At 36.8% G+C, this 72,089-nt stretch overlaps 2 protein-coding genes across 2 annotated transcripts; both read right to left on the bottom strand.

Annotated features, from left to right (window-relative positions):
* Window positions 1-1,492: 1,492 nt before the first annotated feature.
* LOC126965851 (uncharacterized) lies at window positions 1,493-25,466 on the bottom strand. Its single transcript, XM_050809613.1, has 5 exons — window positions 25,383-25,466; window positions 25,111-25,281; window positions 6,785-6,936; window positions 3,982-4,249; window positions 1,493-3,276 (listed from the first exon to the last, which is right to left on the bottom strand). The coding sequence occupies exons 2-5, from the start codon at window positions 25,183-25,185 to the stop codon at window positions 2,101-2,103; spliced, it is 1,671 nt and encodes a 556-aa protein (XP_050665570.1). The 5' UTR covers window positions 25,186-25,281; window positions 25,383-25,466; the 3' UTR covers window positions 1,493-2,100.
* Window positions 25,467-37,833: 12,367 nt separating this feature from the next.
* LOC126965853 (uncharacterized) lies at window positions 37,834-71,828 on the bottom strand. Its single transcript, XM_050809616.1, has 14 exons — window positions 71,661-71,828; window positions 68,410-68,610; window positions 63,972-64,133; window positions 61,885-62,023; window positions 59,500-59,620; window positions 57,772-57,925; window positions 55,459-55,625; window positions 53,978-54,087; window positions 52,173-52,228; window positions 49,224-49,324; window positions 47,226-47,355; window positions 41,718-41,801; window positions 39,818-39,988; window positions 37,834-37,969 (listed from the first exon to the last, which is right to left on the bottom strand). Exons 2-13 carry the CDS (start codon window positions 68,509-68,511, stop codon window positions 39,833-39,835), a joined length of 1,482 nt encoding a protein of 493 aa, XP_050665573.1. The 5' UTR covers window positions 68,512-68,610; window positions 71,661-71,828; the 3' UTR covers window positions 37,834-37,969; window positions 39,818-39,832.
* Between the last annotated feature and the right edge of the window lie 261 nt (window positions 71,829-72,089).

Below are 72,089 nucleotides of genomic sequence, written 5' to 3'. Positions count from 1 at the left end.
TCTGGATAATATGTGATTGAATGATGGGATGGTTCTGTAAAGTTTGACTGAAAATATTGTGCGAACATATCACATATTACATCACCTTCTCCGGATGATTGGTTACCCAGCTTGAGAATGGACGGGTATGAGTTCGATTGTCTCTTAAGTTTTATATATGACCAAAAAGATTTAGGGTTCTTGTTCTTCTTAATGTTCGTTTCAATATTGGATATAAATTTGTGGAAAATGTGCAAAATGTTTGTTATTAATTATTTCCTTTAGGGACCGGACCAGTTATTTTTCCAGGCATTGGAAACTCTTCTCAATTTCAATATTAGTTTGATCTTTAAAGGTTTTTTTTGGCCCAAATATGTGTCTTCTTTGACATATTTTATTTCTTCGTCATCCCTTTTGATTGCTATCTCTTCCCTGTTTGACATGATTTTAGTTTTTTTTTTATTATTCCCACAGAGCCCTACTTTTCGCAGCCAAATCTAGTAACATAGTTTGAAGAGTATTGGCATTATCTGATATCAGAAATAATTCATCATCTAAGGTGGTTCAAATTTTAACTATTTATATTTAGGCCAATACTATCCCACTCCAAAATACTTTCTAGTTTTGCTGAGAAAAGTTTTTGAGGCAAAGGTTCTCCCTGTCTTACCCCTCTAGCAATTAGGAATTCCTCTGCTAGTTTAATTTGTGCTGTACTATTTGCATATAGGTTTTTTATTATTCGTACATATTTGATTGGGACTTTTTGTTGAATTAAGCTTCCAAAAGAGAAAATTTATGTTTTATCGTGTCAAATGCTTTTATTGTAGCCTACGAAAGCAACATAAAGTGCTGTACTATTCTCTTGGCATTTTTCAATAAGCTATTTTAGTACATGCATATGATCTACAGTAGAGTATCCTGCTCTGAAACTGGCTTACTTGATTAGTAACTGAACAACAACTTGTTGTTCAACTAATGTCTTTGTTACTCTGTTGAATATAAACTTTGAGAAAACTTTATATATATTTGACATGCAGCTCATTAGCATATAATTTTATAGGTTCCTATCTATATCTCATTTTCTGTGCAAATATTCTTATGCTCTTAGAGCGGTTTCGCACTACGTCCTATCCGAATCCGTGAAAACACGGTCCGAAGTAGTCCTATAACTATTTCTATTGTAGTTTACGCACTAGGTCCGGCTACCGTATTCCGTCAACCGTTAGAAATAGTTCTAAGATTACACCGGACCGTATTTTCACGGGTACGGATCGGATTCGGATCGGACGTATTGTGAAAAAGCTTTTAGTCTATTGGTATGGTATGTATTCTGTACCTTATACAGTGTTATACAACTAAAACTTTTGTACGGTTTCAGGTGTTGTTGCTTTCAACTCTTTCATTTGTTATAAAGTCAGGTCCAGAAGCTTTTTTTTGCTTTTGATAGCATGTTTTATTTCCGAAAGTAAAAATTTGGAAACTTTCTCTTCTTCATAAATAATAGCCACTATAGTATTGTATCTTAAAAACACTGCTTTATTTAAAATTCACACTAAATTACCTTACCTTCTATTTTTGCTAAAAACTCATCAAAAGACATCATCATCATAGCAAATATTGACTGCACTTCATAAAATTAAAACAATTTCAATACTTCAGTTGCTAAAATAAATGTAAAGGCATCTAACACCAAGTTAAAATAGAATTGACAGTAACTAAAAAATGTGTATTTTATAAAATTCAAAATAACTGTAACTGTGTCACATGACTTCTCTAAATACTTAACACTAATAATAATATAGAGATGAGACTTTCATAGTTGCGAATATAAAAATAAAAATTCATATCTAGTAAAATTCACAAGGTGTCTCAATTTTGCAACAGGAAAGTCCGAAAGTTCTAATGTGACCGGCTCTTAGTATCAAAATACTGGGGACTAATCCGCCAATATATATGTGGTCTTAGTTCCAAATTTACAATAAAAAAAGAAATCTGTGAGATTAAGGAAAACAAGTAGCTACAATCCTTTATTACATCTATTTCGATTAAGAATAAAAAGTCGACCTCTCTGTAAGTAATTTCACTATCTCATAAGAATCTGCTTCTGATTCAGCTCAGTTACTAATTATTGAAGCCTCTGCCCCGGCCGGGTCGTCCGCCCCGCATACCACGTCCTCTATTAGGTCTTCCAAAAGTTTGATTGCCTCTCATTCCAAAATTTTGTTTGTTTCCAAAACTTTGCATGTTATTCCCTAAATGCTGTTGTTTATTACCGTAAGGTGGATGATTATTACCATATTGCTGTTGATTATTTCCATAGCCTTGTTGGTGATCATACATTTGTTGGTTGTCAAACTGTTGGTAATTGCCATACTTTTGTTGATTTCCAAAGCGCTGATGATTCATACCATAGCCTTGTTTATTACCAGACTGTTGCTGGACATTTCCATAGTTTTGTTGATCATCAAATGGCTGCTGAGTATTTTCATAACTTTGTTGATCATCAAATGGCTGCTGGGTATTTTCATAACTTTGTTGATCATCAAACTGTTGATTATTGCTGAAGTCTTGGTTATCATAATGCTCAATATTACTGTATTGTTGCTGATTTTCAAAGTGGTTTTGTTGGCTGCTACTGACAGGTTGCCGATTTGCATACACATCCTGACCACCATTGTCAAAATTTCTTTGTGGGCCTGGATTGAGATTCCCTCTCTGTGCTCCCTGGTAGGTATTATCAAACCTTCCACGGGGTGCTGGGTTAAAATGATCTTTATTATAACTTTGTCCTTCTATTGGATCTGTATGTTGGTAACTTATGTGTTGTTCTATGGGACTTCTATTTAAGTTATCTTGACCATATTGCAGTTCTGGATTGGGATGTACGAAATTTTGGTTGGATCTGCTATCAGATTGTTGCTGCCAAGATTCGTTATCACAGACCGGAGCTGATATTTGAATCGGTATACTGTTCCCTGATTCTCCTGGATTGTTTTCAATATTGTCTCCAAATGATATGGGCTGGTTTGTCGAGGAGTCGGCCGTTTTCAACGTACGGGACGCAGATTTCATTTTTGTGGACTGCAACGATGCCTGAACTAGTGCCAGAAGATCGGAAGCTGACGACATGTTGCCAGCAATATTAAACTGTTTTTCTGGTTCGACGAGTGCTTGTTCGGGTACGGCTGCGGGTGCGGGTGAGAGCGCGGGTGCGGGCGCCTCCAGAGATTTCTTGACTATTTCCATTTCCTGGCGTATTTTTTCTTCTTTAAATTTTCGCGTTGCCGATTGGAACACCTGAGGATGAACATAAAGAAAATAGTAACTAATCTTATTGACATTACCTGCTCATACTAATTTTATTTAACTATCCATACTCAAATTCCAGAACCTATTATGCAGATTAAATCCTTTCATATTTATTTGGCTATAAATTAGTTTGCTTAAACTCTTGATATACTAAATAAATATGATTTATTTAAACCCTTTGTAAAAATTGTGCACAACTACCTTTTCTCTGGGTAAACAGCTAAAAATTAGGCGAAATCAATAATCCAATAAGTAAGGTGATTTGGCATGACCACAGCTCGACTTATTTAAAACTGCACTGAACATCTTCAAATGTTTATTTGATGGGTTCGTAATTAATAAGTAGTTGCTGCGTTTTTTTTAAATTGGGATAGTACGGGAAATCCAAATCCAGATGACATACAGAAAAACTGTCTTCTTGTTGATGACTTGGACATAAATACATACATGGTGTTTTTATATGAGGGGACAAACTAGCCCATAGACGTATTATGAGCTCCATGGGCTGTCAAGAGATGTGTTCTCTCTCTTTGAAATGAGAATATGCTGATCTGTGCTTGAAGGTGCCTTTTGTCACATCGGTTCTGGAATACTGGAGCTGGCATAAGTTTCCACACCATGGCTGTATAAGGCAAAAGATTCTTACTAAATGTTGTAAAGTACTAAAGTATATACACACGACAACAGTCTCACCTCTTCTACCGTGTAATCTTCATCTTCGCTCTCGACAGTGACGGTGTTGGGCGCCCGCACCGACTCTTCCGTCGCGGAGATCGCGGCCGCGCTCACGTACTGCCTCAGCTTCTCCACGCGTGTCGGGTGACGCGCCTCCAGCTTCTTCAGATATGCGATGAGGCTGTGCTGCTCCTCGGCTGACAATTCGTTGAAGTTCTTCAGCAACGTCTCCAGGTCGGAGTCGGAGAGACCATCCATCGCGTCCATTGGTTCTTCTTTATCTACCCTAAATTTGTATTTATACAATTAGACTTTATTATCTAAACAAATTTGAGTTCACAAATTTGGCGAGTCAACATCTCCTAAAAATGCCTCGTGTAGAGGCGAAAAACGTATCGAATTGATTGAAGACAAATATGAGCGGAATTTACAATCGAGATAACTCTATAAAATTTAGATTCCATATAACAAAAAAAATATCTTACCAGTTCACTCAGAATAATAAAAAAATCTGTATCGGTTTTAACACCACTGCCAAGGAAATGTATGGCCGCAACCAACGACATCCAAATAGACTTGTTTACAAAAAAGCACCAAAGACTTACTTTGTTTACTTAAAATTGTCATGCCATGTGTATTCATAGTTATTTATGCAACTGTTGTGTAATAAGGGGTATTAAAACACGAATGTGGACACATGTGATAATAGTATCACATGAGTGTTTTAATACCTAATTATCAACAGTTGCATACAAGACTTTATCTACACCCAGAAAATGAATCCTCTAAAAGATTCTGGAACAGAACTTACTGCTAACATTAAAACACCAGTCCTAGTAGTAACCTAATATCATTCATTACTGATTATATACAAATAAAGTAAGTACACAGTGAAACAGTTATTTATTTTAGTAGTAATTTACATTTTGTATAGTGCAATAATTAAAATTCACTCGAATATAATGTTCTTTTGCAGCGTTTAAAATGAATCGCTCATTTTTTATAAACAAAACAATAAAAATATCGAAGAAAAATGGCGGGGATTCGAATAACTTCTTTTTTTTTACGGCGCGCGACGTTCTAGTAGTGTGGAACGCGCGTAAACGAAAATGTTCTTTTTTTGAAATTCATACAGATACCACGCATCGAGCAATAAGAATGTTGCTGTTTGTTGAAACTCTTTGCGCATGAAGGGATAAAAAAAACATAATAGTGTTGTTATGAAATTCAGTACAACATTACAACACTCTTTTGGATGATGTAATGGTTATTAGAACATTGGGTGTTTTAATGTTGGCAATAAGCTGTTTCAGAATCTTTAATAGAGGATTTAAAGCATGGGTATAGATAAAATATTTAATAAACTTACTGATGCTATTAAAATGTTGTATATTATGTTTTAAAACTTAATTATATGAATGGCTAATTTATTACAATTTCTATGCTGTATCTGACTTTTATATATTATATAATCTTGTATTTAACTTTGACTATCTCTTGTATATTTGGTGTAGATGTTATTAAGATGTAACAATGAAATATGTATGTACAGAAGAATCCGTTTATTATGACTCCGCCTATATTGACCAACCGGTTATTATGACGTAACTATACTACGAAGTTTGGTTTTCATATGAAATTCTTTATAAATAGTCGGATATAATGACTTCCCTTACAGTGACATGTCGCTTATTATGACCCATTTTTAATAAATTATGTCCGATTATAATGACCGACATGATTCTGTACACAAGTCGAGGAAGTACCATTACCTACCGCAGAAGAGGCGTTAAAAGCTGCAGAATTATTATCACGATTTGTCACAGCAATATTGAAAATGATAATTTGGCCATAGCTATGTCTTCTATACACAATAGCATTAGAGATTGTTTATACAATAAAATGAAAAAACAAAAGCAGACAAAAATTACAGATTACTTACAATAAAAATACACTTGTATGTGTTATAATGTGCTGATTATGTGCAATTTTGATTTTGATTTAATATGTATGTATACATATGTAATTACTATGTTTATGTATTAAACTACTTAAGTACATTCATATTTACATAAAAAAGGTTTTTCATTTCACAAAACGCTTTGTATGACGTCCGCTTATTATGACTTGAAGACATTATAAACGGACTTTACTGTACTGATAATGCTGAATTTTATAATTATATAATGACTGGGACTGGAGCTGGATGTAATTTGCATGCTTTTTTTGGCTAATGTGTTGATTTGTATAGTATTTTATTGATAACTTTTATACACACATTATGCAAATAAAGAATTATTATTATATTAACACATTCTCCTTAACAAATAGTGGCAAAAAGATCTTGACAATAAGGGGCGACACGAGTAAGACGTTCAGCTGATGGTAATTGATACGCCCTGCCCATTACAATGCAATGCCACTCAGGATTCTAGAAATATCCAAAAGTTCTGAACGGTATTACAATTGCGCTCGGCACTTTGAGACATAAAAGATGTCAAGTCTCATTTGCTCAGTAATTAATTTCACTAGCTGCGGCACCTTTCAGACCGAAACCCAATAATGCTTACACATTTCTGCTTCACAACAGAAATAGGTGCCGTTGTGGTACTCATAATCTAGCTGGCATCCTTTGCTAAGGAGCCGTCCACTGGTAAATGCTCTTAGTCGCCTCTTACGACAACATTGGGCCTGGGACTTCCCTAATCGTTTTATGCCCCGGAGAAGCACAGGGCGAAGCCTGGTCGACGTTATGCTGACGATAACATAACAATATTACATCTCCGTCCTACCACGCGGGAGATACAGTAATTATACTTACTTCTTGTCGTCGTAAGCGGACTGCAGCAACTGCAGCGCCGACGCAGAAGCGGCACGCGATGCTTCAGTAGTGCGCTGAGCGGTAGCCGGCGCGACACTCGCGGCTTTCTTCTTCAAATCGGCTTCCCGCTTCTTTGCTTCCGCCATTCCGACCTGCAAATTTATTTACTTGGTTTTAGATCTACCAATTTATAAAACTTATATACTTTTGTAGTTACAACTAATTATAGGTAAACAAAACATGCATTGCTACTAACTTAAATGTTAGGGACATTATAAGGGCTAAATAAAAAAATTTATAACAAAATATTTAACAAGATACCTACACATATCACAGAACTTAAGTTGACGTGTTTTAAAAAGAAACTATTTAATCTCCTACTGATAAAATCGTACTATTCCATAAAAGACTTCTTTTCAGATACAACACTCAATTAACATTTTTTTAAATGTCATTTTACTTAATTTAATTACTTTTTACCAATTTCAATTATTATATGTTATTTGAAAATATTCAATTATTGATATGTATATCAATTAACTGTCATTGTATATATATATATATATATATATATATATTATTTGTTTGACTTGTTAGTAATTACTATTTGTACGCCACAAGCATGCGGGCAAGGAATGGAGAACTTTTATTGTGATTTGTATCACATCTATTTATACCCAAGACTACAAATAAATGATCTAATCTTATCTAAAATTATTATATGTACTTATACATTATTACGTTATTGTGTAATTCGAGTTCTTAACATAAACAAAAATAATGCTATAATAAAATATATACAAATTATGTATATTTATACATATTATTTAAATTTACCTACTCAAATTAAAACAGATGATATGATGCGAAATGTGATTGTATAAAGATAAAAAGACTATAAAATAGTTGTACTACACTTTGTTTTGCTATTTGTGACAAACAAAAGATGTAATTATTGAAAAGAATTTCATATATTCTTGCTGAAACGCGACAAGGAATTGTGGTTAATATCAACAGACAAGCTACAATTGTTTAACAGTTTGCTCTTTCGATAAAATGTAGAATGTAATGTACCAGCGAAATAATTTAAAAAAAATTCCTACAAACCTTCAAATATTCCCGCCTTTTTAGCTATTTAGCATTATTTGATCTGCCGGACAGGTTTTTGATAAATCAATTTCGACTCAATTAAAATTAAATATTTTACTAATAAACAACATCGACAATCTGGTCAAGATTGCCGAAATACATTGGACGTCATCGGGCTGATGAAGAAGAAGAAACAACATGGCGCTCAAAATAGGTTCTAATATTTGTATGGGCATGACGTCACAAGCCTCCGCAACATGAGCGTTCTCACTAGTAATTAAAATAGATATGATAAAGGTATATCCGATAAAGATGCAATAATTTGTGTTACGGGTTATTAAAAAACCCCCAACGGCAAAAGATAAGATTTTTTTAAATTATCTTTACCATCATAATATATACAACGTGAACCAGAAAGTGTATAACATCCCGTTAATGGTACGTTATTTGGGTCATATGCAATAGTATGGTGATGTTTAAGTTTTAATAAATAAAAAAAAAAGAAAAAGACTTCCCTACGAAATAAAAATATTATTTTTCAATTTCTTTTCTCAGACAACCCTAAATTTAAAGAGACTGCCAGTTTTAGGCGGGGCCTTTGTTTATAAACAGAATGAGGTCACCTACCTATGGACTTAAACAATAATCTATGATTAAGGAGTATGCACACTACATGAAATGTGGCTTGTGTCTATGTTATTATTCATTCATTTTTTACTTCCTGTTATTGAACCAAATAAACAAAATAAGAAATTACATAACATTATACAGTTTCACATCTGTATTCCTGAAGGGTTAGAGGTGTATTTTTTCCACCCACGTTTCACTATGTTTAATTCCCACGTAATAGAGGGCGAGCATCTACATTTCTGAACTATGGGCTGCTAGTGAGAAATTTCCTACGAAAAACTCAATAACTGCCCCATTTCATACCCAGGCCCGGTACAAAACCCGGTCCGGGAATGGAGTACATATTATTAATACGAGGATGGTCAAAGATATCGATATTTGACAAAAAAATCCGTGAAGAACAATTTCTTAATAGGAGTCCATTAGAATTATCTTTATTGGATAAAACATTTTTGAATTAAAATGTCAAGACTCATTTGCCCAGTAATAAGAACAGCTACAGTGCCATTCAGACCAAACCATAATAATGCTTACACATTTTTGCTTCACGGCAGAAAATGGTGCCGTTGTAGTACCCATAATCTACAATTACAAATTTGGAATTATTTACAATGTAACTTGAAGAAAACTCCAAATAATTCTACATTGAAGTATGTGTATATGCCTTTAGAATAGACATTTACTCACACACAGAGCAGTAAATATCGTGTTTCAAAGCACAATTCAAAGAGTATTAACGCAGACAGGCCGATCTTTTCAACCTAACATATTTTAAAAAACACAAAATGTAAAAACACAGTTACAATTACAATAGTTTTTATCTTTTAAACGTGTTTTATTTAAATTTGTAACACTCGCGGAAATCAGAGTAAATACTAACATAACATAGTTTCATAATAAGATTAGAATTAAAAAAAACTTTATTGGGTAATACATAACTACAGTAAATACAAATTTAGAAGTATTTTCAATGTCAGCTAAAGCAAATGCAAATACAAAATAACTTTGTCTTCATGGCAAAATGAGAACACAAATTGCTTCACAGCTGCAATGAATCGTAGGCATTTTACTATCTACGTTTTTCATCTGTTTAAGGTCAAAGAGAGTTCAAAAAAACAGCTGATTAGGGTTGAAGGAATCACACTTTTTGCGAAAACTTAGCACTTTAAATATTGTATTAAATTATAATACTAATTCATTTCTGACTTCAGTAGTAGGGATTCGCCGGTTCTGGCTCACAGTAGTAGGGATTCGCCGGTTCTGGCTCCTCGATTCTGGCTCACTTGCTCGTGATGCCTACTAAAAAAAAAAAAAAGAAGTTTGGTGTCAAACTGGGGGTTTTGATGTATTTCCGAGCGATTGCGCTGATCCGTTTTTCGATATCTCTTATAGTTTCAAAGTTAGCATTTTAAATTAAACAGATCCATAATCATTAATAATCACTGGTCATTTAGCTAATGATTGGTGAGCGACTCAATGTCTAAATTTCCATGAACGTGATACAGGTAATTTACTAATTACCTCTATCACATTCGTTACTACGATTAAAAAGACAGTTTCTGTATTTATTATTTATTTTTAAAACATGATTTAAATAAAGTATATAATAAAACATCATTGCAGATTGTATCATTTTCAAAATATTTGATGAAATCATTCAAACTCTTCTTATTAAACTTAAAGTATAGATACATTATACAGTACTCGCCACACACTGCGGTATATTCATTCTGTACTCTTGCAGTATTGTAGTTATACATTCTGCAATTCCTTTGTAAAAACATCAGCTGGAATCCCTGAGGTGGACGACCATATGAATCGAAGTATTGTCCAATACCCTGCTCATCAATGTGTATTGCAACCCAGTGAGTGCCTGGCTTATTATCACTATCTAAATTGCTGACAATATAACAGGGCGTTACAACATATATCGGCAATCGGTTTGCCGCGTAAACATTATTTTTAATACTGGGATCGATTTTGTTCAAATAATTCTGTATCTCGATTGTATTCATATTAGTTGAGAACAGGGTCTTGTCAGTTGCGAGGATTGAATAGTTATGTGGATCATAATAACATAAGCACTCAATAAATAAGGCTTTAATGTATCTTATTCATGTATTTAAAACTTATATGGTTACAATAAAACAAAATATCATTACAAGCGATTCAAATATAAATCTATGAACATTTGATGAAATTATATTTTCATCAATTTTATTATAATATAAAAGCTGATTGAAAACGAACTTTGTACCTACATACTTACGTAGTCATTAGTACAATCTGGAAATGTTGACTCCATTAAACTATCAATAATTGAACTTATCATTTAAGTGCCATTATGTTTCACCATAATAAAACAAAATATCATTTTATATACATATTTTTATTATATAAATTTATAAGGTAATCTAGTATTTAATCAACATAAAAAATACACAAGGATACAAACGATTCAAACATTAATTATTATATTCTAACTGCTGTAATCTACAGAAATATTACGATTTTTATCAATTTCAATAACATTATCGAATTCCGCATAAACAATACAGTTAATTGTTTGTGTAAGAGCTGATTCAAAACGAACTTCTAATCTTACACTACCATGTTTTATAAGATTCCAATGACTTGAAGAATTTGCTGATAAATCGGGTGTTAAGTCGAAGGCTAGCAAGCAAAACCCTTTGGCATATTGCTCTCTTGATACTCCATTGCCTTCATTTAGGAAATGTATACCTGTTCCTGAGAATAACGTATGATAGACCGTAGTAAAAATATTATTGTCAAACGATGGCTGTAAGGCTTTTGAAGGTATCTGTTGTCCATCTATGTATAAACAAAATGTATTAATATCATAATTTTCGAAATTGAATGGGTTTTTTGTGAGACTACCATTAAAGGATGCATTATTTACAAAACCGACTATACACCTTTTGGGTATTTGACCAAGGAATATGTTATCAAGGGTTTTCCCCTGAATGCCTGATGGTATAGTTAAAACTTTGACTTCTGCTCGCGTGATTGGATATTTTGCTGTGGTAGATGATAAAACTTTTTGATGTGCAAGTAGCACAGTTGGGTTGATTCGTGCTCTTCGAATAATAAGAGTTGCATCTGTAATAGACACTTTAAATTTATGGTCAGTTGATGAAGCCATGAGATTGAAATTTTCTCTAGAACGAACTAACTTTACGCACATGTCAACGCCATTAATCAAAAATTTTTCTTGGTTGAATAAATCTCCATGTAAATGTCCTATCATTTCTATTTCTTTGCTTTCACTAGCCAATTCTTGTCTTCTAATAAATCCTTTATTTTGTTCATCAGTTGCATCCATTTTTCCAGCTGTATCTTCATACCATAGACCACAAGTGAGATGAGATTCTTTTGCAGCAGGTGCATAATTCAATAGAGTTTCAATATAAGCTCGATATGCATATGTATTATTCGGTGGCGATACAAGTTTTTGATTTAAATATACATCAAGTTGACTGAAAAGTGTATGTAACCAATTATTAACTGGGGCCACAACTGTCGGTACTGTCAGTTTTGTATAATCTTGATTCAAAACTTTAGCTTTTATATGGAGTAAAGTATGGGATAAATCCACATAGTCATCACCTGCCCCAGGTACTTGAAATTCTATTGGTCCATCATCAGCAAGTGATGAAATGGGCTTATAATGAATCCATAGTCCACTTTCAATGCTAGTTTGAGTTGATGGTAATGCAAATAAATCCAATTCGGACTTAATGCATTCACAAGACTGACTATGTAAAAATGACATATTTAATCAGTAAATATATCTTTGATTTGTTTTTGATTCAATTTTAATTTCTTAATAGCTTTCGCTTTCGCAGTCAATGATGGAATGATCGCAGAACGACGTTTTCGTTTTGTTATATACCCAGATCCAAACATGTTGATATTATCTATTTTAGCATCAGCTTTTCGTTTCAAATTTGAGCTGACTTCTTTTAGACGAGTTTTTATTGAATCTTCCATGGGGCGTGCATTAACCATATCTGATAATATACCTACACCGGTACTTAATGCTTCTTTACCAATAGTTCGAACACCACTAGACAGTAGTGGTAAAATAGATCTAAACAGCCCCCCAAGAAAACTTCCGATTCCATGACCTCTTTGATACGGTGCTCCTTTATAAATAACTCCGATACCCGATCCGGCCTGGTGAGTATAATAGTGTTCATATGGACATGAAATATTATCACGTTTGCCGTACATTATAATTTTTGAAAGTGGAGTTTAATGCACACTGTTCCAAATTGGAATGGTATCTTTTGACCGGTGCTTGTTCTTATATCTATTTCAATTGTATCAAATTCTCTACGCATCACAGGTAGGTAATGGGGAGGAGAGAAAACGTGCATTTTGTACGCTCCATATATGTATTTTGAGGGATCCAATGGTATTATTCGTAAAAGGGGTGTCATAACATCTCCAACGATTTGAGGCTCCACTATGTCACAATAAACAAATAATTGAGACGGTAAACCCAAATGCAAATTAGCTGGACACTTTCCAAAATTTTTTTCAACGAGGTTCCTGTTTGGTTCGAACCCTAGTTGAAGACATAATTTAGGTGATAGAGTTACAGATTTTATGGATTCATCCGTTATCGTAGCAACTACAATCCTTGAAACCTCATCGCATTTAAATTTAATTTTTTCTCGAGTGTTATTCAGTGCCATCAAAATATGATTTATGTTATCGTAATTTGTGGCTGGAATATGTGTCTTGTAATAAACATATGACGGTTTACTTTCATCGGGTACTTTCATCAACTTTGTTATATAAATAATGTTTTCATGTTCTTGAACGGTGAACATAGTGCATGGGTACTGAAATTCTACTACTCCAACCCTCCATTCACCTTCTAGTATTGTTGGTTTTGGCAGTTTCGTAGAAAATAATGTTGTTGTATTATCAGGAAAATAATCCATAGAACTATTGCTTAGTAAAGTTAAATAAAAACTATCTTTATTCATATTTTTTTCAAAGTAGAAGCTAATATCCAGCTATTAAATTTATTTGGATAACCTCTCCACTTCACCAACAATTCTTTTCTGTTACCGGTATATCGAGAGCGTATTATTTTATCTATTTTGTATTTAGTAGTGGGGTCGAATATGATTTTTTGTAACTCTTTTTCATAAAAAGTACCAACTATCTCTTCGCCTTCTAAATCCTTTAAAGTAAATACTACAAACGGAGATCGGTGTATTATGGTAGATACGATGAATATTTCGTCACTCCAATTTGATTCATATCCTTTTTGGAAAATATGTTTATGTTTTGTTATTCTAACATAATCTCCAACGTGAATTCTTGGATTCACCATACTAATTGATGTTTTTATCTTACTTTCTCTATCATATAAATTTTGCCATACACTCATTATATTTGTATTATTAACATCACATGGACACATTTTTATACTAGAATGAAAACTATGATTATATGAATGCACTAGATCTTGTAAAACATCAATGTATTTATGAGTATTTTTGTGTGTAAAATAGCGCCACATTTTCGTTTTAAGAGTTCTCTGAAATCTTTCGACAATACTTGCTTTAATATCTGGATTATTGGTTGTATAATAATTTATGTTTTTTAATTTAAAATATTTTTGTACATATTTGGAAACAAATTCAGTTCCTTTGTCAGACTGTATATGTGTAGGTGTAGTATTAGCTTCAGCAAAAATACTTTCAAAGCATTCCTTAACTGTTTCAGAGTTTTTCTTTTTCATTGCTCGAACATACGCATATTTACTAAAGACATCAATAACACAAAGTATGTATTTGAAACCATCATTATATTCAGAATAAGATCTCATATCACTTAAATCGGCCTGCCATAACTCATTAATATTAGACAAAATATATCTGTTACGAGAAAATTTTCTTTGAACAGGTTTATGTAAAGTATATGTTTCTTGTGATTGTAACCACTTTAAGACACTATTTCTGTCCATTTTACCCTTCATTGCTTTTGACAATTTATCAATAGTGCTGTAGCCAGCAGGATGTGATGCATCATAATAAATTTTATTTATTTCTAATATGGGGTCCATTTTTCCCAGTCCGATCTTTTTTTTAGTTTCCCTGTGTACTTATTACTTGTTGGTGTAGAAAATTCCTCGTCAGGTACTGATTTAGATTCAACCTCTTTTAATTGCAAATGGTTTATAAAATCCACTCGCTTTGGGTTCCCGATATAAGTGAGTGGTACTTTTATTTCCTTTAAAGTTGTTGCGAATTTTTCCCAACCTATAGGTTCACTTTTCTGAAGAGCTCTCAAGGTATCACTCACCAAGTCCACAATATTACTCCCAGGTATTTTTTCATTATCTATAATCACGGTACCAGATTCATCCCAGCTTATTTTATTTTTATTCAAGGAAATCAAATTTAGTAAAAGTTCACCTTTTTTAGCATATGTTTTCGGTATTAGTTTCAGTATTTCAGAGCTCGTGTATATTTCCCCAATATTTTTGTTAACCTCCACTGATGTTTGAGAAGGAACTACATTTATTTTATTCACATCATGATTTATATAATCAGTATCGATTTCATTATGACCTTGATTAAAACCAATATATGAATCATTATCATTTATAAGTGGTATGTGGTATGGTTGTCGATCCTCTTTGACGAAGTTTAGATATCTTTGAAGGGTTTGCAAATATAAAATACATTTCTTTCGATCTTCTATATCACTGCTTAAGATATTTTGCATATCAGTATCTAATCGAGATCTTGGCGTATCATTTTCTTTGTGTTGTTTTAACTTCTCCAATAATGATGGTTCAATAAGTAACATTTTTTTAGCATTATCCATTTTCTTAAATAAATGAATTAATCAACTCACTTAGAATAGAACCCAATATTATCGGTAGAAATGAACCTCCTTTTTGTACAATTATATTTTTTCTAATTTTATTCGTACCTTTTCTTACCAATTTTCGAAGAATATTTTTATATTTCTTTAATTTAGATTTTTCTTTCTCGGCCAATTCAACGTTACCCCGCAGTACGTTATGAATACATTCACAAATGTAATTTATTTCTGTTTTATTACATGATTTTAATAAAGCTTTTTGATATTTTGGCTTCAGTTTATGTAGAGCAATTAACAAATCTTTATGCGTCTTTAAACGTCTATGCATCATTTATAAATGATCGAAATTTCTTGATTCTTACCATATTTAAACCCTTTTGTGGGTACATAAACAGTGCAATATCCATCGGATGGAAATATCTTTGTCTTAACGCGACACAATTCATTTGTTTCTTGTTTCAAATCAATCATTAAATAACCATGAGCTTCATTGGTAGCATCTCTGTAAGAATCTTCCAAATATTTCGGATTTTCAGGGAATACTTGACGAGATAAGTATCGAATTTGGGTTTTATCTCGAGGATTTTTGAAATATATTATATAACTTGAGTTGAGTGATATATCTCTTTGTCCTTTACCTTGATGAAACAAATTTTGAGATAAATAAAACACACTTAAGTTTCTATGATGACTTCCTTTCGTGAATATATCAACAATACGACCATCTGATTCCCTCATCAGGTCATCAATTATTACAAGTTGAGGATTTTTTCCGTCAAACATAGATAAATCAGGTAAACCTTGAAGATAATTAATGTGGTTGAGATTATATAAAGGCTGCATTTCATCAAAGCACCAGGTGATTTGGGTAAAATTTGCATCACAGATATCATTCAAAAATTTTATAAAATTATTTACGAAAACTGATTTTCCACATCCACTTGGACCAGCAACTATTGCAGTGAATGGATGATTGAAATGATGCATTATCTACTACGTCTATGTGTGTTAAGGTTTAGTATAGTAATGAAACAATCTGTTATTAAACCACCATTTATTTAAACAGAAAAATCTATAATTGAAACAATATACAGTACATCATGTTTTACTCCGCAACTTATACATCTAAATACAATAATCTCTCATTTGGTTTTTTAAAACTATAATAATTTATTCTTAAAATTTAATATAATATTTATTCTATTTTATGATGACCCCAAGCTAAGGTATCAATATTATTTGGTAAAATGTACCGTTTGGTATCATTAAATGACAGACTAGATTTATTTATTCTTTGAGTAAAAATATTATGCTTTATTGACTTAAATCTAAGCATTGAACAATATTCGTTCTTATTTTCAAATAAGCAAGTCTTATAATTTTCCATTTTCATATTCTTAGTAACACTTTTATTAACCCCCTTAGCTTTAGCTGTGAATTTTCCCTCAACATCTAATGCATACATTTTAGATCTAAGTCCTACAAATTCATTAAATATGTTACCATTGTTTTCATCTTTAAAGTAGCCTAACTTCTTTTTATTGAGTTTTGGATAGCCAAATATATTTTTTTCTGTATAGTCAGAGGTATCGAAACGCAAATGTAAATCAGGTTTTATATCTCTGTAAAAATCATCTGTAAAAATTTGATATATTAAACTATCAGTATCTGTGTACAATAATTTTAATTTGTTTTGAAACTTTTTAAACATATAGTTATAGTGAAAGTCGTACATTAGAGTTTTAGAAATATCCAATATACAAAATCCCAAATAAATCGGTTTATTATGGAACAATTTCGTCTTTCGTAATTGAACTGCAACCAAATTTTCATTAAAAATAGATAAACTATGGAATTCTGGCTTAGCAATTAAATCTTGTGCGCCTAGAATTTTACCCTGATTTTCCCAATGACTCAATAATTTTACATTTACTCTTTTTTCGATATTTTCCATTGTTTTTCCAAACACTGAGTTATTCATTAATTTATAAAAATCTTTTTCGAAATCAGATGTGGCTAGTTTACGCATGCTTGTATTTAAATCTATATAATATTGTAACCATGCACATTGTTTGAATTTTAAAATTCTATGAATTTTTTGTAATTTTAAACCCATTGTCAGACATTGCTTTAAATTTCTGTAGTGAATCACATATTTAATTTTATTACGAAGGTTTGGAACTAATTTTATGTCTTTTGTATTACCAATACATATATTCTCGGGACATAAGGGTAGGTCAGAATGTAAATCATGCAGTTCAATAGGATATTCTAGATCTACTTCCAAAATAAAACCATATTCATAATCATCAGGGACATCAAAATTAGTTGTGACATCTACCCACTCAAAACCTCCTGTAGGAAGGAATTGAGACATGGCCCATCCGTAAAGGTTATTAGCATCAAGATAAGCTAAAAATGAGTTTGGTGTGTCTTTATCATATTCTCGCATATATTTGTTATTAGCTTTGGCATAACGATTGCTACATTGAGATACACCTCCTCGAATGCCCGATCTAATAAAAGCTATTTGTTCAAAGTCTTGAAGTAATTCTAATTTAATTTTTGTGCATTTTAACATAGCATCCCAACTTAACCCAGGTGCTGTATAATAATGAGCTGGATCTAGACCATATGTTTGCAAACATAAGGCTCGGAAATTTTCAAACACATCTGTTAAAAGTAAAACATCGGTTTTAAGATATAAATCAGAATAATCTGACATATTTTGACAATGAAAGTGTTGCCAAACATCCTTGGCATGTTCATAATCTTCATCGGAAATATGTGTGTCGGTTAATGTATTGTAAAATTTATCGCGACTAGGGAGTGCTGAAAGTTTTAAGGAATCATGTGATGACATAAATTCATATGGATAAATTCCTTTTTTTCTAAGACGTAAAAAATCATTATTATTTGGAAAATTATATTTTAATGTTTGAAATTGTTCTTCCTTCAAATTTTGAACAAGTTTGTCTAAACTACAAGGTAAAAATTTAAACGAATCAACGAATCTCAATTGAATTTTATGATTATTTAATTTTATCGTTTTTGTGAAAGAAATGTACTTTTCTTTCGTTTGTGGAATAATATCAATTCCCCCTTCAATAGAATTTAATGCATGAACAATAAAATGAGAGTCATATTGACTAAGATTGTGTAAAAAAACTGGAATGTGATAGGGGATTCTAAACTTTGTCTTACATACTTCGTGTGCAACTCCTCTAAAATTTCCTGTATGCGAGTCAAAGTATAATGCACATTCACCATTTAAATTAGATTGACATATAAAGCAGTCTTTACATTGTGAAATAATTTCATTATCATTGGAAGTCAAAGGTTTTGGACTTATGACAAAATAATTTTTTGTGCAAATCACTTCTAAATCTTTATACAACTGATTCATAAAGACATGAGTACAATGAGGACCACTATATGTTTCATATTTTGATAAACTATCATCATATGAACATTTAATATAGTACCCAAAACTATAAACTTCGTGTTTGTGAACATTAGTTGTATAAGGTTTTGATGGATCGTTAAAGCATGTCTGAATTGGATTAAGGAAAGCTTCAAAATCCGCGTATATAACAAAGGGTATTTGTAACATCTTATTAAATTTATCAAATTTTAAGACATTGTTTGAAATTGGTTGTTCAAACCAATCTTTTAAAGTTTTTTCTGTATTAGGCAATTCCACTTTAATATGACAACAATCATTCAATTGATGAGCTGATAACTTATCATTTGTTGAGAAGTGTAAAAGACAACCGTCACAGATGTAGATTGCATGTTCATGGTTTGAAATTTGACCACTTACTAAACGCGATAGGTTTTTAATGTAGCAAAAATGATTAATTGTTCCGTGCGAAATAAATAATAAATTGATATGAACAATTTTCCGTGATTTTGTTAAATACAATGGACCAACTAATTCATGTACTTTCTTTTTACAATTGTATTCAAGACCAAAAACATTTACACTTAAATTATTTAACCTTTCTACTTTCTGTATATCTGTCATTTTAACAGGAAACGTAACTCCGTCAAAATTTAATTTATTTGAATATTTACTGTAAGATGAAACTCTCTGAGAGTTCTTAGTAACTGGATATAATGCAGAAAGCAAAGCCCATTTAAAGCATAAATCATCCGAGTTTTGTACATTTATAACACTTTTTTTTAATTTGATTTCTTTAGGTAATTCAATATATGATTTTCCACGTAATGGATTGAATTTGTTTATATTCATGTCTAATGCATTTATTTTCTTAAGACTCCAACCACTATCTTTTTTCTCAAATGTGCTAATTTTAGTCATCAACATATCACATAAGGACGAAAAGAAAAAATTTAAATCCTCACCCTGCATTACAGTATAACTACATGTTTGAAATTCAAATTCATTAGAAATATTTTTTGTTTCTTGAACAAAATTAGCGTGCAGAATAAAATTAACTTTAAAAATTGTAAGCAATCGAACAGATTCCTCAAATAGTGAAATAATTTCATTTTTAATAGAATTCAAAAACATTTCTGGTGTTTCGAATGTTTGTAATTGGTTGGATTTACTCTTTATTTTATATGAGATAATTCTATTACCAAAAGCCGATTCGTGTACTGTGACATTTTTTAAAGTACTATGTAATTGCATTACGTTATTCTTATGGAGGTTACTTCTAAGATGATTTGCATAATATCTTTTCCGTATTAAGATTTGACATAAAGAACAGTTCACCATTTCATCGTTCACACTGGTGAGCCCCGATGATGTGGATGGTTCCCCTTGTCTTCCTCTCTTTGTACTTGTATCATTGTCTTCACTGCCTTGTAATACTGCACTTCTTCTCTTAAAACCTCCTCCACTTTGTAGAACAGGTTGACTACAACATAAGTGAATGATATTAGCCACATTTCATCAATAATATAATACTAAATAATTTACAAAGAAAATAACTCACTTGATCATTTTTTCAACCTCATTACATACAAAGCAGAGTTCCATATCGTTATGTTTAATTTTCCAAATGATGAGAATATAATAATATTATTTGTATAAGAGAATAAATAAACTAATAACTAAACTGAACTAATATTTATGTATTTCTTCATAGCTACCTACTTATTGTTAAAATTATATTTCTTATAATTTTCTGTTTCTAAAATTTTCTTCGTAACATTGTATAAAATCTTTTTTATGTCCTTATAACTTTCATTATTGTCGATTGTATAATATTTTAATCTATAATCAGCGTATTTCCATTGTTCTTGTGCAGGCGTGTTTTTTATTTTATTGAGATCATAGATTTCTATTTTAACCAAATGTGATGCATTTCTTCCGTCATCTGCATTAGTTGTAATGTAAATACTTCCATTCTCATGTGCTCTGGATATTGATGATGATATTTTCTTTTGTTTTGTTTTTTTCACTTCGAATAATGCATCTATATTTTCATTTGAGCTGGCCCTCTTCAAGGATTTAAGTTGAGGAACTTTTAATGAATCCTGACTATCTTCAGATAATGGATAGTAAAATGTTTTATATGTAGTTTCTTCCATTGTTGGGTTGAATGCATTCTACAACAACAATAAGACTGCTTTAGAATAGTATTATACATACATATCTTAATATAACAAATGATATTACTTTTTAATTTCAAAGTGAATAATAGATAAAACTTACCTCCATTGCAGCAAATCACTCAACAATTACACAACACACAAAATATATAATAATTTGACTGAATACGCCACTTCAATGATTATTTTTCTGAACAGTTCTAGCATTTTATACTAAAATATCGTAAAAGTAAATTTGTTTATGATTAGTACTGGTTTTTAAATATTGTGGTGAAACATAATGGCACTTAAATGATAAGTTCAATTATTGATAGTTTAATGGAGTCAACATTTCCAGATTGTACTAATGACTACGTAAGTATGTAGGTACAAAGTTCGTTTTCAATCAGCTTTTATATTATAATAAAATTGATGAAAATATAATTTCATCAAATGTTCATAGATTTATATTTGAATCGCTTGTAATGATATTTTGTTTTATTGTAACCATATAAGTTTTAAATACATGAATAAGATACATTAAAGCCTTATTTATTGAGTGCTTATGTTATTATGATCCACATAACTATTCAATCCTCGCAACTGACAAGACCCTGTTCTCAACTAATATGAATACAATCGAGATACAGAATTATTTGAACAAAATCGATCCCAGTATTAAAAATAATGTTTACGCGGCAAACCGATTGCCGATATATGTTGTAACGCCCTGTTATATTGTCAGCAATTTAGATAGTGATAATAAGCCAGGCACTCACTGGGTTGCAATACACATTGATGAGCAGGGTATTGGACAATACTTCGATTCATATGGTCGTCCACCTCAGGGATTCCAGCTGATGTTTTTACAAAGGAATTGCAGAATGTATAACTACAATACTGCAAGAGTACAGAATGAATATACCGCAGTGTGTGGCGAGTACTGTATAATGTATCTATACTTTAAGTTTAATAAGAAGAGTTTGAATGATTTCATCAAATATTTTGAAAATGATACAATCTGCAATGATGTTTTATTATATACTTTATTTAAATCATGTTTTAAAAATAAATAATAAATACAGAAACTGTCTTTTTAATCGTAGTAACGAATGTGATAGAGGTAATTAGTAAATTACCTGTATCACGTTCATGGAAATTTAGACATTGAGTCGCTCACCAATCATTAGCTAAATGACCAGTGATTATTAATGATTATGGATCTGTTTAATTTAAAATGCTAACTTTGAAACTATAAGAGATATCGAAAAACGGATCAGCGCAATCGCTCGGAAATACATCAAAACCCCCAGTTTGACACCAAACTTCTTTTTTTTTTTTTTAGTAGGCATCACGAGCAAGTGAGCCAGAATCGAGGAGCCAGAACCGGCGAATCCCTACTACTGTGAGCCAGAACCGGCGAATCCCTACTACTGACTTCACATAGTCATTAGAGATGACCTAAGGAATGTCTGGTTCAAAGAATAGTATACCCATTTAGTTTCACCTTGTATATAAATAATAAATCATTATAATATAAATAGTTTTAAGAACAAAAATGTCCATCACAGTACTTTTAACTTTTGGTAGATTAGAATGTTAGAAAACCGTAAGAGAATAAAAATAATGTTGAACTATGAATTTACATTATTTATTAGCACGATTTTGACACTGATAATTAGCAACTGTGCAACAAAGTCATTTACTAATTAGTCAGAAAGGGCGCACGCAACCTCAATCCGAAAAAGCCGGTTATACGGGTGAGAATAGCGCATAGAGTCAACTGTGCCACTAAAGAGAGTCAACCGTGCCTATAGAGCGAATACTGAGCGTTGCTTGTTATGATCATTCGCATCGGTTTCCTAATCGCCTTATGAAGATATTGAGCCATCGCCAAACCCACTAAAATGTGCAGAACATCCGACTATTACATCATGTTTTGCCTTATAGCCAAAGGCACGTCTTCGAGGGGGACAAAAATTACATTTTTCAAAAAAAAAAAATAGGAAGCACTTACATTGCTCGTTCAAATAGTTGTACGATTGAAATATTGTCTTTTATTTCCATTCACACAATAACCGAAAAACATCATTGCGACCCGTTTGTCCTCATTTTATTAGAATGTTTGTTCATTTACTCATTCCAATAGTTCACTTTTGAATAATGCATATGGGGGTTAAATTGTCGCAAATAGTCACCCCTATCACCTCCTAACAGGAGTATCTAATTACCAATAACCCTGTATGTCATCGCGTCATCAAAGGTACGCCTTTGATAAGGCGGTGACAAGATCTTATTACGATATTCTACGGAATATCGTAATAAGATTCTGACCACATTTGACACTTAAATAAACTATTGCGAAATATGAATGATGCTATAGTAACAATAGAGTGAGTCAACCGTGTCAATAGAGAGTCAACCGTGTCAATTCAGAGAGTCAACCATGTCAATAGACAGACTACCGTGTCAATAGAGACTGTCTACCGTGTCAATAGACAGTCTACCGTGTCAATAGACAGTCTACCGTGTCAATATATGAGTCAACCGTGTCAATAGACAGTCTACCTTGTCAATAGAAAGAGTCTACCGTATCAATAGAGAGAGTCTACCGTGTCAATAGACAGTCTACCGTGTCAATAGAAAGAGTCTACCGTGTCAATAGAGAGAGTCTACCGTGTCAATAGAGAGAGTCTACCGTGTCATAAGAGAGAGTCTACCGTGTCATAAGAGAGACTCTACCGTGTCAATAGGGAGAGTCAACCGTGTCAATAGAGTGAGTCAACCGTGTCAATAGAGTGAGTCAACCGTGTTAATAGAGAGAGTCAACCGTGTCAATAGAGTAAGTCAACCGTGTCAATAGACAGTCTACCGTGTCAATAGAGTGAGTCAACCGTGTTAATAGAGAGAGTCAACCGTGTCAATAGAGTGAGTCAACCGTGTCAATAGAGTGAGTCAACCGTATTTATAGAGAGTGTAAACCGTGTCAATAGAGTGAGTCAACCGTATTAATAGAGAGAGTCAACCGTGTCAATAGACAGTCTACCGTGTCAATAGAGAGAGTCTACCGTGACAATAGAGAGTCTACCGTGTCAATAGAAAGAGTCTACCATGTCAATAGAGAGAGTCTACCGTGTCAATAGAGACAGTCTACCGTGTCATTAGAGAGACTCTACCGTGTCAATAGAGAGAGTCAACCGTGTCAATAGAGTGAGTCAACCGTGTCAATAGTGTGAGTAAACCGTGTTAATAGAGAGAGTCAACCGTGTCAATAGAGAGTCTACCGTGTCAATAGAGAGAGCCAACCGAGTTAATAGAGAGAGTCAACCGTATCAATAGATAGTCTACCGTGTCAATAGAGAGAGTCTACCGTGACAATAGAGAGTCTACCGTATCAATAGAAAGAGTCTACCGTGTCAATAGAGAGAGTCTACCGTGTCAATAGAGAGAGTCTACCGTGTCAATAGAGAGAGACTACCGTGTCATTAGAGAGACTCTACCGTGTCAATAGAGAGAGTCAACCGTGTCAATAGAGTGAGTCAACCGTGTCAATAGAGTGAGTCAACCGTGTCAATAGAGAGAGTCTACCGTGTCAATAGAGAGAGTCTACCGTGTCATTAGAGAGACTCTACCGTATCAATAGAGAGAGTCAACCGTGTCAATAGAGTGAGTCAACCGTGTCAATAGAGTGAGTCAACCGTGTTAATAGAGAGAGTCAACCGTGTCAATAGAGTGAGTCAACCGTGTCAATAGAGTGAGTCAACCGTGTTAATAGAGAGAGTCAACCGTGTCAATAGAGTGAGTCAACCGTGACAATAGAGAGTCAACCGTGTCATGAGAGTGTGTCAACCGTGTCATTAGAGTGTGTCAACCGTGTCGTAATAGTTTGTCAACCGTGTTAATAGAGTGAGTCAACGGTGCCAATAGAGTGAGTCGACCGTATCAATAGAGTGAGTCAACCGTGCCAATAGAGTGAGTCAATCGTGTCAATAGAGTGAGTCAACCGTGCCAATAGAGTGAGTCAATCGTGTCAATAGAGTGAGTCAACCATGAAATAAGAGGGTCATCCGTGTCAATAGAGAGAGTCAACCGTATCCATAGAGTCAACCATGTCAATAGAGAGAGTCAACCGTGCCAATAGAGTGTGTCAACCGTGTCAACAGAGTACCGACCACGGCGTCGACGAGCTGCGCCAGCTCCTCCGCGGACACGTCGGTCTTGCCCTGCGCCACGAGCGCGGCCGCCATCTGCGCCGCGATCTGCTCGCGGTCCACCTCCCCCACGCCTGCCACGGCCACGGCCTCGCCGCCGCTCTTCTTCGCTGCACCACCACTTTCTTTACTCTGTACGTTAAAAAATCTTTATAAAGGACATATTCATGTGATTTAAATGATATATTTATTTAAGAACACCATGCGAATAGCTAAAGAATCATGTGCGTCACCTGCGCGGCGCGGTCCCTCGCGCGCGTGTCGGCCTGGTGCAGCGTGGCGGCCACACGCACGACGGCGGTGCGCAGGGCGGCGGCGCGGGAGCCCGCCACCAGCGATATACCTAACACTAGCCATAGTATAGAGTCACCTGCGCGGCGCGGTCCCTCGCGCGCGTGTCGGCCTGGTGCAGCGTGGCGGCGGCGCGGGAGCCCGCCACCAGCGATATACCTAACACTAGCCATAGTATAGAGTCACCTGCGCGGCGCGGTCCCTCGCGCGCGTGTCGGCCTGGTGCAGCGTGGCGGCGGCGCGGGAGCCCGCCACCAGCGATATACCTAACACTAGCCATAGTATAGAGTCACCTGCGCGGCGCGGTCCCTCGCGCGCGTGTCGGCCTGGTGCAGCGTGGCGGCGGCGCGGGAGCCCGCCACCAGCGATATACCTAACACTAGCCATAGTATAGAGTCACCTGCGCGGCGCGGTCCCTCGCGCGCGTGTCGGCCTGGTGCAGCGTGGCGGCGGCGCGGGAGCCCGCCACCAGCGATATACCTAACACTAGCCATAGTATAGAGTCACCTGCGCGGCGCGGTCCCTCGCGCGCGTGTCGGCCTGGTGCAGCGTGGTGGCGGCGCGGGAGCCCGCCACCAGCGATATACCTAACACTAGCCATAGTATAGAGTCACCTGCGCGGCGCGGTCCCTCGCGCGCGTGTCGGCCTGGTGCAGCGTGGTGGCGGCGCGGGAGCCCGCCACCAGCGATATACCTAACACTAGCCATAGTATAGAGTCACCTGCGCGGCGCGGTCCCTCGCGCGCGTGTCGGCCTGGTGCAGCGTGGCGGCGGCGCGGGAGCCCGCCACCAGCGATATACCTAACACTAGCCATAGTATAGAGTCACCTGCGCGGCGCGGTCCCTCGCGCGCGTGTCGGCCTGGTGCAGCGTGGCGGCGGCGCGGGAGCCCGCCACCAGCGATATACCTAACACTAGCCATAGTATAGAGTCACCTGCGCGGCGCGGTCCCTCGCGCGCGTGTCGGCCTGGTGCAGCGTGGCGGCGGCGCGGGAGCCCGCCACCAGCGATATACCTAACACTAGCCATAGTATAGAGTCACCTGCGCGGCGCGGTCCCTCGCGCGCGTGTCGGCCTGGTGCAGCGTGGCGGCGGCGCGGGAGCCCGCCACCAGCGATATACCTAACACTAGCCATAGTATAGAGTCACCTGCGCGGCGCGGTCCCTCGCGCGCGTGTCGGCCTGGTGCAGCGTGGCGGCGGCGCGGGAGCCCGCCACCAGCGATATACCTAACACTAGCCATAGTATAGAGTCACCTGCGCGGCGCGGTCCCTCGCGCGCGTGTCGGCCTGGTGCAGCGTGGCGGCGGCGCGGGAGCCCGCCACCAGCGATATACCTAACACTAGCCATAGTATAGAGTCACCTGCGCGGCGCGGTCCCTCGCGCGCGTGTCGGCCTGGTGCAGCGTGGCGGCGGCGCGGGAGCCCGCCACCAGCGATATACCTAACACTAGCCATAGTATAGAGTCACCTGCGCGGCGCGGTCCCTCGCGCGCGTGTCGGCCTGGTGCAGCGTGGCGGCGGCGCGGGAGCCCGCCACCAGCGATATACCTAACACTAGCCATAGTATAGAGTCACCTGCGCGGCGCGGTCCCTCGCGCGCGTGTCGGCCTGGTGCAGCGTGGCGGCGGCGCGGGAGCCCGCCACCAGCGATATACCTAACACTAGCCATAGTATAGAGTCACCTGCGCGGCGCGGTCCCTCGCGCGCGTGTCGGCCTGGTGCAGCGTGGCGGCGGCGCGGGAGCCCGCCACCAGCGATATACCTAACACTAGCCATAGTATAGAGTCACCTGCGCGGCGCGGTCCCTCGCGCGCGTGTCGGCCTGGTGCAGCGTGGTGGCGGCGCGGGAGCCCGCCACCAGCGATATACCTAACACTAGCCATAGTATAGAGTCACCTGCGCGGCGCGGTCCCTCGCGCGCGTGTCGGCCTGGTGCAGCGTGGTGGCGGCGCGGGAGCCCGCCACCAGCGATATACCTAACACTAGCCATAGTATAGAGTCACCTGCGCGGCGCGGTCCCTCGCGCGCGTGTCGGCCTGGTGCAGCGTGGTGGCGGCGCGGGAGCCCGCCACCAGCGATATACCTAACACTAGCCATAGTATAGAGTCACCTGCGCGGCGCGGTCCCTCGCGCGCGTGTCGGCCTGGTGCAGCGTGGCGGCGGCGCGGGAGCCCGCCACCAGCGATATACCTAACACTAGCCATAGTATAGAGTCACCTGCGCGGCGCGGTCCCTCGCGCGCGTGTCGGCCTGGTGCAGCGTGGCGGCGGCGCGGGAGCCCGCCACCAGCGATATACCTAACACTAGCCATAGTATAGAGTCACCTGCGCGGCGCGGTCCCTCGCGCGCGTGTCGGCCTGGTGCAGCGTGGCGGCGGCGCGGGAGCCCGCCACCAGCGATATACCTAACACTAGCCATAGTATAGAGTCACCTGCGCGGCGCGGTCCCTCGCGCGCGTGTCGGCCTGGTGCAGCGTGGTGGCGGCGCGGGAGCCCGCCACCAGCGATATACCTAACACTAGCCATAGTATAGAGTCACCTGCGCGGCGCGGTCCCTCGCGCGCGTGTCGGCCTGGTGCAGCGTGGCGGCGGCGCGGGAGCCCGCCACCAGCGATATACCTAACACTAGCCATAGTATAGAGTCACCTGCGCGGCGCGGTCCCTCGCGCGCGTGTCGGCCTGGTGCAGCGTGGTGGCGGCGCGGGAGCCCGCCACCAGCGATATACCTAACACTAGCCATAGTATAGAGTCACCTGCGCGGCGCGGTCCCTCGCGCGCGTGTCGGCCTGGTGCAGCGTGGCGGCCACACGCACGACGGCGGTGCGCAGGGCGGCGGCGCGGGAGCCCGCCACGAGCCCCGCTTGCAGCGCGCCCTTCAGCTTCTCCTTGGCCGTCTCCAGCAGCACCGTGGCCGAGTCGCGGTCCAACAGCTCCTCCGACGAGTTGGCGAGCTCCTGCACCCACCAACACCACAATAATAACTACATATAAAGGGGCTCCCACTTAGTTGGGTCTATTTGCGTGCAGTGTTGGCCACTCATTCAGAAGTTCAAAACACTCCTGGGGTGTTCACAGAATTCTCGCAGTGACCTCGCATTTACTAAAGTTTTTGCCAATTGGTTGGCCACCTTCGCACATTTCAGTATTACATGAGTGACTGTTTCGTCCTCCGCCATACCGTCTCTGTGCTGCGTGTCTGTCCGTTATGCCGATTGTGAAAAGGTACTTGTTTAATAATGTGTGACCCGTAACTAAATAGTATCACACACTTGTGCTCGCAACAACAAATTGCTCCAAGTGTTCATGGATGGAATACGGGACGCCGAAGTAAGAGCAGCCGTACGACTGAGTCATCATACTAGCTTGAAGGAAGCGGTGGCACATGCGTTGGAAGTGAAAGCATTTCGCCACGATTCTCGGGGGTTGAGACTCCGCAAAATTGTACCAGCAGATTCCAGCCGAAGGCAAGCATATAGCCCAGTATGCTATGGGTGTGGGGAGCGAGGACACATTAGGAGCACTTGCCCCAGTCGTATGAGTATAACGCAAGGTAGGAACGATGCGGCGGTCTCAACATCACCGCTGGAGCAGCAGGAAAACTAGAAAAGGCCAGGGGGCAGTGGGGTGGGCGCTGGCTGGTAGAAGCAAAGCCCCAAGGATCTTCGTTAAGCAGACATGTGACGGAAACAGTTTAGTTATAGAGGGAATGATAAATGGAAAATCTTGCCGTTTCACTTTGGACACGGGAGCCTCACGTACAGTCGTTAGCCAAAGAAGACTAGAGAGCATCGGAAGACGACATATGCGAGAAAATGCAAACTTAAGACTCACAACAGCTACCGGCCAGCGCATACCAGTCCAGGGAGAGAAGATCGTGGCCGTGAAAATCGGTAATACGTTGTACTGGCAAAAAGTGGTAATCGCAGATATCACAGATGACTGAATCATTGGGTTGGATTTTCTTCGAAATCATCAGTGTACGATTAACATGAAACATGGTGTATTGAAGCATGGAGGTGAAGAAATTCCAATAAAAGGCGGAACCTTTGGGAAAGTGTTGTGCTTACGAGACACTACTTTAAATCCGAGATCGCAGACCCTAGTCCCGGTAGTCCTGCCAAGAGATGACAGAGGAAGACCTTGTTAATGCGCTTTAATAGAAAGAGAGACATCAGACACGAAATGGATCCCAGCCAGGACTGTTGTGGGAAACTCCCAAATTGCGATGGTTCCCGTGTTTAATCCTCATGAGGACAAGCAAATCATTAGGAAAGGAACAGTGATAGGAGGTTGTGAGGAGATAGCTTGGTTAAGAAAGTGTGAAGAAGGGAGGAAGACCGTAGCTGCAAGCCAGGATGTGAACATACAGAAACTTCTGGATGGCTGTAAGGACAATCTTACCAAGCTACAGTTAATAAAAGCGAAAAATTTCCTGCTACGCTACGCCGGGATGTTCTCGAAGAACGACGGGGACATCGGAAGAACTGGTTTGGTGAAACACAAGATCGACACAGGAGACACTGTTCCGATAAGGCAAAGACCAAGACGTATTCCGTTTGCACGTGAACAAGAAGTGGAAGACATGATTCGGGATATGAAAGAAAATGATGTGATAGAACCGTCATCGAGTCCATGGTGTTCTCCAGTGGTTCTGGTGAAGAAGAAGGATGGATCAACTAGATTTTGTGTGGACTATCGGCGTTTGAACGATGTAACTAAGAAAGACAGTTATCCATTGCCAAGAATCGATGACACATTAGATTCACTTTGTGGCATGACGTGGTTCTCTACTCTTGATTTGAAAAGTGGCTACTGGCAAGTCGATCTGGACCCTAAAGACAAGGAGAAGACTGCTTTTTCAACCGGAAAAGGGTTATGGCAGTTCAAAACAATGCCCTTCGGCAACGCCCCAGCTACTTTCGAAAGGTTGATGGAGCATGTGCTGGCAGGTATGTTGGGAGAAACCTGCCTTGTCTACTTGGATGACATAATCATTATGGGACGAAGTTTTGAAGATCATCTTAAGAAGCTCGAAAAAGTCTTCACAAAACTGCAGGGTGCCAACTTGAAGTTGAGTCTAAAGAAATGTTCCTTCTTTCAACGTCAGGTGAATTACTTGGGGCACGTTATCTCGGAGCAAGGCGTTGCGACGGATCCTGCCAAGATAAGTGCTGTCAAAGACTGGCCGACGCCGACAGAAAAGACACATGTGAGAGCATTTCTAGGACTATGCTCTTATTATCGACGCTTTGTGAAAGGGTTTTCCGATGTTGCTAAGCCCTTACATCGACTGACGGAGGAGAAAAGAGCCTTTTCCTGGGATGAAGAATGCGAACAAGCTTTCTTAGAGTTGAAGAAAAGACTATGTGAATCACCTATCCTCGGATATCCTGACACAGAGGGAAGATTCATAGTGGATGCTGATGCTAGCAACACTGGAATTGGTGGAGTACTATCTCAGAAGAGAGGAGATCATTGCATACTTTAGCAAATCTTTATCAAAGCCGGAGAGAAACTACTGTGTAACTCGTAGGGACTTACTGGCCGTGGTGAAGACATTACACAGACACATACACGGTCGTACCGATTCATTCGAAGCAGGCGTGTTATTGTTTGCTCCGTATAATATTTGTAATTTTTTATTTAAAAATCTCTCCTACAAAGTTGTGAATTATATTAAATTAAAGCTAGTGCTCGTAGCTAAGTTATAGTGAAAACCGAATAAGAAAAACCCACAAAATTCATGAGATATATCGAAATCTATCTACAAGTTGGCCGTTATATTGCACCGAATTTTAAAATCTCCGAGCGAGTAGTGACCGCTGTTGCTCCGGGTGAGTCACCGTGCTTCGCAGTGAGCAGTCGCTGTCGGCTGACTGTTGTTGAGTGCCCCGCCCCGCAGTCCTGCCCCGCGCTCGCCTGTACCTAGTGCGTCTGCTGTAGCCCGCCGGATACCGGCGCGTGAGCGTAAAGACTGCGACGACAACGTGGACTATACGTAAGGTGACTTTTGTCTCTAGACTATCTACAATTAAACTGTCAGTAATAGTAGTGCCATGGCTTCTCCAGTACGGCAGTTAATGAGTAGTTGTAACAAAAATGACTCGTTATCCGATACTGCAAACAATGGTACACCCGAAATGGAAAACATTACTGTACGTCGTGGCCGAAGTTTCAACTCTTGCACATGCGGAGATCCCTCTACGCTCCGAAAGATAATAAAAGAGGAATTACAGGCTATTTTAAAAGAACCACTATCCCTTTAATCGCAACTGAGCAAAAACTCGTATGAGCAATTAGTTGCTATTCAAAAACTAGAAGGAGCACAAGAGTCAATTCTAGAAAAATTAGAAAGTAGTTATCTACCCAAGGAGAAGAAGACTACTAAAGTTAATTTGAAGCCAACAATAGATACCAGTAAGCAAGTAGCTATGCAAAAGCCGAACGATAGAACTCAAAATAGTTTTAAGAATAAGGACAAGGTGGTTAAAAAGGCCACTGTAACGCCTGGCAGATTGCCACAGCAAAAATCCTCGCTATTGCCTAAGGTTCGCCTTGAATCCGATCACGGTAATGAAGATAAAAATGAATGGACGGAAATTACACGGCAACAACGTCCACGCGGTTCGCTGCCAAGTGTACTGCGAGGAACCGCCGCGCCAGGGGCAACATCGGTGCGTGCTGCTGAGAAGTGGCGCTATTTACACCTCTACTACGTACAAGTAGGCACAACAGCTGACCAGGTGCGGGCTCATTTGACATCAATATGTGGAGGCGATTTTTGTTCAGTAGATGAGTTAAAGCCTCGAGGTCACTACGCTTCTTTCAAACTTGGAGTTCCGGCTACATTGGCTGAAAGCGTCCTATGCAGCGACAAGTGGGCCGAAGATATATGCGTCAAACCATGGCGCCATAACTTTCGTGCCAAAGAGGGAGCTTCGTAAACGCGTTCAACGGTACAAGGTTATAAACACATATTACCAAAATGTTCGCGGCTTGCGCTCAAAAACTAATATTTTTCGTAATAATGTGACACAGTGTAATTTTGACATGATAGCTTTGACAGAAACCTTTTTGACTAATTCCGTATCCAATGGCGAGCTTTTTCCTGCTGGTTACCTCGTAGTCCGTAAGGACCGCGCGGGTGATGTAGGTTGGGGCGGGGTTTTGCTAGCGGTGCGGGATTGTTACTCTATTCGTGTTGTTAACGACATTGATGGTCTTACAGAAGACAAAGAACTCTTAATCGCAATTATTAATTGGAAAAATGTAACTTTTTTATGTTGTGTTGTGTATTTGCCGCCAAATTACAGTGATGAACAATATTTAAATGTATTGTCTTGTTTGGAAAATGCAGCTAGTGCACATTCTGACTTAAACATTATTATACTGGGTGATTTCAATCTAAATTCTTGTAACGTTAATGTTAAAACACAATTTTCAATGTTTTGTGAGTTTTGTTGCCTTAAACAAGGCAATAATGTATTGAATAGCTGTGGTAGCATACTTGACTTAGTACTGAGTGATCTTGATGCCGATCAGGTTGTCGTGTCTGAATGTCTGGACCCGTTCGTTTCAATCGACCATTACCACCCTGCTTTGGAAGTCAGGCTAAGTATCAATCATGGTGCTGTGCCACCACCAGTGTCACAAGCCCCGACATCGCGGCCGTTTACATTTAACGATTTAAATTGGCGTAAAACGGACTATACGGCATTATACTCTGCTCTTTGCAGCTTAAATTGGAATGATTTGTTTAAAATTACCGACATTGATACAGCCGTTGATAATTTTTACTCTACTTTGTTGAATTGTATTACGGGGATTGTTCCAATGAAGAATCCATCCCCCATCAATGGTAAGTATAGATATCCTAAGTGGTATACAGGTGATATAATTACTAACCTTAAACATAAGTACCATCACCTAAAACTGTTCAAATCGTACGGTAAGGTATACAATAGGGAATTATATAAATACTATAGATGGTACGTTAAGATTTTAATCGACGACGCATACAAGCAGCATATAAAATTGATCCAAAAAAATATTGTTGATGAACCAGTTAAATTCTGGGAATATATACGAGACAAAAAAAGTAACAGGCAACGTATTGACACATACACATATTATGACACTGAGGTAACAGGCCAAGCAGCAGCTGAAGCATTTGCTCAATATTTTAGTTCGGTGTTCCAGGATGAAATACCGTTACTGAATCCGCAAAAAGCTACTCAATTGTCCAACATGTGTGGTGTCCGTTCAGGTTCTTCTGTTGTTGTCAATGTGATTCGAGATACAGATCTTGAACTGGCTACAAAACGTTTGAAGGCGCGATCTTCTGCTGGTCCGGATGGTATACCTGTGTTCCTTGCCAAGGATTGTATGTCTGTTTTCAGTCACCCGCTCTTGTACCTCTACAATCTTTCATTAAAACAATCCAAATATCCAGATTGCTGGAAGATATCTAGAGTGACGCCGGTTCCAAAGAGCAAACCAACAGAAGATGTTGCGTCATATAGACCGATAGCAGTGTTATCAGTTTTCGCAAAAATTTTTGAAATTATTCTAAACAATAAAATTATCAGCCAGGTTGGTAGGGAGCTTAGCATTGCTCAGCATGGGTTTTGGAAAGCACGGTCAACGAGTACAAATCTCACCGCACTAGTAGACTATGTTTATGCGGAAATGGATGCGGGTCGACAAGTAGATGCTGCCTATTTTGACTTTCGAAAAGCTTTCGATCTAGTTGACAATAACATCTTACTACGTAAACTAGCTGTGATGGGGTTTACTGACAACCTACTCAGATTATTTGCATCATATCTTAGCAATAGGCGGCAATTTGTAAAGGTGAATGGATACGATTCTGAATATTTTTACACGAGGTCTGGCGTAAGTCAGGGAAGTACCCTTGGACCAACGTTATTTTTAATAATGATAAATGACCTTCCGGAAACGGTCCAAACCTCCAAGTGCTTATTGTTTGCTGACGACCTGAAACTATTTCAGAGTATTGCAGATAATAGTGATACCAAAGCTCTACAAGCGGATATCGATGCCGTATCTCTGTGGAGCCAGGCTAATCACCTCCCTTTCAACTCTGATAAGTGTAAGGTTTTAACATTTTCAAGGAAACGACTGCCGATCACCGTAGCTTATAATATGTTTGACGCCCCTATGGAAAGAGTTTATGACATTTGCGATCTAGGACTGACATTAGATAATAAATTAAATTTTCATCTGCATATTATAACTACCTGTAAAACAGTGAATAGAGTACTAGGATGCATTATTAGGAATGCTTCTCAATTTAGTGATATTAAGGTAGCGAAGGTATTATATAATGCTTACGTGCGGAGCAAACTTGAGTATTGCGCTACTATCTGGGATCCCTATGAGGATAAATACACCCTCATATCATATTTATACCCTTCCTTATTTGAGTATGGGATGGTAGAGCTTGAGAGGCTTTCGTTCAGGAGAAAGATGCTGTTAGTGGTGCATTATCTCTCCATAATACGAAATAAATTAGAGTGTCCGCAAATCCTTGCTCAAGTTGGTTTATTGGTACCAAATCGTATCTCCCGTGATACGGCGGGGGCGATGGCTCCGCGGCGTCGGCCGCGTCTACTGGAGCGGCCCGTCACGCGCACCCGACATGCGGAGAACGCTCCTACTATTCGAGCATTACGTCTGATCGGCGACTTGCTCACTCAGTGTGACATTGATTTATTTGCGGACAAATTTCAAACGATTGTAAATGACATGCATATTATGTTAGATAGTACTTGAATTATATATTAATAACTTTTTTATTTAATTTAAGTATTGACTTAAAACTTTGGACTTATTTTATTTGATTATTTGGCGCTATGGACAATATTTGATTTTATATAACTTGATATTTTTTGTATTATTTTATCATTATTTATTTTATCTTTAATTTAAAATCTAATTTTATTATATTAATTGTATTTTTGTGACTAGCTTGTAAACGCTTTGGGTAAAACTGTAAGTTTACAGGTTTATATAATAATAATAAATAAAAAAAAAAAAAATTACAACATTTCAAAAAGTACTTGTTGGGTCGCAAATTCCTCGTATGGACTGATCATGCCGCCTTGAAGTGGTTACTAGAATTCAAGAATCCGGAAGGACAAGTGGCCAGATGGATTGAGCAACTTCAAGAGTATGACTTTGAAATCGAGCATCGAGGAGGAAAAAGTCATGGAAATGCAGATGCGTTATCTAGAAGACCTTGTCCGATGGAATGCAAACATTGCATTCATCAGGAGGAGAAAGAGAATTTTATGATCCGGCTGATCAGAACAGATTCGATCGACGAGAACTGGAGCAACGATGCAATGAGGAGAGGTCAGGAAAATGATAAGGATCTTCAACCACTTTTACATTGGCTAGCAAGTGGATCACTTAAACCAAAATGGTCTGAAGTGGCTAGACACAGTACGGCTACCAAGAGTCTCTGGGCACAATGGAACAGTTTGGTGATGCATGACGGGTTGCTCTGCCGTAAATGGGAAACCCCGCAAGGAAAGGATTGCCATCTGCAACTGGTCGTTCCCAGGGAGAAGGTGAACGAGATAATGAGAGCTTATCACGATGGTTCTTCAGGTGGACATTTGGGAATAAGAACTCTCACAAAAATTAAAGAACGATTTTACTGGTTGCATTGCCGTGATGATGTGGAAGACTGGTGCCGAAAATGCAAGAGTTGTGCTGCTGTCAAAGGACCTCAGACCAGAAGCAGAGGAGCTATGAAGTTGTACAATGTTGGGGCTCCGTGGAAAAGAGTAGCTCTGGATATGGCCGGACCGTTCCCAGTCACCAAATCTGGAAACCGTTACATAATGGTGGTGATGGATTATTTCACGAAGTGGCCGGAAGCATTTGCTCTACCGAATCAAGAAGCAATTACCGTTGCGACGAAGCTGGTGAATGAAGTTTTCTGCAGATTCGGTGTGCCTTTGGAGTTGCACAGTGACCAAGGGCGGAACTTCGAATCACAAGTATTTCAAGAAGTTTGCAAGATCTTGGGAATCCATAAGACCAGAACTACGCCATATCATCCACAGTCGGACGGGATGGTGGAGAGGTTTAACCAAACATTGGAGCGACATCTGGCAAAAGTAGTGGACAGTCATCAGGATAACTGGGATGAGTACATTCCACTGTTTCTTATGTCGTATAGAAGCGCAATACACGAGACGACAACGGTGACTCCTGCGTAGTCCAATTTTGGAAGGGAATTGAAATTGCCAGCTGATTCACTCTCAGGCTGTCCACCGGATACTCCGAAAAGTATAACAGAATATGTGGATGAGTTACGGAAAAAGATGGTTGACATCTACGAGGAAATTAGAACAACTGGGCTTAAGGCAAGTGAACGGATGAAGACCCGCTACGATCGAAGAGCTAATATTCCTGGTTTTGAAGAGGGAACCCTGATTTGGTTACACAATCCTGTAAGGCGAAAGGGGAAGTCTCCGAAGCTCCAAACAAGTTGGGAGGGACCATACAAAGTAATCACAAGGATAAATGATGTGACTCTCAGGATCCAGTGTACCCCTCGAAGTCCCCCGAAAATCGTACATGTCGATCGGGTGGCTAAGTACTACGGAAGCAACGATGATCGGGACGATCATATCTTGGGAGGGGGCAGTGTTGCGTAGCAACGCTTCGAAGTATATGACGAGAGTTGTCTAACTTCAAGACATTGTTAATTTCAACAGCTCCGTCAGCAATATTCGTAGCTCAGCGGAAAAGTGTTTACTTTAGACGCTGTAGACCCGGGTTCGATACACCTACCAGTGTATGGATTTTTTTGGGTTTTGTGAAGTTAAAGTTAAAGAAATTTCTAGTTAGTTCAGGATCAAATCGAACAGAAAAAAAGGGATGGAAAATGTGTAAGCAGGATAAAAATGGTTAAAAGAATTTTCTAGTGTTGCAGTTCTAGTTCTGACTCGAAAGTGTAAAGAAGAAGAAGAAGTAGTGAAAAGTGGAAGTGTTCCAAGAGGAAGAAGATAGAAGAGACTTAGTGTTCGGTGCGGTGTGACGCGTTGAAGGTACCGCCGCCCACAAGAGGAACAGCGGCAGACCGGCGAAGTGCAAGTTCAGAAAAAGTGAACGCAAATAAAGACTCGTTCCTATAAGCGGATTATTATTTCCAATCCCTGACCCACTCCCGTGTCAATATCAACTAAACCACACGCTCCTTTCATTGTCATAAAAAAGGAGCCTAAACGTTAGTAGACCAGATGTCATACCTTCTCCATTCGGAGCGCTTCAGCCAGCAGGTCGACGACCTTGGGGCCGAGGCTGCCGAGGTGATCCTCGAGGGCGACCAGCAGCCGCAGCGTGCCGACCACGTTGTCGGCCGTGCCGAAGTCCTTGGGGTCGAGGTACCGCGAGGTGACAGTGCTGCTGGTGCGAGAGCGGGTGCGCGATACGGGCGACCTCACCTCCGGCAGTGAGCCCAGCGAATCATCAGAGCTCCAGGGGCTGTCGCTGTACCGTAATCATTTTCATTAAAACCAACATTTATTTTATTCTAATTACTCATAAAAATTGGAGAAAAAAAGGTTTTTCGAACAAACAGGCATTTATGTTCTCAAAATTGACTCAATTGGATTTGGTTTTGAACAAAAAAAGTGTGTGTCAGCTCCGACGCACGACTGTAGTTTACTCCTCAAGAACGATTGTCTTTGAACAGGTACTAAACAAAATCAAGTCCAATGGAGTCGGTTACAAACAGACATACAGCAGAAGCTAATAAAAGCGTATTAATTAAAAAATGAAATAAATTCTTAACGCTCAAAATATGTCAGGAAATGCCCAAACACAACCCCTGTTAAAGGCGAACTCAAAACTCCAATTTATAAAGGTATGGTAATTTACCTTTATAAATTGGAGTTTTGAGTTACATTTTAGCACACCCTAGTAGGTAAATTATACTACATTCGAAAGCAATCACTCAGTATACTGTGAATGCTGGCTACACACAAGTAAATATACACACACACACACACAACTGAAAAGTGAAAGGTGCGCGAGAATTGATGCGCACCAAAAACGTTACTATCCCATTTGATGAGTAGGTTTTACTCTCCATATTTCTCCCATACCGGGCGCCTTATATGAAAATCGATTCTTAAGTAGTAAACTCCAAAAAATACAATATAGAATTTATAAAATATGTATTGTAAGCATTAGAATTCCAAGCAAATCATATCATTCCCGCAATTTATTTACCACAGCTATGTGCCATACCAACTATGCAAAGAATACTTATTTTAGAAAAACTATTAACTTGTATAACAGCACTCTTTTAGAAGTTGATATATTTTATCTCTCAATTGGTAAATTTAAGATACATATTATAAGAAAAATATTGTACTCTTTTTAGATAATTGTCAACATTGTGATAACTTTGTATAAGTTGTGTCGATACTTTAAAAAAATTGTTATGTGTAACCTGGAGGTCTACTCGCAGAATTGACAACGATATATTCGGAACGATACGATGTTACCGAGAATATATCGCACCTACCCTACTCTAACAAATGTTCGTATTCCATATCGTTTATCGTAACCATAGACTAATATTTTGTTTTTTTCTGATGTTACAGTGAATGAATTATGCGCAAATCTTGAAAAATTAAATATTATGTGTGCTATGTCGCTGCTAAAGTGTCAAAAGTCAAAACATAGTTTAGGCGCTGAGGACCAAGCTAAACTCTGCACCACCAATTTGCATATGACCATTTAAAATTGAATAGAGTATAGCAAACTTGCGGATAATAAAATGTAAAAAAAAGTAACTCAACCCTTCTCGTTCCTATTTCCCAGGAGGCCATTTGCATTACTTTCTACGCATAAAAAAACAACAAATAAGACTTAAATTACTTGGTAGTAAAAAAATCCTATTGAATAGTAAATCACAGATAATTATTTTAATAATATTTATTAAGTATGTATATTGTATGGCAAATATATCTTTACAACTTGAAACGATAATAGCACCGACAGAATAGAAGGTGTCGTTGAGATTATCGTAAAAGTGACGTTTGATTATTTGTCAAATTCGAATATTCGTTTCTGACATTTTCAACTAAGAGTAGGGTTAGGACCGATAATATCGAAAATTTTAATCGTTCGTTCAAACATCGTTTCGAAATTGAACACGATGTAACTAAGAGAAGAATTAGACACGACTAATGCCACGATATATCGTATATCGATTTTAGGAGTAGGCCCCTGTATGGGACTGATTGTCGATATTAATTTAGCAAGTGTGTTTAAAATATTGATCTTTTATATAAAGTTTTTTTATATAATCCGATGTAAAGAACTTACGGTTTTAGATCGTCGTCAGATATGAGTACAGTCTGCATGGAGGGATCGGACGCGGGCGCACGTGCGTGCACGGGCGACGGGTTGCGGGCGCCTGCACTGGGCCCGCGCACCTGATGGCCGCGGACCGACAGCGGACTGACGCGGGCCTGGGACGAGTGGGGGCTGCGAGCTCTGGATCACACAACAATTATATTAATACAAATACTGAATGGTACTTCTAAATGGTACAAAACGTACAAGAGCATATATTAAGTTACGCAAAATCGAGACGAGGCTAGATTATGTCTAGCAAAACGGCGACTTTTTCTGCCGTGAAGCAGTAATGTGTAAGCATTAAGCATGATTGTGTTTCGGTCTGAAGGGTGCCGTAGCTAGTGCACTAAGCACTGTATAAATGTGACTTGACATCTGGTAAGAGCGTAATTGTAGTGCCGCTCAGAATTTTTGGGTGTTTCAACCACCAGATGAACGCCCTGCTCGTCTAGTTTCTTTTTGTCTTAAAAAAGGGCTCAATTTATGCTGCTATAGATTATACTTTTGTGCAGCGCTTATTATTATCCATGGATTCCCTGCTGGGCAAAAGGACAAAAGTTGCCGACATCGCTTAATTCCTCATTTCAACATGCACACCACGAGTGACAAAATTCTCGTCGAAGACATGGCCTTGTCGATGTTGCGTTTAACAAGAATGAATGAAGAATAAATGGTATTCTTACGTTGCAACACCGATTTCGCGTTCGTTCTATTTTTTTTCTTTAACTATTAAAATGACATTTGTTACTGAATTTTACTTACTCTGACCACAGAGCATTTTTACTTCGGGGCCGGCAACTGTCAATTATGACTTGTTTATCATAACAAAGCAGTTTTTTATGGTAGTGAAACATTTTCTTGAACTTATAGTGAAATGACACGTTATGCGCTTCCTCATTGTAGTGCGAGTGTTTTTTTTTTTTAATTAAAAATCCTTGGCTACAAGCACTATGTTCTACGAAATTTGCGCCGACAAAATATTCGAGGTTAAGTAGCGAATTTTTCATTGAAAGTGACTATGAACATCAGAGCAGTGATGCACAGGTATGTGGGTTTGAAATAACTTTATACATTTTGGACACAGAGTGTAACGATCCAAATTTAATAACCGTATAGCTTTTATTTTTTAGTGGTGGAACATCAATACAAACATGTGCTAAAAATAGCATTTCTGCATTTTCATGAAATCAAAAAAATCACGAAACAAGCAGGAGATAAACCAATGAGATTGCTAACACCAATGTCTGAAAGGTTTATTTCGAGGCCAGTCATTCATTGCCGACCCTTAATTTGGGGGTATGCTGTAAGCCTGAAGGTCCCTGAGTCATATCGGATCGGGAAACCAGCAGCAGGTGGCGCATTCCACAAATTGGCTGTGCGAGGCAAAAAATTATTGAAGTATCCAAATGATTATCAAATTTATTAAAGATCATCCAAATGTTTTGAGTTTTCTTTAATGTATATTTCGCCAATATTTGACTTTCAACAATTCGACTGGTGTTTCTTCTCGTCGACGAGAGTCTCGTGCCTGAGTTTGGCGAGTCAACATCTCCTGAGGATGCCTCGTGTAGAGGTGAAACACGTGTCAAATTGTTTAAAGACTAATATTGGCGGTATTAAAACTAACTAAACAAAACTCAAAACATTTGGATAAAAAATTACTTGCAAAGAGCGCAATTTAACATTTAACGAACGGTTGTGGAAATTGGCTGCTGGTATCAACCCCAACAACTCCATTGAGCACTTCCTGTGCTAACTGCGGTAGAAGATGCAAAGAGACCCACACCTCCACATGACTAAATCACTCAAACATTTTAATACCATTTGTTTTGAAAAGATGGCCAGTTTAATAGATTGAGGAACAAACCTGACAGGGCTCCGTGAGCGGGTCCGCAGGTGCTTGAGCGGTGAGCGACGACGGGGCGGCGACACGCGACGTTCGCGTGATATTCTGATGAAATAATATAGCACTTCTAGCAAGGAACTTACACAATCTTACATAATTTATACGCCAGGATAGCGGCTCTTGCTGCTAGACTAGAGTGTAAGCTCAAAATAGAGGTAAACTGTCCAACTCAATTTTTTTCGACATTTTCACAGCTGTCACAGAATATCTAGACGTATAAATGATCTAAAGAAATAATAAATATATTATAATTGTTTTCTACACATTTTTATTATAATTAATTTTTGTTTATTTCTAAAACTGTCAAAATTTTATATGTAAAAATGAACAGATTTTTAAAAAATCTTTCTTTATTTTTTCTACTCGCATGCAATAATTCCTCTTATAAAGGGGTCTGAAGCCATAACTCACTTACATAATATTATATCAACTAGCTACATCGGGTGATATTATAATAATAATATGTTGTACCAAATTTCAAAACATATCGCTTTTTTTTAAATAGTCATGATTCTAGTGTCCAGTTATAAAACAGCCAATTTCTCATTCAGAATACGTCACTTTTATTCCCTGTATTTATATTATGTTATTTCAAAAAAAGAACATTCTCAAGTATGTGTCCTTTACTGCTATAACGCTGTAATGTAACAAAAACACAAAAAATATATAGATATTAAATGTTCTTTCGTTTCAGCCAGTGTAAAACTTCTTTGGGCGCGACTACGAGGTAACTGGACGACAATGCAAGGGAACCGGATGTCCGTTACGTTAAGTGACGTCACGTTTCTGTACCATCCGGTTCTTGGTTTCTTCGGCCATATTCGTAAATATTCAAAAACAACGTCATAATGAAATGTGGTATTTACTTTTTTATTTTCAATTATTTAATTTATTGAGTGAAAATTCTAGAACGTGCAAGTGGTATTAATGAATTATAAATAGAATATAAAATGAAAATAATAGTCAATTAAATGAAGTGGCGGAATCCCTAGAACAATTAACTCTTTCATCAATAAAAGAATAAAAGAGAAAATCAAGAATATGATAATGACTTGACCTGTAAAAAGTGTAAGTGTTTATTTTCTAATGTATAATATCAATATAACTCAATATCATTCTTTGTAAAATAAAAATAAACCTCACTTGATACATTAGTATAATTATAAAGAATTCTTTTTTATTCTAGATAGAAAAAATGAAATGCAAATTTTGCTCAAAAGTCCGTAAGGTCTGACAAATATATTTATAAAGTTATACCTGAGAATAAACCAATGCTAAATTTTGCTTATGACAGGTTTATTCGGACGTAAAACGATACCCGCGTTTATTTGCAAGGCTGCCCTTCGGATAACTTTAGAATTATCATTGTATTGACAATGTTGTCAGCAAAATAGTCAACATTTTGAATATTTTTGATTTATTATCAGGTATACCTTAATACCAAGTTTATTTGTAGGGTCTAGTGTCATACGCGGCAATACGTGGACTAGAGTTGATAGAGACTACAGTGACACTGACTCCAGACAGTGGTGGTCATCCCAAGAGGAGTTTCGACTGACACACTATAGGAAATACTAATTGATTAATAATTGCTACGAAGGAAGTAAATAACACCTATCTTCTAGATATCAGAGATATAAACCGACCTCTTGACTTCCGAGGGAGACCGTCGCGGTGCACGAAAAGGTGATCTTCTGAAATCCCTAGGCTCTAATCGGAAGGCTGGAGAGCGGCGTCTAGGAGACAACTTTCTCTCTATAGATCTGACTGGTGATCTTCGCTTTTCAGGTGACCTCCGCCTTTCCAGTTGTTGTGGTCGTCGCCTCTTAGGCGATGGGCGTCTGTAAGGCGATACCCGCCTCATAGGCGACCTTCTCCTCCCGGGTGACACACGTCTCACGGGCGACGTGTTGGGCTTGTCGTCTTTGTCAGACTTGGTGCCCGGCGGAGTTAGTCGCAGTTTCCTATATATCTCCTGGAGAGCGACCCGTAGCTCTTCGTCGTGAAGCTCCTTCATTCGCGCCGTCCAGAACTTTATCCATTCTGGTTTGAAGTCGTACTTCGCCGGGTCTTTGCCCTCTGAAAAGCAGTTAGTATTACGTTTTAATTCTCTACATTCTTTATGTTTGGATGTACTCATATACTTATATCAGATATACATTTGATTGGTTAAACGAGTAAGTGAAAAAAAAGCATTCTCCACTATTCATATTTACTAATACAAAAAATTTATAATATTGTATCTTTTAATATATTATTAAGCAAAAACAAAGGAATTGACTCACCCGCCTGTAACTCCTTGTATCTCTTGTTCCAGAACTTTTTCCACTCTTCGGGGTAAAGAGGATGTTTCTCTGGGTTCTTCTCATGATACATTAAGGTCTTGCGCACCGATCTCTCCATGTCCTCGCGCATTGTTTTCGCTATATCCAGTTTAAACTGGTAGTTCGGTGGCCGTTGCTAATTAAACATATTCGTAACATCAATATCTATTGACAACTATTAGTTTATGGAAAAAGAGAAGATAATTGAACGTGTCCATCAACATACATTTAATCACAACAACTTGTTTTAAATCTACCTTCATTCTTTATTAGAATAAGCCGTTTATAACAACTGAATCGTAATTATACATTTATTACCATTAATGACTATTCGGAAAGCTGGATCTTGGGAAGAATGAGCAAAAAACTCAACAATTGCTTTCTTCTATAGATCACCTATACTACTATATAAAATAAAGTTCCCCACCACGTATGTCTCTTCGCGATATACTAAAAAACTACTGAACTTAAATCAGTTTAATACGATTTTCACTGATGGTGATTGATGAGTAAGGTTTAGGAGTATAATTATTGAAATAAGACGATGGTCGTTTAAGATGCCGGAAAAATCAAGCCAATTGGAGGCTTTCATCGAACACGGTACCCTAATTATAAATATTGCGAATCCCTTTGATATATAGCAAAGCAAAGAATATTGGGGTTGTTTCTTTTCTATAGGCCTACAGAAAATATTCGATGACATGTCTATCTTTTATGGATAATTTACTAAATTATTCTATTGAAAAAAATATCGCAAAATATAACATCACAAAAAGAATCGATATTAATATACATACACATATATTAGGGGTTAAAGTATGAAATCGCCGATTTGTATTGCAAAATTAGTTTTTTTTTTTATTTAACATATTTATTTAATCAAAATTATTACCATTTTTATCTATACATTACTGCCATCTAATAAGAAAATTGTCCAAATCACGAAAAAAATGGTAGTCTGTTGGAGCAAGGTGTTGCGAATTCGGAGGGTGACGAATGGTTTCTTCTAAAGTTGCAGTTCATGTAGAGTTGAAACAGTTTCTCGTGGTGTATAAGGTCTCGCGTTATCATGGAGCAATAATGGTGAAGATCGATTCATGACTCGGGGCTGTTTCACTGCTAGTTTAGCTATCATTGTTCGCAGTTCGGCACAGTAGACAACTGCCGTTATTGCTTGACCAGATCGGAGAAAGCTATAGTGAATAACACCACGCTGAGACCACCAAACTGTTACCATAAACTTTTTATTAGTAAGCTTTACTTTAGGACACTGTTGCGGCGTTTGACTCGGGGTCAGCCATTGCATTTTTCGCTTACGGTTATCGTAAAGAATCCACTTTTCATCGCATGTCATAATTCCATCCAATATTCTTCATCCATTCAACAAGGCAACACAAGTGTCAACACGTGTTTCTTTCTGCAGATCAGTCAAATCATGAGGCACCCATTTTTCATATATTTTTATTATATGGATTTGACGCAAGTGATTCAATATTGTTGGCAAGGTAACGTTAAACCATGCCTGTTTCTGCCGCGTTAGTACCGTGTCGGAACTCGTATTCAAAAATCACTCGAATTTTTGGAGTATCCATCTTACTTATCAAAGTTGAATTAAAAAAAAAACAACTGAAAGTCGATAGTCGTGAAAAAAGTTTCACTTAAAAATCCCAAACCATGAAGGTTCTATGTCAATTCGAAGTACCTATTACCTACAATAAAACGGCTATCTCATACTTTAACACATACTCTACTCTAATTATTGAGGCTTTAGAGGTTGTAATTGCATGTAATTGCGAAATTTTTTTGTTTTACGTACTTTACTATATTATTATTAATACTTATAACTTTTTTGATTTATTTTCACGTATGTATTTAACTTATTCAATTAGCCTGAAACTATGTGCTTTTGGAATCGCCACTATAAATATTTTTTTAAAATGACTGAATCTACCATACTATATTCGAAAAAAGTTGATCTCGTGAGAAGAATATACAAGAAACTCAACGGCCACTCTTTTCAATCAATGGCTGTAATATATAATACAAATTAGTTTGTAGCTTGTAATAAATTTAATTTAATTAAATTTGTATATGAAACCAACCTTCATGAAAGGAAATTTATAAATAGTTATTTATGCAACTGTTGTGTAATAAGGTGTATTAAAACACGAATGTGGGTTTATCAAACGAGGCGAAGCCGAGTGTGATAATAGTATCACATGAGTGTTTTAATACCTAATTATCACCAGTTGCATACAAGACTTTATTTACACCCAGAATATGAAACCTCTTAAAGATTCTGAAATAGTTAGATTACTGCTAACATTAAAACAGCCAGTCCTAATAGGAACCTAATATCATCCATTACTGATTATATACAAATAAACTAAGTATTAATGAAATAATTATTTATTTTAGTAGTAATTTACATTTTGTATACTGCAATTATTAAAAGTGACTTGGATATTATGTTCTTTTGCAGCGTTTAAAATATCCGGCAGTGTGCTGTCAAAACTTGAATCGCTCATTTTTTCAAGAAAAATGGCGGGGTTTCGAATAACCTACTTTTTTTTACGGCGCGCCACGTTCTGGTAGTGTTGAAGGCGCGTAAACGAAAATGTTCTTTTTTTTAAATTCATACAGATACCACGCATCGAGCAATAAGAATGTGGCTGTTTGTTGAAACTCTTTGCGCATGAAGGGATCGAAAAAAAAACCAAGGAGTGTTGTTATGAAATTCAGTACAACACTCGTTTGGATGATGTAATGGTTATTACGACATTGGGTGTTTTAATGTTGGTAATAATTGGTTGGAATAAGCTAACTGTTTCAGAATCTTTAATAGAGGATTTAAAGCATGGGTGTAGATAAAATAATAAAAATATATTGGCTACATTAAAAATGCATTATATCAATCTGGAGTACCTGGGGTGTTATTTTTACATTTAAGTCGGTTCGATTCCCAGACGAGGCAAGTAATTTTTAGAAAATCTTTGAATGCAGAATTACTAACTTTAAAAAATAACATAGTCTTCTTTCAGTAAAATACCCTATCTACGATATTTAAGGTATTTTCCCTTTATGTCCCATAACTTTGGGACACCATGTATATAAAGTGTATGATTGCAAATAATTTAAAAAATACCTTTTCTGGTGAGCTTCTATGAGCTGGAGCAGCTGGTTTCGGATTCTCAAAGGGTCGGTTGTGCGTCGCTTCACGGCGCCTGTCCGGATAAGGCTCGTGGCGGGTCGGACTTCGCCCCCGTTTCACAACTCTACCATTAGTAATTACACGTAAACGGTCTTACAAATAAAATTGGCATAATTGTTGAACTACTTGCTGTAGAACTACATTATTTCAGAGAAACTGTTTTTGTATGTGCATAAAAATCTATAAGCACATCCCAAAGATAATAAGAGAGGTATCGTCAAATAGGAATTTCTCATCTAAATCGAAAATATACCTTATTAAAAACTGCTTATATTCATTAGATGAATATTTTCAATTAAAAACTTGACTATATACTACATAATACTGCTACTAATCTTTTGTTAAATTGATATTATTATTATTGATTTAGAAATGTATTTTGTAAAAGAACAATGGCGAACCTCCATACAAATTTTTGTTAACTTCTTCTTGAGCGTATTAGAATGAAAAATATGTAATAATATAGAGCTTGTATTGCTGAGTTGATTGACGCTAAGAATAAGACTGTAGCAAGTCTACAAATAAATATATTTCAGTTTGAAGTTTTTGAGGTTAGCACTGACCAAATAGCATCTTATGAAATAAAACAAAATATACACAGTATTTTTACATGTATAATAATTTATAGAGTTTATAGAAGCCACCAGGCGATTTGGAACACCAAAACCTATTTAATAAATCATGTGAGGAATGATATATTGAAATATTCTTGTCTTAGTATTTTGTAATCTCTTTTGAAATATCCATTGCATTGGGTGGTTGAAGTGCCACCACCCATCTGCAAATGGTAACACAACGACTTTGATTGGCTTGAGCTGTTGTCAACTGGTGTTCACCTTATAACAGTGATTCTGGCATAAATGCTCTATAGCCATAGTTTTTTAATAAACTGATACTATCTTTGAATCCCCTATCTAATATAAAAGCGTCACCATTTCTTAAGTAGAACCTCAGAGCAGAATTCTCATGATAAAATAAATTATTCATAATGACATTATGTCAAAAAATTAACACGGAAAATAACCAGGAAATACACAAAAGACCGCGCGCCAACTATGAACTAACAAACACAAATGACATGACAGTGACAAGACATTAAGAGATAATATTATTTTTCTTGGTGGTCTGCAGCATAGTGGTAGTTTATATGCGTTCGTGCCATTTTTATTGTATTTGTGAAGACTTATCATATAGGAAATCAAAGCATTAGTATGCAAGGCAGACAAAGTAATTTTAAGTAAGTAACAGGATAGATATAATAAGTAACTCTACTTGGTCTAAAGACATAAGTCCAAGCCAAAATAGATAAATACTGACATTTCAATTACAGTCAAATGTTCATTAGAGTAATAGTATTCTGTGGTCAAATGGCTGCTTCTTAAGAAAAAGACATTTGAGATCCTTTTTTTAATTGAATTTTTTCCCTGACTTAACCAGGATTAAATAGAAGTCTGAAAAATCTTTTGAATTTATAATATGTAAATTCGTAATAGTGACGTTTTAATACGCTAAATAATTAACTCAACAATTATTTCGCCATTGTTATTTGCACGTCATAAATGTAGCAAACATGTACTTTATAATATTTATGTAACATTAATCTAACATGTTTATGCAAATAAAAAACTTTGACTTTGATAATGTTATATCTGAGGATAAACCAAGAATATCCGACATGTTTACAAATAGACAATTTGCTTACAATTGGTTTATTCAGACGTTCAGAATTATCATTGTATTGTCAGCGAAATAGTCAAAATTTTGCATATTCTTGTTTTATTCTCAGGTGTAACTTTATTCCAAGATTATTTACATACCTGTACTATTAAAATCCCTATAACTTTTTTGTTATATGATGGATTGCATTACTTTTTTCATCGTTATATTTATTTTTATTTGAGTATAATACCCAATTAAAGACTTATTGTGTACCTTTTATCGGTGTCAACAATTTTCTTAGTGTCCAGTGAATCGCTAATATCCGACAAAGAATCTATGGATATTTGTCGCTGGCGCTCCGAACGCTTCGCCAACTGAAACATGAATAATTGATAATGAAATTTGGCCTTTGTAAAGTGCACTTCAATAGTGATACAACTCAAAATAGTGTACAGTTTGCGCGCGAGTCTAATGCAGTCGGGGTCTGAGGTGACGAAGAGGAGCATCTCCCCCTCTGTCCGCAAGCAGCGGATCACGCACCTGCAGTGTAGTGATGTGTGGTCGTTTACACTTATCGTACGTTTATCGTGTTAATACTGAAGTTGCAATCCCATGTTATTTTTTGAAGTGAAACTTCCAATCTGGTTGCGTTAAACGTTTAACGCTACCTTTTATGTAATGTTTTATTTATGTAATGGTTCACGAACAGATTTACATCATAAATACAAAATTTAAGCAGATAAATAATTCAAATTATCAATATCGTAATGTAGATTCAATTATAGGCAAACACAACTTGGTCTTATTCATAGGAATACAAAGGTAATAATAGTGCAAAAAATAAAATTAAATAAACGAATGTTAATATGCGTTTTTAATTGTAAGATAGTTTTTGAAGTGAAAACTTCTTTAGCATCGTTGTGATTTGAAAGTCAGTGAAACGAAAAAAGCGAGACACATCTTAATATATATATGTAATTCTTTTGTGCGTCTGTTGTAAGTGAACTCCTCCTAAACGGCTGGACCGATTTTAATGAAACTTTCTGTGTGTCTTCAGGTGGATTCGGGAATGGTTTAAGATTCACAATTGAACTACCTCCTAAACGGCTGGACCGATTTTGATGTTTTTTTTTGTGTGTTCCAGTGAATTTGAGATTGGTTTAGATTCTCAATTCCGTCCATATAATATAATTCTCCTGCTCATGCGTATGTTAGTGAACTCCTCCTAACGGCTGGACCGATTTTTTAAGACATGTGTACAGGACAACGTCTGTCGGGTCCACTAGTAATTATATAAGACTAGCTGACCCGACAGACGTTGTTCTGTATATAATAAATAAAATAATGTTTTTATATGAATTTGTCAATAATATATCATAACATCAAAAATTACTTAGTAAATTAAAATGCACCCTGCTGTCGTAATGAAATTGTTTCACAGCAGAACTGTCAAACCGTGCGTCAATAAATTCTCTCATAAAAATTTTGTATGGACACATCAAAGGAAAAACAAATTTGATGTTTTTATTTAATTTAGCAGCATATTCCTATTTATTCACCTTTTAAACCTTCTCTGTACTTCTACAAATAATTCAAGACCAAAATTAGCCAAATAGGTCCAGCCGTTCTCGAGTTTTAGCGAGACTAACGCACAGCAATTCAATTTTATAATAATATAAGATTTAGCTTGGGAAAAAATGAGAAAGGACGCATTATACAGTGGTACCAGGCGATCATTGTTGAAGAAGAGATTGTCTTATTACGAGTATACCTTATTCATTGTGACATTATGCGCATGATAAATACGGTAGCGGTGATAGCAATGTCTTTCATAGCGGTTGAAATCATGTGTCATCCTAGCAACATGTACCAGGACTTCATATGCAGTTTAGAGGTTCATGCACAATGCAGGTTTCACTTCTGACACGTGTACCTTGTACGCACGCAATTTTTTGGTTTTAATAATGACTGATCTTCATAGCCAAGTACAAGAAATGGCGAAAAATGTTTTAGACATGTGTGTTGAAGAAAGGCAGAACAATAATTTGAGATTTAATTATTAGGTTAAAATGATGATAAAAACGATAAAATAATTTTTTCATCATTTTAACCAAGTAAACTTAACCTTTAGAAGCATTTTTTAAATCTATCGACACACTCATAGGTCACATCACTATCACATTCCTGAACTCTGCAGTCAGCTCGCGATATCTGTACCTACATCGAGACGGCGCAACGAGCATGTCGAATTTGCCGCTCATGAAGCGAAATACAACCTACTGCAGCTGTTATAGAATCTCATCTATTTTGCAATATTATGTTGTATCGAGGTGCGGAGCGCACGAAGCAAATTTAATACTCCTGTAGATAGGGGCGTGCATTCCGTATAGGTAATTTGGCAATGTTTACCATAAGAAGAACTTAAATTAAATACGATTAGTATTTAAAATTCATTTAGTTTCGTTATTCTATAATCAAACTTCTATGGAATACCCACTAAGTAAGTTAAGTACCTTACGCTAAATACCTAGTAAAAACCGTTGCCTCGCGAGGTAACGTTAACCTCTTCGCGTTATGCGTGCAATATCTAAATTTCTTACTATTATATTATTAGGCACCTACTTATACCTAGAATGCCACAAACTGTAGTATTAGGTTGACCAAATGGTCCGGAAACTATAGACAAAGCACAAACAACTTCAAAACTATGACCTCAAACCCTAGCGCTGTCCGACTAAAGTGTAACGTAACAGTACAACAAGTAAGATCTACAGTGCCTACTTTGCTAGAAAACCAATGCACGCCACTTGCTGTAGATGTAATATAATGTAATATATCATGTTGCGATAGAATCGATGTGTGAATCCGAGAAAGTAATGTGAGGTAACTCGTGCGCAAACCGCTTGTCCTCTGGACATGTGCTATGCATGGGCGATGTGACATCTCTCTAGGCCATAGTTTCTCAACCTTATTTTGCTCACCGCCCACTTTGAGAATATGTTTTTATCTAGAGTTTTTTCGTGTATTTTTTGCCTTTTTCGACTATATTTTTTAATTTACCCATGCCCCATCTGCGCCATCTCAATGCCCCCTAATTTTCTCTGGGTCTTCTACTGCCCCCCCCCCCGAAAGTCTCAAATGGCCACAAGGGGGCGTTATCGCCCACGTTGAGAACCTATGCTCTAGATGCACACTCACAAGAATAGACATAATTATAAATACCTTGAATGGCTTGGTGGGCGCTGCTACGACCGGCGGCGACGGATCTCTGCCCTCATCTATAACATTAAACACACATTATGATTTTGTACAAATACAATACGAGAAATCCAGTTTACCAGTGGGAGTGCACAGGCTAGATTATGGGTACCACAACGGCGCCTTTTTCTGCCGTGATGTGTGAGCACTGTTGTGTTTTGGTCTGAAATTACTGGGCAAATGAGACGTTAAGTCTTATTTGCCTCATCATCTTATGTCTCAAGGTGACGAGAGCAATAATTGTAGTGCCGCTTTGAATTTTTGGGTTTTTCAAGAATGATAAGCGACACTGCATTGTAACACATAAATTCTTTTATTAGGTGTGAAATTTTATAGAGAGCACAAATAGGTCCGCAAATAATAGAGTTCTAGACATACAGGAATCTTCATTATTTTGGTTGTCTTTTCACGTTTTCTTACATGAATATTATTTAAGGTACGGACAGACGTGCTCAAAAAAAGCGTGCTTTTAAGTATGCTTAAAGGTAGCATGCTCATGCAACTGTTCACATTTGCCAGCAATAAGCATGCTTGCTTAAGCATACTCATAAATAAGCATGCTCAAAGCAAACGTGCTGCTATTTGGCACCAGGCTCTTGGACAAAATGGATGTACAAAGATATAGTGACAGTGATATCCATACAGAACTCAATAAAATAATCATAGTCGCCCGCCGCGGATCGAGATCAAATCGATAATAGCATGCTAATAAGCAAACCTGTTCAGACGCGCTCGGAGCACGCCCCCTTCTACCCGCGCCTCAGGTAGCATGCTCGAAAATCAAACGTCGGTTGATTTTTAAGCACGCTCTAAATAAGTATGCTCATTACAGTACACACGTGCTACTAATGAGCACATGCTCAATAAAAGCATGCTTTCGTGCTGGTAATGAGCACGTCTGTCCGTACCTTTATGCCCTTATGAGCAAGGACTTACAATATACTAGCCTATAGAAGACCCGACAGCCCAACAATGCGTGACGAATATTGAATGTCAATGTTTGCGTTAGCTATTTGAGTGATATTCAAAATTCTAAGGAGCTAATGTCAAGTGTGGCTGACTGTTTACTTTCAACTTAAATACAGTAACAATAGATTCGCTTTCATTTTCTATCTTGCTTTATCTCTGTTAGAGATGTTTATCTCTCTCGCACGTTTGTCTATACAGAAGTATTTTACCAGTGGGAGGCTCCGATGCACAGGATGCCGGATAGATTATGGGTACCACAACGGCGCCTATTTCTGCCGTGAAGTAGTAATGTGTAAGCATTACTGTGTTTCTGTCTGAAGGGCGCCGTAGTGAAATTACTAGGCAAATGAGACTTAACATCTTATGTCTCAAGGTGACGAGCGCAGTTGTAGTGCCGCTCAGAATTTTTGGGCTTTCCAAGAATCCTGAGTGGCACTGCATTGTAATGGGTAGGGCGTTTCAATTACCATCAGCTGAACTTACTACTCGTCTCGTCCCTTATTTTAATTAAAAAAGAAAGTATATTGCAAGTCTATGGTTTGTCTTTCTATATGTATGTATTGTATATGCTAGTATATTGTAAGTGTATGTTCATTACAGTTATTAATGGATACTGCATGGAACTCAGTTTATAAGTTTTTTGACTTTTCATCTTCAGACAGACATGTCATGTGATGGGATATAGACATAACTTTTTAGTCTGATTGGTTAGATACATAACTTTCAACAGACAGATGGACCTTAACAATTAACGGGCTTATGCAGATAGAGTAAGCATAATTGGAAAATTGATATCTTACCTGGACTATTCAGTGAATTAATAAGATCTATATCTATCACTTCCTCAAATGTACACCCTTCCTTTTCAGAAAAATGTTTACCCTTGCCGATGGTTTGAACAATTTTCTCCCTGCAAACATATTGAGAGGATTAGTTTACTATGGTTATAAAATAACAACAAATTGGTTATAAGCAAAGTAGTTCTAGACTCTTGCACTAAGGTTTGTTTGAAAGACTGTTTCCATGCTGTACAATAATGTGAAAACTCTATTATTATTATTATTTTGAATATTGAAAATCAGCTTTTAATTTAAGAAACACTTGAATCTCACGCTTTTAAATAAATATATTTTTAAATTATTTAGTTATTTTTATGGATGAGGAGTACAAACGAGTTAACGAATGATGTTAAGTGTTTACCGCCGCCCACATTATCTTGCAACTCTAAAGGAAACACAGGAGCATTGTCAGCGTCTCAGATAGGTGTGCTCGCTTTTTTGAAGGTACCCATGTCGTTTTGTCCCTAAAACACCGCACAAGGAAGCTTATTCCACAACTTGGTTGTACGTGGAAGAAAGTTCCTTGAAAAATGCACTGTGGTGGAAGGCCACATATCCTAATTTGTTGCGTGTCCTGCAAAGGTGGAATTCGGCGGCAGGAATCAGGTCAAACAGCTATTGTTAAATTAATTAAAATCTACTATTTATTTTCCATTTGGATTGAAAGCACTACTCTAAATTTATCAATGGCACAATTCATAGAGTTTATAACGTGTAGTCTTATTTATTAATTATAAATCTTGTGATAACATAAGGGAATGGTCTGTTTTGGTTCTACTCCACAAAATAAATATTGAATAAATAACTAAGAATGTGAAATCATCTAAGATAAACTCTTTTAAATATCGATTACTAGATCCTGCAGTAGTTACAACAACTTGTTAAATGAAAAAAAAATCGTTATAAGTTAACGTTAAGTTAAAAGTTCATCCAAATTAAATAATTTTAGTCAAGTTAGTTTCAAATTGTTATATTACATCCTAACAATAGTTTTATATATGTGGAAACTTTGAACCTTCCGAAATCGTCAAATGCCCCCGCGCCACGGTATGTCTTAGTTCGACGTGATATTGGCGCGCGCGCAGCGGTCTGTCAATGCGTATTATTTTACGTGTATTAATAGATTGCTTTTAATTAGGATGATTTGAGTGAATGGGTCAAAAAGCTTTTGAAACAAGCTATAAGACAACGCAAAATAAACCATCTTATAAACAAAATAAGGGTCAGAATTGGTCAGGGCGTAGTGTGCTGTAGTACAGCACTTTCGATTTTGGTGCATCTGAAAAATGTAATGCATTGCGGTACTTGCCTATTTCGGAAGGTTAAGTAGCTATCAATAATTTTAGTTATTTCATAAGTTATCATTGTAAGCTAGCTGTAAGTTTCCCAAATATAATTATTAGGGAAATAAAATAAAAAGAATAGTCAAATATCGTACTCACTTGTTCGCCTCAAACTCGTGCTTCATGATGTGAAGGGGTTCGAGACGGCCATATTTGTTCTCGATACACTGAGCCAGTCGATGTACCACAAATCCCAGTCCCGGCTTCTTAATCTTATTGCCGCGCTGCTCTGAAATCAGCTTCCCTGCCTTCGGGAAGTGCCGGGTCTGAAAGTGATAGACAATGGTTATTTATAAAACTACCAATAGTAATAAGTGCTAGTGTAGGGCAGGTTAGTTTACGAGAGCACGCCAGACAGAAGTGTTAAAATGGACGATTACGTATCGGGCATTCAATACCGTTTCAATGACCATATAATAATAACAATATATCTATTTAGATGCGGATGAAAATTACAAAGGCACGCGAATGATGGGAACTGTTTATCAAGTAGCCATACACATATTAGAACGGCAGTAGAAGATCCAGAGAAAATTAGGGGGCATTGAGATGGCGCAGATGGGGCGTGGGTAGATTAAAAAATGTAGTCTAAAAAAATACAAAAAAAAATCATGAAAATACTCTAGAAAAAAATATATTCTCAAAGTGGGCGGTGTGCAAAATAAGGTTGAGAAACTATGGTCTATAGGAAATGATCATTACCACACGACCTGTGGGAAGGATTAGTTTTGTGTTAAGGGTTTTAGGGTTTGTATTGAGTAAATTACGAAATCACAATACAACTAACACAATAACAATAATATTTTTTCAACAATAAGTTATAATAATTAAATACCGCTGTTGCATATTGGCTCCCAATCTTAGAGATGTTCACCACATAGATAGAGAGCGAAGGGCGTTATTAGTGAGAGCGAACATGTTGTCCAGAAGAATTGGCGGGGTGATCCCCTCCCAGCAATCTTGGCTTGATGGCTTGTCCATTGATGACTGCCAAGTTGAACGGTTTAGAAATAGGTATTGATAGCTTTTCCTGATCCCACGATACAGACTCCAACTAGTGTAGCAATTCACTGGCAAACTAAATTTATTTCCAAATATAAGCTCATAAAATGTTCAACATTATTGTAACGATAAAACATCGATTTGGAAAACAATATACAATTGGTTCATTGTCTTCCTTTCCAACTGCCCGAGAAACGAACTACAGATAGAAATTAGTCTTATAATATAATAATCTATTTATCAAGTTTGATGAAATTTGTTATACTTTTGTTAAATAAAAAAACAATCATAAAGGGACAATTGTACAATATAACAAGTGTTCTACCGCATTTATCACGGGGAGTGTTCCGAAGAACTGTTTCACCTGATTCCTGCCGCCGAATTCCTTCGCACGACACGCCACAAGTTAGGATATCATCCCCACCATCTGGATGTGTGGCGGTCCTCCATAGTACGGTTTTCAAGGAGCTTTCTTCCACAAAGCTGTGGAATGAGCTTCCTTGTGCGTATCCTTACTTGTGTATATTATTTATTTACTATTGGGACTAACAATAACTTTATAAACTTCATGAAGCTACATCAGTTCGGGTGTCGGTTTCAGTAAGGGTACCCACCTTCAAAAAAAGCGCGTACACCTTCCTTAAAGGCCGGCAACGCTCTTGTGATTCCTCTGGTGTTGCAAGAGAACGTGGGCGGCGGTGATCACTTAACACCAGGTGACCCGTACGCTCGTTTGTCCTCCATTCCATAAAAAAAAACTAGCCACAGAAAAAACATTAATAATGAGACTCAATTTAATTCACAAAAAGCAATCTAAACTACCGCGGTATCACATCACTAAGTTAAGCCGCCCGCACCAATATAGCGAGTACAAAGTTCCCAACTGTACGTGAATTGAAAGTGCGCGTTTTCGTATCTAGATTTTCCTGATCCATAACTTTGAAGGATTACATATTTTTCTTTCAAATATTCAGCTCAACGTCACTCGTGGTGAGTGTAGGTACCTACCATTTAATTTGGCTTGGTATCGACTTAAAACCTATATATTTTAAGCTTTTACACAAGGATCAGCGGGATTAATTAGGATATATATATATATTTACCGCGTCACAAGAGACACCAAACATAGGTGTGTTTTAATTAACGGCTAGTACTCGCGTACTAATTGTCCAAAGGAGGGGGAATGGAACAAGGAAATGCAAAAAGGCAATACATAGACAGCTTAATTCACTCTGTGGTCTCGCGAAGCCACAAATTGGCGCGTATTTTGAATGAAACTGAACAGGTAGCACAAACAAATATTAGTATTTTGTTAAGATTTAAGGTATTTTGGGTTTGCATTAAATTAAATATTTATTAAGTTATTTTTCACTTTTCGTTTTTGAGGTCGGTTTTTTGAGTCACACTTACCACGTAGTTTAATCGATGCCAAAAGCAGGTGAGATGATTGATAATGGTGCGCGGGTGGCCCTGCTTGCAGCACAGCCCACACAGGTATGAGGGCTCATGGTGCTCCTCCTCAGGAGGGTGCTCGATCAGGTACTCCAAGCCAAGCAGTGGTGCCCTGTTCACAAATGTTAATTTTACGACTGTTTTAACTTCAGCCAAAAACATTTAGTACACAGGGGTTTTGGGGGAGAAAATCCGATCAAGTTGTGTGAGATCTCTGGGCAAATGCGTTTTATCGAGTTTTAACACGGCGCCAGAGTTTGGTCACCCTCATTATCATATCAACCAGTATTTGGTTCATAATATAACAGTTGTTATTGTCAGAATTTATTTACTTTTATGAGCTTTGATCCATCTAGATGTTAAATAATATTATCACTCAAGATACAAATTCAGCATACACCTTCCTCCGGGGTAATTAAGCAGGTAATGAAGCTGGCCACTTCTTCAATTGAAATATCTTGGTAAAAGTGGTACATTAAGATTTTTTAGATATAAAAATGAAACTCCCTTTTTACTGAAATAATCGAGTACAATACTATAAAGCTTAAAAAACAAAATTTAGGCAAACTATATATACATACTCAGTCTGGCCATAAATACTGTTACAATTCAAAATAGACAAAATATTACAATTGAATTTGGAATCTGTCATTGTATTTTATATGATTGTCCATTGAGTTTCCTCATTTTAGCGCCAATATATTGTACAAAATTTTGCGATAAATGTAGTGGGGTGATAAAGAGAACCGAATCGCTGTGATTTCATTACACAAAATAGGTATGGAGCCAGATGCAATTTTTAAAACTCTCCATACGCTTGGTATAAGTAAAATGTTTGTGTACCATGCTTTTAATAGGTACATGAGACCTCCTCTGTTTGTGACACAAAAGATCTAGCCATTTCGTACGAAAAAGGTGGTCAAAGCAGTAAGGGAAAGAATTCGAAGAAATCCTTCCAGAAAGCAAAAGATTTTGTCTCGGGAGATGAAGATATCACCTAAAACCATGCGTATTTTAAAAGATGACTTAGGCAGCCTATAAAAGACGTACTGGTCATTTCTTAACTGATAATTAAAAAAAGAATAGGGTGGTAAAATCGAAACAGCTACTGAAGCGCGTATCGGCGTAAAGGGATGTCACAGAAAATTTTTGTTTACGGATGAGAAATGTTTAACAATAGAGCAACATTTTACCAAACAAAATGACCTTGTTTATGTTCAAAGCTATAATAATTAAGCTTCCCAATTATTCGACAGGTTCAATGTGGGCACTATCCGACTTAGGCCCAACCAAACGCGCCAAACTCTACACCAGAGTCATGACGCGTCACCAAATGGGTTGCGCAACCAAACGGACACCAGGTGAGTAACTCTCTATGGAGCTGTATACATTTTGTTGGTAGCGGTGACGGGTTGCACCACCATGGTGTTTCAGAGATATATAGCCGTTACTGTTCAGGTCTAAGGCAAATCTTTTCAAATCGTTGTTAGATTTTTGACGGAGAAATTGAGGTGTTAAAATCTATTTTAAATAAAATCTTTTGGTTGAGTTTCCCAACACTTTTCTATGTTTCCTATATGCATTCATGCAGTCAAATCTCTACAAGATCAAACTGCTGATAGAAACAGATTGATGGCTGACAAAAAAATATAATAACCCCAGAGTTGAAACAAAATAGGTACTTACGTTACTTCATCCAAAGAATCCTGAATGAGGCAACGAATATTTCTGTATTTTTCAAGCACCTCATTATCAAATTCTGTATTATTTCTGTCCGCAGCATTGTTCGAGGTAACCTTTTCTATACCTGTTAAAAATTAGTAAAAAACTCTATTAATAAAATAAAATTTATCAAATTAATTGTATAAGAAGTTTTATACTTTTCATCAGCCCAAATGATATAGTTGATATTGGATGATAGTGAATTTTGAGTTTGGTGAGAATGGTATTAGATCTATATCATCATCATGATCATCATTTCAGCCGTAACACGTCCACTGTAATTGGACATAGACCTCCCTAAAAGATCGCCGTGACGGTCAGTCCTGCGCTGCCGTCAATCAGTCCTCATGATACCTATTCCGGCAATATTGACCAGATCGTCGGTCAATCTTGTGGGAGGCCAACACTGCGTCTTCCGGTACGCGGTCACCATTGGAGGACTTTACTTCCCAATGATCATCTGTCCATCGAGCTATGTGCCTTATCCACTGTCACTTCCGCACGCAACTACCTGGACTTTGTTTGTGAGTTTGGTTCTCCTACGGATCGCCTCATTTCAGACTCGGTCTAGCAATAAAAATTCGAGCATAGCTCTCTCCATTGTCCTCTGAGCGACCATGAACTACAAAGCATTAGATCTATTAACGGCCGTTTTCAATAACGTATCTCCAGTTACGGATATATTACTATCACCGTTTAATGACAAGATCTTATCTATCCATAGTTATGTCCAATATAGTTATATTATAGTCCAATGCTATCTGGCGATAGGTTATTAAAATGTAAGTAAACATAAAATGATATATTTGTCTCTAGTAAGTTAAACTAAGGATATTGTTATTGAAAACGGCCGATAGTAGATACATATTAGTAGGTGAGTACATCATATCAGAGAATCAGATCAATAATCAATATGCTCAGAGAAATCGTTAAGTTCGATACCAGCAGCCACCGGATATTACTACAAAATGCGAAATTTCACCCGCATCAGGTGACGTGTGGCATTCTACAGCCGCTTGCAGAAACTTCTTGCCTCGGATAGCCACTTTGTGGAATCAAATACCGGTTGCAGTTTTCCCGAAACAATACGAGTTAGGGACCTTGAAGCTTTGAGCATACTCCCAACTTAAAGGCTGGCAACGCATCTCATGAAAAAAAAACAAGTCAAATATAATCTGTTCAACAGTTTTTAAGTAAGGCTACGAAATAAATAATTTAAATAGTCAAATTGCTAAATCTGCAGAAGATGTCAACATTTAGGCCTCCATTTTTTGAACAAGTTCATTCCTGTTTGAATTGTGATTTGTAGTGACATATGAACTCTGTGGGCGAACGTTAAAGGACACATAGCTTCGTAATAATACCTAATTTTAAGATATGAAAACATTGCTAGAAGTAGGGATCCAAAATGAATCTGCTGACAAATGAGGAAATTTGTATCTATTACATCGGGCATGATAGTAACGAAGATATTATCTTATAGAAAAATTGACAAGATAGGGTAACAATTATAATAGAAAGTTTTGTCATAAATACTGCAGATTTGGACTCTTCCGGCTTCGAATACAGGCCAAAGTGAATAGTTCACGCAATTTAAAATGGGTATAAAATATCTTCAAGTTAAAATGTTGTAAACCCCTGAAACTTTGTTTACATTTTTAATCTCGTGTCCCTGTCCTTACTTTAGTGTTAACATCCGGTAGAAAAAGTTCCCACTTCACAGAACTGGGTCTCGGACAAATCGTGAGGCTCTGAACAGTGATAATAAAATTACAGAGCAATAAATTTTGTAGTGGCACCGGCGCTGTCTTGTCTCACTCTATTGGTGCCCCCAGTTACTTCGAAGCCAAATTTGGTTTTAAATACCTCGACAATTGACAAGATAACAACCAACATAGCGCTGGACATTTTGAGTCAAAGTCTCAGTAGCTCATTATTATTTTTTTTATTTGTGGACGAGGACAAACGAGCGTAGTTGTGAAGTTGAAGAAGAACTTCACCTGAAGTTAAGTGATCACCGCCTCCCATATTCTCTTGCAACACCAAAGGAATCATAGGAGCGTCACCGGCCTTTTAGAAAAGTGTACGCGCTTTTGTTGATGGTGCTCATGTCGAATCGTCTTGGAAGCACTGTACATGGAAGCTCATTCCACAGCTTAGTTGTACGTGGAAGAAAGTTCCTTGAAAACCGCACTGTGGTGAAACGCCTACATTCCAGAGGGGGATGATATTTTAATTTGTTCCGTGTCGTGCAAAGATGGAATTCGGCGGCAGGAATAAGGTGAAACAACTGTTCGGAACACTCCCCGTGATAAATGCGACACAAATTTAAACAGAATGTTTTGTTACCTTTGGTTGTTGTTGTCGGTGGTTGAGTGGACTGCGGACGTTTCTCAGGCGCTACACGTGGTTGTTCGGTAAATATGGACTTCGGCCAAATATTAGTCGTTGCTAATCTGCTCTTGTGCTTCTTCCCTGCCATGTGCGACTGAAAATATATACATTTTTGACCAAACCTCTCACAAGCCGGGATCACGGTGAGAATCTACCATTCGATCCGGTGCTCCACTTTTTATATCATTACTATTAACTGATCCAAAAAAAGAATTGTCCATCTTTTTCACCCATCCTGTCGTTATAGGTGTAATGAAACGGGGTGTCTAATAAATTACCATCGTTAGGTGACGTTAAATAATTCTAAGCGTAGCTTAGGTTAGCAGGAGACGTACCTATCTAATTTATTTTACGATTGAATAACCAATAGGACCAAAGACGATATTAAGAAAATCGAACACTTCTGTTACAATTACTATTCAAAAATGTTTTTTATGAGATAATGAGCGAGCAAGATGTTCATCTGATGGTAAATGCTACGCCCTGCCCATTACAGTGCAGTACCGCTCAGGATTGTTGATAACCCCAAAATTCTGCTGCGTCTATCAAGCCGCATCGCAAATGCTCTATTAAAGGATTTGTGTTAACTGTAACTGTATTTTTTCATTAGGTTTTTAAATAAAAGTTACATTATTACACTCCGCGAACGTCACGAAAAGTCGGGTTAAAAATACAGTTATAATTACACGCGTTTTATTCATTTAAAAAGTATTTTATTTCAACAATATGTCACTACTTAATATAAGTGTACGTTAGCTACAAACGGATAAGCAGAGGATCCTCGTAAAGTTAGAATATCAGATCAGATGAATAATAGACCTACCAAGAGTAATTTTTCATACAAACTTTTACGAACGTTTTCTACTTGGCGTTTAACCCTAGATCAATTATTTTTTTCAAAGAAGGATAATATTATATGTCTTTGGTATCGTATTTTTTTTCTTGTTTTTGAAAGCGCTTTAAATGTACTAGAAACAGGCTTAAAACGGCTTCATCAAACAGTTTATACGAATAGGAGTATACGAATTTGATAACACTAAGGGAAAAAAACAATACTTACAACAATACTACAAACTAGTTCGACACAGAATATTTCCTATCCATTTAGTTTCTAATAATCGTTTCAATTAGTTAGAGAAGAAAATAGTCTGGAACAAACCCTGGCTTTTCAATTTTTTAACTGAGGAATTTAAGTCGGACCTGCACTTGTCCTTTTCGCATTGATTTCAGTCTCAACCGTGCAAGCGCGAAAAAAATATTTATTTAGAATTCATAAATCTCATAATATCCTAAAATTATATTACCTGTTAAGCGCAGCAATAAGAGTTCTTTCATTTCTTGAGCATTTACAAACTAAGGCTATATATAGTTCAATTCAATTATAGTCAAGTTGATACCAGTGATCATAAATACCTACCATGGTTTAAGCCGCACAAATAGTTCTTACATGATAATATAGATAGAACTCGGTGGTAGGTACCCATTTAGGTAGTCAATGTGCGATAAGGAGCTTCTCGCCGCTGTTATAGATATATATATATAAAATTCTCGTGTCCCGATGTTTATTGCCAAACTCCTCCAAAACGGCATAACCAATTTGTATGAAATTTTTGCGTGCATATTCTCGGTCCGATTCTCAGACCTACCCGGGCTGAGAATCGGCCAACATCTATTTTTCAAACCCTTAAATGATAAGGGTCACCTACCCCTACAATTTTTTTGACATTTATTTTATTTTATTGTGATTCAGCATTGAAAAACACATACAACTTCAAATATTCACCCTTTTACGATCAACCCAGGTATTTTAATCACGATTTTTATATTACTCTGTTCCATCCACTGAGCCGCAACAGGGTTGCAAGATGCTAATCGAATACAATAATTGTAGTAAGATAAGTTTTATGTACCTACGATCTATTTGGTAAATCTGAGAATCGTACGTCATGTATTTTTATACGCAAAAATTTTAATTAGTGATTTTTTTAATATTTTCTATGGCAATTCAATGTTTGCTGGCTCAGCTAGTAAGAATATATTACCTGCAGCACTGTCTCCCCGCTGCACGCCGCCGCGCAAGGGAAGCAATAATATGACCACTGCCCCCCCACATCGCGAGCCCGCCGTTCCACCATGGGCCGCATAGATCCATCTTCAACCCGTAACTTCAAACAGCCCAGATGCTCCAGAAACTCCGTCTCAGCCTGGAATGTCCGACAAGTGTCATATTAATCACTGAGGACTACAGAGCGTGATGCATGACGCCACAATATCTTGTAAGAATGGACAACGCTTGAAAGGATCTTATAAAATAAAATACATAGGGGTTCAATTTCTCATCATTTTATTTTATCACCTTAATAAATTGTCATGTTTCAAACATACTTACCATTTTACTGTGCAGGGCGAAATAATTCACATACCCTGTGTATATTTTAATGAACCAGGGCTACCTTTAAAACGGCATTATATTATTTTGCGCCTGTGTAAAAGCAGGCATGCATCACTCCGCGCTTTAAGTACGAAAACATTACGATCAGAATCCTCAATATATGCAGTCGCTTGTCTAATGTCTATCGCTTACCACGTTCTTTTTTTATTAAGTATAATCATAGGTACACATTATATTCTCTTTGTAATTTTATCGGAGTAAAATTATTCTCAACGTGGAGAAGCAAACAAAATTAAATCAACATTATATCTACCCACCTAATCAATATAATGTTCTGTAGTCGTGCGATTTGTAATAAGATAGCTTTGTCACATTGGTCCTGGATGTTATAGCCAAAAGTAAATAGCTAAGTAACGTGCAGATAGCACCCAGTCATTCATGGGGCTCAGCTCTGAGTAAGTGTGGTGGACCCAAAGAACGAGTAGGTCGCGGTGTGCGTAAACTAATCTATCAATGTATCCTCAGTCAACCGTAGCTGTGAACTGAGTATCAACGACTAAAATGGAAGAAGCTGTTTCTTTGACAAATGCAGAAAGTGTGAATCTTGTGTTCTAAAGGTCATTGTATCGAAAATTTATTGAAGTAGGCGTTACTTTGCGGAAATCCATAATTATTAAAATGATTTGAATTTTCTTTAGTGTTAATTCCGCCAATAATTGCCTTTAAACAATTCGACACGAGTTTTGCCTCTACACGAGGCATCCTCAGGACGTGTTTCCTCGCCGAAATCTGGCACGAGACTGCCAGCAGTCGTTCAAACAAGACAACAAGCCAAAGAACCTGAGAGTTGAACAAAGCATACAAGATTTTATGACGATACGTCACTCGAACGGTTAGCTCAGTTGGTTAGAGCATTGGCACGAAACGCCAGAGGTCGTGGGTTCGAGTCCAGCATCGTTCATAAAATATTGTTTTCAAATTTTATTTGTATATTGTTTTCTCCTACATTTTATATTTATATAGAATAATTTTATTTAATCATTACTCATTTGTACACACGTCACGTTGTTTCAAATCTGCGCTCTTAGTGAGAAATACTGCAGGGTTACGGAGTACTAAAAATGTGAGCGGGCAGCGGGTGGTATTGCGGGGAAGGGTAACGCGTGAGACCGTGCCGTACCCCGCCGCCGTCTGTCACCCCGTTGTCGGACTATACGAATACTCTTTGTATGGGAAAAATAGGATTCAAATATAATAATTCAATATTTCTCCGAAATAATTGTTTTACCAGCGTGATTGCTCTATCTTAATAGAAAACTTTGTAGGTCTGCACCCGCGGGAAAGCCAGATGACGATCGTAAGCAGAGGAACCGCTTTGGATTTTGACTGTCCAAGTCTGTGATGATTGATATTTGTTGTTAATTAAGTGGAGCAGATAGGCCCCCCTCAAGATGGACCGCCTATCTTGTCGAGATCGCCGGAATAGTTTGGATGAGGGCAACGCAGGATGGATCATCATGGCGATCTTTGCGGCAGGCCTTTGTCCAGCACAGGTGCAAGTGATCGTGATGATGAAGTGGAGCAGTTGGAAACCCTCAATAAGTCTGTGTTTAAGAGTCTACATCTGTTGCAGGCGCTGGTTCTGGTTTACACATATTAACTTTTTGGAGAGAACTTGCCATATCTCGTTTTAGTACTGAGTGACACTAAGACTAATAAAAAAATATTTTGTATGTTTAATAAAATGTATCATAAATACATTTTCACGGTAATTAAACTCTTCGTAAATATTTCGACGGGTGGTAAATTATAATATAAAAAAGGTAAATATTTTTTAACCTAATTATTGCTTCTCGTAATAAATAAATAAAAATGTGCACCTTCTTAAATCGTCTCACCTCAGAAGAGCGCTAAGAAGAAGATTTAAAGAAGAATAAAGAACGCGAACGAAGCAGTTACTGCTTTCTACTAATATTTGACGATATTATGATCCTGCATAATATTTTAACCCATAAAACATTGCAAGCTTAAGAACGCAAAGCTCCTTTGACAGCTGTCAAAATTTGCCACGATGACTTTCGGTCGGATAATACTCTGAAACCCAGTATGTATGCATTTCTTAGACCAATATTTTCAAAATATCTAACATTTGCAAAGGAAAATATTTTATGCTGAGAACCAACATGAAAACCCTTAAAAACCATGGTTCCCGAATTCAAAGGCTACCAATAAATGAGTAATTGACGCTTACGACATAACATAACCATGCCAGCATTCTAATATTTCTGACAAATCTTAGAAACAGGGATCACTGTCTGTCTGATATTCATGTAGATAATGTGGACGATTTATTTTTATTTAATAAATTCTTTACAGAATTATAAGTACCCATACCTGAAATACCCCATTCTACTTCCTCAAAATGTTTCCCTAGTATTGTCTAAAAATAATATTATAAGTAACACCTCCCACCACACAAAATATATATAGGGATAGGATTTGTTCGCGTGTACCAATGCATTTGCTTCCATACAAGGAATAGAATTATAATAAATAAATAAAAATGAATAGTTCCTTAGGAAAAAAAATACATGCGCTCACATCCTCATTAGGGTATACATACATATATATTTATTGAATCAAAGCTATTACTTTCTATGATTGTGCCAATAATCCCACTAACTTTTATAATATTAAATGGGTGTGCTTTCATATTGTATCCTCCGTAAGTTAACTACGTTTTCAGATGTGCGAAAAGAAAATGCCATTTAAACTGTAAAAGCCAATCCAAACCCAGGAGTAAATATCAAACTTCAGTGACAAAAAAAAACAATGTAAGCTTATAAGCTAAGCTTGGAGATTTACTTGAGTTGAAGTTTTGATATATCCGACCTTATCATTCCAAAAAAAATGAAAACCGAAATAAGAATTTTGTTTAAAGATAATTTATTTTCTACCAGTCATTTTTAACTAATCCATTTTGAAAATGTTAAAAACTTGTGATATCGTTTGCTGTTTTCAATTACATATACTTTTTAATAATTATACTTATTAATACATGTTGTTCAAAGAAAAATTAAGTTGTGTCCATTTGTGCTTTGGTATATACCAAACACCCTTCAAATCTAAGCAACAACAGAAGTAATAATATTATAAAATGCATCTAAATAAATATATTTTTATTTATTTCTAGGTTGCAGAAGAGGTATTGTATGCCACTGCGTATTATTGTAACACTTGTGCTGTCTATTGTTCCATTTGACTTCACCGTACAAACAAGCAATCATTACTAAGCAGTGGCATAAATAGCTATTGGTGTTTGTTTGCTTAGAGCTTATAAATTCCCTTGCTATCACACCAGTTACAATATTATATTTCTGCTTCAATGTTTTGCTTATTCTTAATAATAGGTACCCTAATAATGTTATGCTTTCATTGCAATATCGATGTGCTTTCATTTTGTCATTATATTTCACATCTATTGATGTGCCTGGAAGAGATTTAATAAGTATTTGACACAGTTGACAATGTTTATCTCAGATTTTTAATATCAAATATTTCTTTTGTAGCTATACCTAGTATTGTTGACAATTTGTTTTAGACACATTAACGGTAAATGTTTATAATATATATAGTACTTCCATGTATACTTCTCCATCATCTCTCTTGTTGACTTTGAATCAAACACACCAATATAATATACAAATTATAAAAAAATAAAAGTATTTGTAAGTATGACTAAATCAAAATGGTGTTTGATTGTTATTCATTTTATATTCACTTCCATTTTTTTTCAAATTATATGATTATGTTTTCAAATATAAGGCAAAATATTGCAGTTCTGATGGATATTGGCTTTTTAGCTAATAAATAATTTATAAAATAAAATGCATACTTTCTTAACATAAACAATAATTTTTGTTCAATAAAAGATAAAGAATTAAATATGAAGATAAATGTGACTTAATTTTCAAAACTTCAATTGTTATTTAATCATCCCCATGATTGCAGTTATTGTTTGGTCTCACATTTTAAAGCAAAATTTAATACATATTATATAGATTTATAATAGTAAAATAAATATTTACCTTTGTTTCCTTAAGTTTATCTTCTACAACTGGTTTCATTGGTCTTGAAACAACAGTATCTTCATAACCCTCTGCCCCCGGGGGACAGTCTGGCAGATCCATCTTGACACACTACACTTCAAGTTAATAACCTAATGGTCATTAACTTTTTTTTCACTGAATTTATTCTTCAATTCTTCACTTATTCTTGACCACACATGGCTGGAACCAAATAGACCGTGCCAGTAAGTAAATGACTTATAATGTCATGCCTTATTATTTGGAGACAATTAAAAGAATTGATACTTACACAACAATTGTAGATCATAACTGACACTGGTAGCAGAATTTACCAATAAAAAATTTTGTTTTTCAAATGACAGAACCATTTTCTAAGCTATAACATATTTATAATATGTATTCATGTTTTGCAATATTGCTACTGTCTATCATAATTAACAATAAATATAAAAAATAAGTGCTTAAAAATATTGTAAATGCTGATTAAAATCACCTTTCCTCACACAGTAAAAGCATCATCCTTATGATGTAAGGTAGATAAAGCTGATAATGATCCTCACCAGAAATGAAATCCATAGACTAATATTTTATTTATAATATGTATTGGTCGATGAACCTGGATTTTTATTAGTAATTTAATAATATAAATACTGCAGCAATTTTTTACTATTTCTGAGGTATAAATTAATGCAACAGTTTATGTAATATTTTATAAATATATTTCTTTGTCAATAATTAGCAAACTCAGATCAGACCACTAGGACTAAATTAAACCTCATTATTATTACAATTAAGACTCTTTTAATATTTAGGTAAAAAAGTTTATTACAATTAAAAAGATTGTTCCTGTAAATATTGGACAAATGGAGAAATATAGACATTATTTCTGTAAAACTCTCGAATTTGTATTTATTCAAATATAACAGAAATCTCAATGATATTTAAAATAATTAAAACAGAGTTAGCTTCTATATATACTTCTAAGACAGCCAACTTGGGTGGTCTCTTGTCATTTTATGATTGGGCAACAGCTGCATTCATAGGAGCAGACAATGGCTAATTGAACTATATAATGATGTATTTATTCTTACTTTAAATGTTAAAAATACTCAAAAAAAATTCTAAATGTTTGTTCTACTGCAAAGTCTATGCACATTTGACAAATAAAATAAAAGTAACTTGTAATGTTATTAACAGGGAATCTGAAAGAGTGAAAGCCTGCCACTATGAATTCAATCTGTAAATTGTTTATTTTCAGTTTTATTTGTGTAATTAATCCCATAAGTGAGGATTATCACTTTAAAACATAAATTGTTTACAATCTATCTAATTAACAATATTTGTTCCTTTCACAATTAAAATACAATAGAGTTGAGGTCTGAGAAAGAGTTGTGGAGCTAAGGCAATGATAATACCTATCTAAATATGTCATCAAAATTCATAAAAATAATTTTAACAAGCCCCTGCAAAGTAGTATTCTCTTTGTGTTAATTTGTGCTGCAGTGATCTATTGTGTGTATGTTGTGCTAGTGTTTTCACCAAAATAAGTAGAAATATAGTTTTCAAAGCATTAAAGAAAACCACCAAGGTTCAAATACTTTTAAATTTGGTGAAAAAATCAAAACATAAAATAAAATAAAAAGACCAACAAAGACTCAACAAATAACCAGTTGAATCAATAACTATCTGGCCAAGAAACAGGTAGATAACTTTATTGTTTATGTAACAGCCTACCAGACTTTTCAGAAAAAAATTTAGTTCTCTTCAAATAAACACTTTCTGAATGTTTATCTTTTTCATGTCATGATAATATATTTTTGCTGTATTGATTGTAAAATCCGGAAGTTTAAAATTATGTTTTGATAATTAGACTTTTCCAAATCATCACATTAAACTTTTGTGAAGTTGTGGTGAATAGAAAATGCATAAATTTACATATTTAACTTTTGGGAATAAATAGATTGTCTATATTTGACTGGACTAACATCTAGCATATTGATTCGGAGGCCCACAAGTTTCAATTTAAAACTTAAAACAATATTTTTATTTACTTTACTCTTAGCTTGAGCAAGAGAGATCTAAAAATCATAACATAACAGTATTTAGGCATATGTCAATATACTGCAGCAATAAGTGAGAGACAACATATGGAACATTATAAGTACACTTTGGGACAACCACCTAATATATCATATTTCAATATGCCATCAATAATCCACCTACAATATCAGGCTGTATCATATAATATGTTAGGCATGCTATAAGATGGCCAAATAGTAAAAAAATGATATGAGTTTTGTGATATAATATAATTGTAAATAAACATAATATTTTCAGTAGATTAATTGAGACTTAATATTTTTAGGTAAGTTGGATTTTTTTATATTTATCAACAAAAAAGTAAGTAGTAAATAACAAAAAAATATAGTAAACTATGCAGAATTTGAACAAGTTTAATTTATTAGCTTAGATCATTTTTATGTCTAGATAGACATTGACAGCTGTAAATGAAGAATTTATAAAGTTTCGCACTACATCTGATCTGTATCTGTGAAAACACGGTCTGAAGTAGTTGTAGAACTATTTCTACAGTTGACTCAAAAAAATTGCATGATGGAAGCGGGATCTAGTGCATAAACTGCCATAGAAATAGTTCAATGACTATCCCAAACCATGTTTTGCCAGATATGTATCAGATGTAGTTCAAACAAACTCTTAACATCTATTTTGAGCAATGCATACACACTAACATAAAATGTCATACAAATAACGAGTGTAGGACATAGCTTGTCACACACACTAAAGTCATAATCTTGGCCTGTTTTCACGGTTGTCTTGTTAGACAACTTGCTGTTGCAAGAGACAATCTAGATGAATAAATTATCTATGTTTATTAGATAATTAGTATGTCTGTAACCAGATTCAAAATTGAAACCTTACAAATGTATCATTTACCTTTTAGGTACGAATTGAAGTACAGTTGATTGTATAGATTATATTTTCTAATATGTATATATAATAATTGCACATTGGTTTTACTTACCTATAAAATCTTCAAACACATCACTGAATTAATAAATGCAAGACAAAAATATCGGTTTAAATTGTATAGAAAAGGCGTCACATTTGTACAGAGATCCTAGACACCATTTCATTATTTTTTTTAACATGGAAGATAAGATAATATTCTACCGAATTTAAAATCGAAACAAACTGGAAGATAATAATGTCAACACTAATGCAAAACTAACCTGGAATACCAAGCTTCGTCCAAAGTTGTTTTTTGCGTAAATGGGTTAACAGTAGTGCGATATTTTTATTCTTCAGCTTCAAAGGGATATACTCATAACTTAAAAAACGAATTTCATACGTACATTCAAATTGTTTATGTTGAAGTGTCTAACAATTTTTTAACTCTTATCTGCGTCATCGGATGTTTGGATTATAGAAATTTTAATATCGATTTAGCCTTAGGAATCAAAGTTGAAACATACCTATTTGCAATTTCCAGATTTTATGGTCAACTGACAACTGACAAGTAATAGGTCAAATAGTAACACTGAGTATTGAGTACCTACTGACAGCCGTGGCCTGTGAATCTATAGATAAACAATGGCAAAGTGTGCCATTGTTTAACAATTTGCTTTTTTTATTGTTCACAATATAAAGCATTAACAGTT

This window comes from Leptidea sinapis, chromosome 9 (assembly GCF_905404315.1).
Source record: "Leptidea sinapis chromosome 9, ilLepSina1.1, whole genome shotgun sequence".
Classification (NCBI taxonomy): domain Eukaryota; kingdom Metazoa; phylum Arthropoda; class Insecta; order Lepidoptera; family Pieridae; genus Leptidea; species Leptidea sinapis.
The sequence above is the reverse complement of the archived record's forward strand: the minus strand, read 5'-3'. Positions and strand labels throughout refer to the sequence as shown.

Bases quoted from the DNA above. Each gene is read 5' to 3' on its own strand.
- LOC126965851 (XM_050809613.1), bottom strand. From the start codon at position 25,185: ATGGCGGCCGCGCTCGTGGCGCAGGGCAAGACCGACGTGTCCGCGGAG. The intron at 6,937-25,110 runs GTCGGTACTCTG...ATAAATTTGCAG, and splicing joins CGCAGCTCGTCGACGCCGTG to GTCGGAATGGCGGAAGCAAA. The intron at 3,277-3,981 runs GTGAGACTGTTG...GTTCATCCTCAG, and splicing joins AAGATTACACGGTAGAAGAG to GTGTTCCAATCGGCAACGCG.
- LOC126965853 (XM_050809616.1), bottom strand. From the start codon at position 68,511: ATGGATCTGCCAGACTGTCCCCCGGGGGCAGAGGGTTATGAAGATACT. The intron at 54,088-55,458 runs GTGAGTACGATA...ATATGTTTGCAG, and splicing joins CACGAGTTTGAGGCGAACAA to GGAGAAAATTGTTCAAACCA. The intron at 47,356-49,223 runs GTACACAATAAG...TACTAATGGTAG, and splicing joins ATTGTTGACACCGATAAAAG to AGTTGTGAAACGGGGGCGAA.